Raw genomic sequence first — 72089 nt, forward strand, 5'->3', positions numbered from 1 at the left:
ATTGAAATGGGAATATCTTTCTTTTTTTTCTTTGCTTTTTGTTTCCCTTCTTTTCACAGCTATTTTAAGACCTCCTCAGACAGCTATTTTGCTTTTTTTAAATTTATATACTCAAGGGAGTATAGAAGCACATGAAATGTCACCAGAACCAAAGAAGGTTTTATTTACCACAGTCTGTCAGGGACCATTTGAGCTTATTAGATCTTTCTTTTCTCTTATGTCCAGTTCCTCTCTCTCTCCCTCGATACATACATACATCATTTTTCAGTTTTATTAATTTTTACCTGTGCTGGGTCTTCACTGATGTGTGGGCATTTCTCTAGTTGGGGCGAGCAGGGGCCACTTTCTAGTTGCACTGTGAAGACTTCTCATTGTGGTGGTTTCTGTTTGGGAGAGCACAGGCTCTAGGGCACTCTGGCTCAGTAGTTATGATGCATGGACTTAGTTATCTGGAAGCATATGGAGTCTTCCTGGACCAGGGATTGAACTCATGACCCCTGCATTGACAGCCAGATTCTTAACCACTTTCAGGCTTTGAGAAAGAAAATTATATATATACACACACATACATATATATATGTATATATATATATACACACACAAGCATATAGCATCACAGACTCAATGGACATGAATGCAAGCCAACTCCAGGAGATAGTGAAGGACAGGGAAGTCCATGGAAAGAATCAGACATGACTTTTCGACTGAACAACAACATGACTTTATGTAACAAATTTTCAACATAAGTTTAATACAAAGCATAAAATGGCCATACCAAAACAGAGCTCCAAGTTTATTTGTACTGTGCTCTGTCATTTCAGTCATGTCTAACTCTTTGCAAGCCTATGGACTGTAGCCCACCAGGCTCCTCTGTTCATGGGATTCTCCAGGCAAGAATACTGGAGTGGGTTGCCATGCCCTTCTCCAAAGGATCTTCCCAACCCAGGGATCAAACTTGTGTCTCTTGTGTCCCTTGCATTGCAGGCAGATTCTTTTCCCATTGAGCTATCTGGGAATGTTGGGAAATTTACAAACTGGAATTTCTGGATGCCATTTCTAAATAATTTGCCATGATCATCTTGAGTTATATCAACATCCAACTTAATAAGGGTAGTTAGGGGTGAAAAAGACATGGAAGTTACACAGTATAGGAAGGAAGATTCTACTGTGTGTGTGTGTGTTTTCATGCCTTGTGAAGTGTGTGAAGTCCTCCAGGCAGGAGTACTGAGCACATATATTCCAAGGTGAATCTTATAACAGAGTTCTAAACTCAACTGCCAGAAGAGATTCATTAGTACTTACAAGCCAACTTTGCAACAATTTCCTGAGGTTCTAAAAATACATAATGTATATAAAAGACTCCTTGATATTTGATGCTTCAGCAGCAGCAGGGAGGCCACTTTGCTTCTCAGCATCCTATGACATCATCTCTGCTCACTTTCCCTCCTGCCCATTACCTTTCCTATACTGAACATCTTAAAGAAGGACCTCTCGTTGCACTGCTGTTCTCTCTGCCTGGCACACATTTCATCTGATATGTTCATGGAAATGTCACCTTGTTTTTCAAGTTTTCAAGCCTTAGCATGAACATCCATAAAAAATAGCACCCCTTCTTTGCTCATTCTCTTATACCTGCTTTCGTTTTCTTCATACAATCTGTCACAGTCTGAGAAGCTATACATACCTTTTTTTAAAAAATTCTCTGGATTTTTCTCTGTAGATGGATAGTAAGAGTTTTTATTTTTCAGCACCCCATACTCATTGCCTAGACAGCACCAGGAACATTGTCGGCACACAATTTAAATGCCCTGAAAAAAATGAAAGAATTTCTCCTTAAATATGAGAAATATTTGACTTGCCAGGGAAAATGCTGAAAGTCAAACAAGCTTGCTAATTAAAGATGATATAAGAAATTCCACCAAGGGGACTGAATTCATAAACAAATTTTTGAAATTAATATTTTGATAGGCAATTATAAATGGCAGCCCTTTAACAATGTGAGTAGTATCTGATTGTGTAAAAATCAGTCATGTTATTTTCCCATTTCCTCATAGTTACCTTCAGCCCATGGTACCAAGGAACCTAACACATGTTTCAGAATTTCTTCTTCTGGGATTTTCATATTTGGACCTTTCCTCTCCATGTACCTGATCACTGTGTTTGGAAACCTGCTCATCATCCTGGCCATCAGCTCAGACCCCCATCTCCATACTCCCATGTACTTCTTTCTCTCCAACCTATCCATTGTAGACATCTGTATCACCTCCACCATCACCCCAAAGATGCTGTGTAACATCCAGACACAGAGCCACATTATAACCTATGAAGGCTGCATGATGCAGATGTATTTTTTCATGCCGTTTGCAGGGTTGGATGACTTCCTCCTGACTGTGATGGCTTATGACCGCTTTGTGGCCATCTGCCACCCTCTTCACTACACGGTCATCATGAACCCACAACGCTGTGGAATTCTGGTTTTGGTTAGCTGGATCATTAGTGTCCTACATTCCTTGTTAGAAACTTTAATGGTATTGACGCTGTCCTTCTGCAGAGAGGTGAAAATCCCTCACTATTTCTGTGAACTCAAGCAGTTGATTCAACTTGCGTGTTCCAACAACTTTCTTAATGAACTGGTGATGAATTTTGCAGCTGGGCTTCTGGGGGGTGTTCCCCTTGCTGGTATCCTTTACACTTACTGTAAGATAGCTTCCTCAATATGTAGAATCTCATCAGCTCAGGGGAAGTATAAAGCATTCCCCACCTGTGCATCTCACCTCTCAGTCGTCTCCTTATTTTACTGTGCATGCTTAGGAGTGTATCTTAGCTCTGTTGCTCCCCACAACCCACACTCAAGTGCAACAGCCTCAGTGATGTACACCGTGGTCACACCCATGCTGAACCCCTTCATCTACAGTCTGAGGAACAGAGACATTAAGAGAGCTCTAAGAGCGTTCTTTCAAATGTGAGCTATAAGAAAAGGTAATTCACCTGGGCTGAAGAAAGGCCTCAGAATCATAAGTTGCTAAACTTGGATCAGACTGTGGAAGTAGAACTTGCTATTTCAATTTATTTCCTGAAATTTTCCTTTTTTTGACTTCAGCTTCTCCGTGTGATTTATAAAACTGTTAAGGCTTGTGATATCTCTCATAATTCAAATATTTTTTCATTTTATGGTTTTCCCACTTTCTCAGATTTATGCTTAGCCTTGGATCTGGATAATTTGGGAATTAATCATTTTTTCATATAACTATATGAATTTCTTAAAACTGCATGCATGCTAAGTCACTTTAGTCAAGTCCAGCTCTTTGCGACCCTATGGACTATAGCCTGCCAGGATCCTCTATCCATGGGATTCTCCAGGCAAGAACACTAGATTGGATTGCTGTGCCTTCCTCCACGGGATCTTCCTGACCCAGGGATCTAACCTGCATCTCTTACGTCTTACCGGAAGGTTCTTTACCACTAGCGCCACCTGAAAAATCCTTCTTAAAATAATTTGTTCTCTGATCATCTGTTTTACATATGGAAATATACGTTTCAATGGGGAGGGAGGTGAGAAGGGCTTCAGGATGGGGGTACATATTGTACCTGTGGCTGATTCATGTTGATGTATGGCAAAACCATCATAATTTCATAAACTAATTATCCTCCAACTAAAATTAATTTATTAAAAAAGAAAAAATATTTTCTCTCAAATAAAACATATAGCATCAATGATTTTTTTGTTTGTATAAAGAATAGTCATGAATTGTAGTTTTGCTATGAAAGAAAAAAAAACTACTCTAAGCATTCATGTCTGTTCATGTATTTGTAAAGATTAAAATCTCAGACCACAGATTTGATTTTTATTTGTATCATTTCTTTGTATATAACTACCTTAACTCTTTTTCCTGATATTCTAACTTTGAAAATTTAGTGTCATTTGTAATGTGCAATTTAATTTTTTTCTCCTCAATAAGTTCCTATTATCTTGTTCACGTACCTACCATGTGCGTACATGAATGCTCAGTTGCTTCGTTTGTGTCCGACTCTTTGTGACTCTATGGACTGTAGTCTGCCATGCTCCTCCTGTCCATGGAATTTTCCAGGCAAGAATACTAGAGTGGGTTGCCATGCCTTCCTTCAGTGGATCTTCCTGACCCAAGAATTAAACCTGTTTCCTCGGTCTCTGGCATTGCAAGCAGATTCTTTACCCACTGAACCACCTGGGAAGCCCATACCTACCATAGTCAATGGCAAAAACAGATGATCAAATGCATGTATCCATGTGATATCCCCAAGGCAAGGCACTTTTTGAACTTTTTTCCTGATTTTTAAATCTGAAGTAGAGTTGATTCACAGTGTCTTATTTATTTCTGGTGCATAATACACTGATTCAGTATTTTTACAGATTATCTTTCACTAAAAGTTAATAAAAGATAATGTCAATAATTGCCTGTGCTACACAATATATCCTTGTTACTTGCCTATACAGTAGTTATGCTCTCTTTTTCCCATACTGCTAATTTGCTCATACCGTATTCTCTTTACAGTCTGGTAACTTTTAATTTGTGTTCTGTATCTGTGAGTATGTCTCTGTTTTGCATATATTCTCATTGTATTATTTTTAAGCTTTCATATGATCATTTACCATAAATCATAAGTTATATCATACACTATTTTTTCCCTGATTTATTTCACTAAACATAATAATAACTAGGTCCATCCACATGGCTTCAAATAGCAGAATTTCATTCTTTTTAATGTCTGAGTAATGTTCATTATTTATACATATTAGTGTTTATTTATTTGTGGCACATATTCTTTATATATTTGTCTATTGGTGTACAGTTGAGTTGCTTCCATATTTTGGCTATTGTAAACAGTGCTGCAATGAACATTCAGTTCAGTTCAGTTCAGTCGCTCAGTCGTGTCCGATTCTTTGCGACCCCATGAATCGCAGCACGCCAGGCCTCCCTGTCCATCACCAACTCCCAGAGTTCACTCAGACTCACATCCATCAAGTCGGTGATGCCATCCAGCCGTCTCATTTTCTGTCGTCCCCTTCTCCTCCTGCCTCCAATCCCTCCCAGCATCAGAGTCTTTTCCAATGAGTCAGCTCTTCACATGAGGTGGCCAAAGTACTGGAGTTTCTGCTTTAGCATCACTCCTTCCAAAGAAATCCCAGGGCTGATCTCCTTCAGAATGGACTGGCTGGATCTTCTTGCAGTCCAAAGGACTCTCAAGAGTCTTTCTCCAACACCACAGTTCAAAAGCATCAATTCTTCAGCACTCAGCCTACTTCACAGTCCAACTCTCACATCCATACATGGCCACTCGAAAAACCATAGCCTTGACTAGACGGACCTTAGTTGGCAAAGTAATGTCTCTGCTTTTCAATATGCTGTCTAGGTTGGCCATAACTTTCCTTCCAAGGAGTAAGCGTCTTTGAATTTCATGGCTGCAGTCACCATCTGCAGTGATTTTGGGTGCATGCATCTTTTAAAAATTGTGCTTTTATATTTTGGGTGTATATATTCCCAAGAGTGGTTTCCAGGGTCATATAATAGTTCCATTTTTCAGTCATTGAGAAACCTCCCTACTGATTTCTATAGTGAACGAGTGACTGAGTGAGTGGAGGTCGCTCAGTCATGTCTGACTCTTTGCAACCTCATGGACTATACGGTTGATGGAATTCTCCAGGCCAGAATACTGGAGTGGGTAGCTTTTCCTTTCTCCATGGAATCTTCCCAATCCAGCAATCAAACCCAGGTCTCCCACATTACAGGCAGATTTTTTACCAGCTGAGCCACAAGGGAAGCCCAAGAATGCTGAAATGGGTAGCCTATCCCTTCTGCAGCAGATCTTCCTAACCCAAGAATCAAACCAGGGTCTCCTGCATTGCAGGCAGATTCTTTACCAACTGAGCTATGAGGGAAGCCCATTTTCCTTAGTGGCTCTATCAATTTACAATCCCAACTATATCAATGAACAGATGGTCCAAACAGAAAATCAATAAGGTAATAGTTGTCTTAGATGACATCGGTCACTTAAATAAACCAGTTAGTAATAGGTAACACAAATTTGAATAAATATTTGACATAAAGAATGTGACCTCTCCTTTCTGGGGAGGACATATGTATGCCTATGGTCCATTCGTGGTGATGGATGGCAGAGGCCATCACAATATTATGAAATACGATACAGCAAAATCTTTGTTATACGTCAACTCCTTAAATTATGGAAAATCAATATTCAAGTGAGAGGAGGTTTATATGTTGGAGTGAAGGATTCAATGGCTTATTTTATGTGCTTTTATTAGATTATCTTCTGGTTTCTGGTTGAAAACTTAGAGTGCTGCCTATACATGAATTCTGTTGCTGCCCTAAAGAAATATCATCCTATTTCCTAAGTTAGGCATAATATTAACTGAGGAGAAATGCATGTACATTACAAATAAGAACCATTTTATGTCCTCTCTATGGTAAAGAATCTCTTCAGTCTTTATAATAAAAGGGTGACACAAGAACAATTGAATTCCTGTCTAGTCCTCTGTTTTAGGGTCATATGTTTTTCTCCACAAACATTCATTTTCTTTCAAACTCCTCTGGTTACCTGAAAGGAAACTTTAATGGAGTTACATTTTAATAATGTGATCTAAATTAAACTTAAATAACAAAATGGTCATTAATGTTGTCTTGATAGCAAATCAAATGTCAGAAGTCTTCACTTCTGCTCATTTGGGTTGTTGTATCAGTAAGCTCTTGTTGCATAACAAGCTATTATTTTTTAAAAAAATACTTTATTGAGGTATAGTTGATTTATAATGTTGTGTCAATTTCTGCTATATAGTGAAGAGATTCAGTTATATATGCTTTATTTTTATATCCTTTTTCATGATGCTTTATCACAGGATACTGAATATAGTTCCTATGCTGTACTGTAGGACCTTGCTGTTTACTCATGCTAAATATGATAACTTGTATCTGTTAATGCAAAACTTTCAATCCATACCCCCTACACTCCCTCTCCCTTGGCAACTGCCAGTCTGTTCTCTATGTCTGTGAGTCTGTTTCTGTTTCAGAGATAAGGACATTTGTGTACCTTTGTGTCATATTTTAGATTCTTCATATAAGTGATATCATATGTGTTCACAACAAGCCATTATGAAAGCTTGTTTTGCTAACATGAAATTGTATGGTGATCTTTCTTCTGATGCAAATAAAAATTGTTTACCTCGAAATTTTCTTGTGTCTAATGTAGATCTGTATTGCCAAATAGTTCTATCTTAGTTCAGGTTTAGTATATCTCGTAGATTTAAGTATGTGATATTTTTATTTTCATTTGTTTTCAGGTGATTCTCTATTTCTCCTTTGCTATTTTTATTGACCTCATAGTTGTTCAGTAGCATGTGTTTCAGTTTTCACATAGTTCTGTTTTCTGTTTCCATCTTTCCTCTTTTATTTGATTTCTAGTTTTATATCTTCAAGTGATTGGAAGAGAAGCTTGATGCAATTCAAAATTTCCTAAATTTATTGAGGCTAGTTTTGTGTCCCCAAAACGTGGCCTATTCTTGAGAATGTCCCATGTACACTTGAGAAAAAAATGTATATTCTTCTGCATTAGGATGGAATGTTCTATATAAATATATCAAATGAATCTGGCCTTATATTTAATTTAGCTGATACTTATTTTTTGACTTTCTAGCTGGATGATATTTCTTCATATATCAGGATTGTTAAAGTCATGGGCTATTATTGTGTTACTGTCAATTTCTCCCTTTAGGTCTGTTAACTATTGTTTTATATGTTTGGTGCTCGTATGTTAGGTGCTTGTAAATAAAAAAACAATTATGTACTCTTGACAAACTGTCCCCTGTAGCATTGTATTCTGTCCATTTTTGTCTTTTATTTCCTTTTCTGTCTTGAGATCCATTTTTTTCTGATACGATTATGGCTACACCTTTTATGTTGCTGTTGGCTTGGGCTATCCTTCTCCATCACTTAATTTTAAATCTATGTCTTTAGACATGAACAGTCTCTTGGGTTTAGTATGTATGTGGGTCTTGTATTTTAATCCATCCAGACACTGTATTTTTGATAGGTGCATTCAACACATTTAGAATGATTATTGATAGGTGAGGATTTAGTACTGCTATTTTATCTTTTATATTCTGGTTATTCTATTCCCCACCCTCCTTTTTTTCTTTTTCCTGAGTTTCTGTCTGCCATTTGAATTTGGTCATTTTTCTATGATTTGTTTTAACCAGCTTCCTCTTTTTTGATGTTTTGAGTCATTAGTCTAGATTTATGATTTGTGGTCACCATGGCTTTATGGTAAACATCTCATAGGTAAAAATAGTCCTTTTCCCACTGATAGCATCTTATTTTTGCTGCACACATGGGTTCCTTAGTTTCCTTCTTCCCGTTTTGTGTTTTAGTTGCCTTTTTATGTTGTGAGCTTGTTACCTAATTGAAGTAGCCATAATTATTTTCTGCTTTTTCTCCTCTTTGCACATTACATTATAATAAGGTATTTAAAACTCTGTTCTGTAGTATTTTATAATTTTATGACTCTATTTGTCACCTTACTCAAAGTTTTGTGTGTTTTTGCCTTTCTGTTTCATGTTGAAGAGCTTCTTTCTACATTTCTTGTAGGTTAGGTCTAGTGTTGCTAAAATCCCTTAGCATTTGTTTGTATGAAAAAGTATTTCTCCTTCATATCTTAATGATAATTTTTATGGATAGAATATTTTGGGGTGAAAGCTTTTCTCTTTCAGAATTCTGAGAATGCCATTCCATTCCCTCCTGGCTTGTAGAATTTCTGCTGTGAAATCTTCTTTTAGCCTAATGAGTGTTTCATGAAGGCTACCATCCTGTTTTCTCTGTCCCAGCCTCTAAATTATTTTTTGCTCATGATTTTTGACAACTTTAATATGCTGTGTCCTGGAAAAGGTCTTTGTGCATTGAGGTAATTAGATGATCTTAACTTTATGGACTTGAATTTCCAATTCTTTGCCCAGGTTTTGGAAATTCTCAGTTTTATTTACCTGAATGAGCTCTCTACACTTTTCTTTTTTCTCTTCTCCTTTTCAGACACTCATTATCTTAAAGTGGCCCTTCTTTAAAGAGTCAGTTACCTCTCATTGAATTTCCTCATTTTTTAAATATCTCATTTCTCTTTCTTCTCCTTCTTTTATCATGAATTTCCATCTTCAAACTCACTAACTCTGCCCTGCTTCCAATGATTTCTAATGCATTCTTCATCTGGCTTATTGTTTGCTTTTCAGCTCTAGAATTTCTGTTTAGTTTTATCTTAAAGTTTCAATATTTTGGAAAAGCATTCCTTCTGGTCATCAGTTTTATTCCTGGGTTCATTCGGCTGCCTTTCTCAGTTTTCTTGTACTGAATTTCTTCACCACAGTGTGGAAGTTTGTCTGCTGGACAGTTGCTGTTTTCTTTTGGTGGTGCTGTTCCTGTGGTTCTTTCTTGTCTTTGATGTGCTGTTCCTCTCAGGTGGTGCCTTTTAAAAAGGGAGCAGTTTTCTCTTTCCTTCTACTAAATTAAAAATGTGTTGCTTTTTTAATCTACTAGGTGGCATACCTTTTTCTTTTTTCTTTTGGTTTTTCAATCTTCCTACCTGAGCAGCCCTTCATTATCATTTGAAAGTATTCACTTTCCAACCTCTGTCAAAGATGTTCTCTTTCATCCTAATTACAGTTTCCTGTGCCTCTGGGACTGTTGGTACCTTGCTTGTGGCCACTGTTACCGGTATGCTGCCTGGACCACTGGGACGAAGGCTTTTCTAAAGGGTCTGAGAAATACTGAGTCACAGGCTCTATCACCCTCTTGGCACCTCCTATATGTCCCCACCTTAGAAGTACAGGTTTGTGGAATTCTCTGATAACCTGGTATGTTGTGCACAGGCACCATTGTTGTGTTGTGGACATTATCTTGGCTGTTGAAGGGGAGAGACAAAAGGAGTCTTTCATTAACCCATGATGTAGAAGACGAGATAATTTAAATAGAAAAACCCAAAGTCTCCACCAAAAGTGTATTAGAACTATTAAATGAAATCAGAAAAGTTGCAAGATAAAATTTTAATATACAGAAATCTATAGCTCCCTATACACTAATAATCAACTATAAGAGGAGAAAGGTAAAAAAATACATAGCTAAAATCAAATTTAAAAAATGCCTAGAAATAACCTTAACCAATGAGGTGAAAGATCTGTATTCCAAAATGTATAAAATATTAATGAAGTAAATCAAAGATGATACAAAGAAATGAAAAGACATTCCTGTGCTCTTGGAGTGGAAGAAGTAATACTCTGAAAATGACATACAACCAAAAGCAGTCTACAGATCTGATGCACTCTGAGATCAGCCCTGGGATTTCTTTGGAAGGAATGATGCTGAAGCTGAAACTCCAGTACTTTGGCCACCTCATGTGAAGAGTTGACTCATTGGAAAAGACTCTGATGTTGGGAGGGATTGGGGGCAGGAGGAGAAGGGGACGACAGAAAATGAGATGGCTGGATGGCATCACCGACTCAATGGATGTGAGTCTGAGTGAACTCTGGGAGTTGGTGATGGACAGGGAGGCCTGGCGTGCTGCAATTCATGGGGTCGCAAAGAGTCAGACACGACTAAGCGACTGAACTGAACTGAACTGAACTGAACTGAATCAAAATACTCATGATATTTTTCACTCAAGTAGAACAAAATCCTAAAATTCACACGAAACTACAAGAGACCTAGAATTGTCAAAGCAATCCTGGGGAAACAGCAACAACAACAAAGCTGGAGTCATAAGGATCCCAGACTTCAGACTATACTATCAATACCAACATATGATGATCAGAACTGCATGGTACTGGCACAGAAACTGATGCATGAATCAATAGATCATCCAAGCAATAAATCCAAACAGTTGTGACCAATTAAACTATGGCAAAGGAGGAAGCAAGAATGTACCATGGAGAAAAGATAAGTCTCTTCAACAAGTTGCACTGCCAAAACAGAATGGGCATTTGTGCATGCTCGGTCATGTCCAGCTCTTTGCAGCCTCGTGGATAAGTCTTCTAGGCTTCCCTGCTGGTGGGATTTCCCAGGCAAGAATACTGGTGTGGATTGTCATTTCCTTCTCCAGGGTATCTTCCTGACTCAGGGATAGGAGCTGTGTCTCCTATACTGGTGGGCAAGATTATTTACCACTGAGCCACTTGGGAAGCTGGTGAAAACTAAATGGCCATGTGTGAAACAATGAAATTAGAACATTTTCTCACACCGCATATGAAAAAAAAAATTCAAGATGGATTATGGACCTAAATGTAAGACCTGAATCATCAAATTCTGAGTAGTGAGAACACGGGCATAATATGTTTTGACGTAAATCATAGCAATATTGTTTTGGACCTCTGTCTTTCGGTTAAGGAAATAACAGCAAAAATAAACAAATGGAACTTAATTAAATTTAAAAGTTTTTTCACAGAAAAGGAAACCATCTAAAAAATGAAAAGACATCTATGGAATGGGATAAAATATTTGCAAATTATATCACTGGCAGGAATCAAAATGCCAAATACATAAAGTGCTCATACAACTCAATATAAAAAACAAACAACTCAATAAAAAACGGGCAAATGACCTGAATAGACATTTTTTTTCCTAAAGAAAACATACAGATGGATAACCGACACATAGAAGGTAGATCAGTATCACTATTTCCTAGAGAAATGCAAACTGAAAAAGAATGAGATGTCACCTTGAACTTGTGGGGACAGCTATTATCAAAGACTCTACAATTAATGAATTTTGAAAAGGATCTCAAGAAAAGGAAACCCTGTACACTGTTGGTAGGAGTGTAAATTGGTACAGACAATATAGAAAATAGTACAGAAGTTCCTAAAAAACTAGAAATAGAACTATGCTGTGATTAAACAATTCCACTTCTGAGTATTTATCCAAAAGATGCAAAAACACTAAATAATATGTATTACTAAATCCACTGCCACATAGTTAAGATAATCAACATATGGTTTCAACCTAAGTGTTCATTAGCAGAAGACTGGACAAAGATACTGTGTTTTATACAATAGAATACTACTTAGGTATAAAACAGTGAAATCTCACTATTTGCAACAATATGGCTAGACCTAGAGGGTATGGTTGTCTGAGGAGGCCTTTCATGTAGCTGAGAAAAGAAGAGAAGCTAAAGGAAAAGGAGAAAGAGCTTGCTCAAATTATGTCCATTGAGCCAGTGATGCCATTCAACTGTCTCATCTTCTGTCTTCCCCTTCTCTTCCTGACTTCAATCTTTCCCTGCATCAGGGTCTTTTCCAGTGAGTTGGTTCTTCACATCAGATAACCAAATTATTGGTGTTTCAGCTTCAGCATCAGTCCTTCCAATGAATATTCAGGACTGATTTCCTTTAGGATGGATTGGTTGGATCTCCTTGTAGTCCAAGGGACTCTCAAGAGTCTTCTCCAACAACACAGTTCAAAAGCATCAATTCTTCAGTGCTCAGCTTTCTTTACAGTTCAACTCTCACATCCATACATGACTAACGGAAAAACCATTCCCTGGACTAGATGGACCTTTGTTGGCAAAGTAATGTCTCTGCTTTTTGAACTGAACTGAACTGAACTAGGTTGGTCATAGTTTTTCTTCCAAGGAGCAAATGTCTTTTAATTTCATGGCTGCAATCACCATCTGGAGTGATTTTGGAGCCCAGAAAAATACAGTCTGCCACTGTTTCCACTGTTTCCCCATCTATTTGCCATAAAGTGATGGGACCAGATGCCATGATCTTAGTTTTCTGAAAGTTGAGTTTTAAGCCAACTTTTTCATTCTCCTATTTCACTTTCATCGAGAGGCTCTAAATTATTCTTCACTTTCTGCCATTAGGGTAGTGTCATCTGTGTATCTGAGGTTATTGATATTTCTTCTGCAATCTTGATTCCAGCTTGTACTTCATCCAGCCTGGCTTTTTACATGATGTACTCTGCATATACATCATTACATGATGTACTCTGCATATACATGCAATGTGGGCAGGAATCCCTTAGAAAAAATGGAATAGCCATCATGGTCAATGAAAGAGTCTGAAATGCAGTACTTGGATGCAATCTGAAAAACGACAGAATGATCTCTGTTCATTTCCAAGGGAAACCATTCGATATCATGGTAATTCATGTCTATGCTCCTACCAGTAAGTAACACTGAAGAAGTTGAAGTTGAACAATTCTATGAAGACCTACAAGAGCTTCTAGAGCTAACACCCCAAAAAGATGTCCTTTTCATTATAGGTGACTGGAATGCAAAAGTAGGAAGTCAAGAAACACCTGGAGTAACAGGCAAATTTGGCCTTGGAGTATGGAATGAAGCAGGGCAAAGGCTAATAGAGTTCTGCCAAGAGAACACACTGGTCATAGGGTGTTGGAAAAACCCTCTTCCAACAACACAAGAGAAGGCTCTACACATGGACATCATCAGATGGTTGACACTGAAATCAGATTGATAACATTCTTTGCAGCCAAAGATGGAGAAGCTCTATACAGTAAGCAAAAACAAGAGCAGGAGCTGACTGTGGCTTGGATCATGAACTCCTTATTGCAAAATTCAGACTTAAATTGAGAAAGTGGAGAAAACCACTAGACCATTCAGGTATGACCTAAATCAAATCCCTTATGACTATACAGTGGAAGTGAGAAATAGATTTAAGGAACTAGATCTGATAGACAGAGCGCCTGATAAACGATGGGTGGAGGTTTGTGACATTGAACAGGAGACAGGGATCAAGGCCATCCCCATGGAAAAGGAATGCAAAAAAGCAAAATGACTGTCTGAGGAGGCCTTACAAATAGCTGTGAAAAGAAGAGAAGTGAAAAGCAAAAGAGAAAAGGAAAGATATACCCATTTGAATGCAGAGTTCCAAAGAATAGCAAGCAGAGAGAAGAAAGCCTTCCTCAGTGATCAGTGCAAAGAAATAGAGGAAAACAATAGAATGGGAAAGACTAGAGATAGCTTCAAGAAAATTAGAGATATCAAGGGAACATTTCGTGCAAAGATGGGCACAATAAAGGACAGAAATGGTAGAGACCTAACAGAAGCAGAAGATACTAAGAATAGGTGGCAAGAATACACAGAACTATTTTTAAAAGATCTTAATGACCCAGATAACCATGATGGTGTGATCACTAATCTAGAGCCAGACATCCTGGAGTGTGAAGTCAAGTGGGCCTTAGGAAGCATCACTAGGAACAAAGCTAGTGGAGGTGATGGAATTCCAGTTCAACTATTTCAAATCCTGAAAGATGATGCTGTGAAAGTGTTGCACTCAATATGCCAGCAAATATGAAAAACTCATCAGTGGCCAAAGGACTGGAAAATGTCAGTTTTCATTCCAATCCCAAAGAAAGGTAATGCCAAAGAATGCTCAAACTACTGCACAATTGCACTCATCTCACACGCTAGTAAAGTAATGCTCAAAATTCTCCAAGCCAGGCTTCAGCAATATGAGAACTATGAACTTCCAGATGTTCAAGCTGGTTTTAGAAAAGGCAGAGGAATTAGAAATCAAATTGCCCACATCCACTGGATCATCAAAAAAGGAAGAAAGTTCCAGGAAAACATCCATTTCTGCTTTATTGATGATGCCAAAGCCTTTGACTATGTGGATCATAATAAACTGTGGAAAATTCTGAAGGAGATGGGAATACCAGACCACCTGACCTGCCTCTTGAGAAACCTGTATGCAGGTCAGGAAGCAACAGTTAGAACTGGACATGGAACAACAGACTGGTTCCAAATAGGAAAAGGAGTACGTCAAGGTTGTATATTGTCACCCTGCTTATTTAACTTCTATGCAGAGTACATCATGAGAAACGCTGGGCTGGAGGAAGCAGAGGCTGGAATCAAGATTTCCAGGAAAAACATCAGTAACCTCAGATATGCAGATGACACCACCGTTATGACAGAAAGTGAAGAAGAACTAAAGAGCTTCTTGATGAAAGTGAAAAAGGAGAGTGAAAAAGTGGGCTTAAAGGTCAACATTCAGAAAACGAAGATCTTGGCATCTGGTCCCATCACTTCATGGGAAATAGATGGGGAAACAGTGGAAACAGTGTCAGACTTTATTTTTGGGGGTTCCAAAAATCACTGCAGATGGTGACTGCAGCCATGAAATTAAAAGATGCTTACTGTTTGGAAGGAGAGTTATGTCCAACATAGACAGCTTATTAAAAAGCAGAGACGTACTTTGTCAACAAATGTCCGTCTAGTCAAGGCTATGGTTTTTCCAGTGGTTGTGTATGGATGTGAGAATTGGACTATAAAGAAAGCCGAGCATGAAGAATTGAGGCTTTTGAACTGTGGTGTTGGAGAAGACTCCTAAGAGTCCCTCGGATTGTAAGGAGATCCAATCAGTCCATCCTAAAGGAGATCAGTACTGGGTGTTCATTGCAAGGACTGATGTTGAAGCTGAAACTCCAATACTTTGGCCACCTGATGCGAAGAGCTGACTCATTTGAAAAGACCCTGATGCTGGGAAAGATTGAGGGCAGGAAGAGAAGGGGACTACAAAGGATGGGATGGTTGGATGGCACCACTGACTCAATGTACATGGGTTTCAGTGGACTCCAGGAGTTGGTGATGGATGGGAATCCCTGGCGTGCTGTGGTTCATGGGGTTGCAAAGAGTCATACATGACTGAGCGACTGAACTGAACCAAACTCTGTGTATAAGTTAAATAAACAGGGTGACAATATACAGCCTTGATGTACTCCTTTCCCAATTTGGAGCCAGTCTGTTTTCCATGTCTGGTTCTAACTGTTGCTTCTTGAACTGCATATAGATTTCTCAGGAGGCAGGTAAGGTGGGCTGGTATTCCCGTCTCTTCAAGAATTTTTCACAGTTTGTTGTGATCTACACAGTCAAAGGCTTTGGTGTAATCAATAAAGCAGAAGGAGATGTTTTTCTGGTATTCTCTTGCTTTTTCAATGACCCAACAGATGTTGGCAATTTGATTTTTGGTTCCTCTGCCTTTTCTAAATCCAGCTTGCACATGCGGAAGTTCACAGTTCACGTCCTATTGAAGCCTGGCTGGGAGAACTTTGAGCAATACTTTGCTAGCAGGTGAAATGAGTGCAATTGTGCAGTATTTTGAACATTCTTTGACATTGCCTTTCTTTGGGATTGGAATGAATACTTGAAAACGGATTCCAAATAGCATATGATATAGTAAAATCTAATTATTTGCTTGAAAGAAGTAAACCAGAAATACAAAAGAAAAGGATTTAAACAGGCAGTTTTCCATAGAGAAAGTAGCTGTCTAATTGATCTACAAATATAGTCAGTCCTACAGGAAATGGAATAATTGCAAAGTAAGCTCATTAGCACACTCCTTTTCACAGAATAAATATATTTTTATTTGAGTACTAAAAGAGGGAAGATGCTGTGAACTATTTGTCTCATGAACTGCTCTCATGAAACATTATCAGCATTCCTTGGTCTGGATATTTGTCATCACAGTCAAATATGCTCTGTATTTTCAAAAGTGTCCTTATATCACTATACATCCCTCCATTTTAAATACCCTACTTCTTTATTTCAGTTAATCACATAGGTCCTTGGAATTAGCTTCTATTTTTAGCGGAAGCAATTTTACCTCCTATTCTCTTTTTTTAAATTAATTATTTATTTTTTTAAATTTTACTTTACAATACTGTATTGGTTTTGCCACACATTGACATGAATCCACCACGGGTGTACATGAGTTCCCAATCCTGAACCTCCCTCCCACCTCTCTCCCCATATCATCTCTCTGGGTCATCCCAGTGCACCAGCCCCAAGCATCCTGTATCCTGTATCGAACCTAGGCTGGTCCTATTCTCTTTTTAAATCAAACTTCCATTTTCATCATTTAATGGTCGACTTTGTCCTTTATATTACTGAGTTCAATATTCACTTATATCTTTGTCATCATCATTTAATAAATACTCAAGTGAACAAACTAATGCAGTGATCTTAGCTCCAGGCTAGTCTGGATTGGCTGTCATGTGAATTCAGGTAAATGTTTGTGATGGCCACTCTCTTTAACTTTCTCCTGCAGTATTTACTGGGTTCTTGGTGAAGTCTCTGAGTGCGAGGCCTCCACAATGATGTCCAAATTTGCCTTGGATGGTTGATGATAGAGATAGAAGCTCTACTCACAGAAAAGACAGCAGAGTGTTGTCAAACATTTGTCCTGCACTGAGTTATGAATAACCACATACTGTTCAGCCCAAGGTTGTACATTTTGAGGGGCACAGCAAAAGAAACATTTATGTCCCTCTTGTTACAACCACCTTTAATAATTGATTTCCCTGAGAGTCACTTGTCTGGACAGAAAAAATATTCTTCTCATTCTCCCTATCTAGGACACAGTGTTGTGAGCTGGATAGATTCAGTGTTTATTAATCATTTTCTATGACTCTCTACTGCCTTTCAAAGTTATAAGCCTTAAGATCTCAGCACCTCATCCCAACTCTGAGTTCAAGTTTTCTCCAGGGTCTAAGATTGAGGATACCCTTTTGATTAGGTCCCTAATCAAAACATTACCTTTGGTGGATCACAGTCCATGATATCTCTAGTAAAAAATAATTCCTGTCTTCAAGAAATGTTAACTTTGTTTGGTTTTTAATCTAAATTCTTGAGTTGTACATGGCTTGGATTCATGACAATTCTACCAAAACAACTAGCGATTTCAACTATTACTAGCTAATAGCTATCCATCCCTCATCTGAAAATGCTTCTTAATTATAAAAGTTATGTTTAGATCTTAGCACCTTTTAGGTTCCTCACATTATGTATAAAAATGAGGTTTTAAAACCCCATTGTAAGTCCTGAAACCATAAAACTCTTAGAAGAGAATGTAGGCAGAATACTCTTTGACATAACATGGTAATATTTTTTAGAACTCTGCTGTAAAACATGATGATGATGAAAGTTGCTCAGTCGTGTCCGACTCTTTGCGACCCCACGGACTATATAGTCCATGGAATGCTCTAAGCCAGGATACTGGAGTGGATAGCCTTTCCCTTCTCCAGGGGATCTTCCCAACCCAGGGATTGAACTCAGGTCTCCCACATTGCAAGTGGGTTCTTTACCAGCTGAGCCACAAGGGAAGCCCAAGAATACTGGAGTGGGTAGCCTATGCCTTCTCCAGCAGATCTTCCCGACCCAAGAATCGAACTGGGGACTCCTGTGGATTCTTTACCAACTGAGCTATGAGAGAAGCCTAAAGAAATAGATGTAAAAAATAAACAAATGCGACCTACTTAAATTCAAAAACAGTTACGTAGAAAATGAAACCATCTACCAAGCAAAAAGATAAGCTACAGAATAGGAGTACGTAGTTACAAAAACAACTGACAAGGAGTTAATATCCAAAATACATAACCAGTTCATACAACTCAATATCATATAAACGAAAAAGAAAAAAAAAGAGCAATGAAACATGAGCAGAACAACTGAACAATATTTTTTCAAAAGAAGACTCATGGCAGATCAACATTATTAATTTTTAGGGAAATGCAAATCAGAAGAGAAGAGCATTGAAATACATACGTTACCATATGTAAAATAGGTAGCCAGTGGGAGTTTGCTGGATGACTCAGGGAACTCAAAGCTGGTGCTCTGTGACAACCTAGAATGGTAAGAGGGGGAGGAAGGTGGGAGGGAGGGTATAAGAGGGAGGGGACATATGTATACCTATGGTCATTTCATGTTGTTGTATGACAAAAGCCATCACAATATTGTAAAGTAATTATCTTACAAATAAAAATAAAATAAAAAAAAAATCATTGGGATTGATGGGAAAGAAGTCCTGCGTAAAAAGAACAACAATCAAAAAATGAACAGAGAAACTAAAAAATAAAAACCACAGTGAGATTCTACCTTACATCTGTCAGATTGTCTATTATCAATACATAAGAACCAACAATGCTGGTGAAAACATGGAGAAAACAGAACCCTCTTACACTGTTAGTGGGAATGTAAATTGGTGTAACCACTATGGAGAACAGTATGGAGGTTCCTCAAAACTTTTAGAACTAACATATGATCCAGGAATTTCATTCCTGAGTATTTATCCAGGTAAAAGGTGCAGGTGTGCTCAGTTGTGTCCAACTCTTTGCAACCTCACAGACTGTAGCCCGCCAGGCTCCCCTATCCATGGGATTTTCCAGGCAAAAATAATTTTCCAGGCAAGAATAACTGCCATTTCCTTCTCTAGGGGAGATTCCTGATCCAGGGATCGAGCCCCCATCTCCTGTGTCTCCTGCGTTGGCAGGCAGACTATTTACCACTGAGCCACCAGGGAAGGCTCTTCTCCAAGTAAATGAAAATACTAATTAATATGCATCACTATGATCATGGGTGCATATTTATGATAGTCAAGAGAAAGACATAGCCTAAGTACTCATCAACAGAAGAATGGATAAAGGCAATGCGGGTAAAGGATATTATATAATGGATAAAGGATAAAGGATACATATGTGTGCATATATAAACCCAGACATGCAGTGCAATACTAATAGGTAAAAAAGAGTGAAACTTTAGCATTTGCAACAATATGGAAAGATCTTCAGAGTATTATGCTAAGTGAAAGAAATGACAGCAAAAGACAGATACTATATAATTTCACATACATGTGGAATATAAAAATATCACAAACAAAACAATTCACAAACAAAACAAAAATTTACGTATTGATAAAAGGAACAGAGTAGTGGTTACTTGAGGGAAAGTGTGATAGATGGAGGACAAAATGAATAAAGAAGGTGAATAATATTAACAGATGAAAACAAAAAAATTGTTGGTGCTGAGCATACCACTGTGTACAGAGAATTCAAAATCTAATGTAGCAATATTAAACAGTTATAATACTATAAGCTAATATCACCACAATAAAATGAAATATTGAAATACTATGGGGAGGGATGAGGAAGGGGGTTCAGGATGGGAACACGTGTATACCTGTGCCAGATTCACCCAATAAAATATTGTAAAGTAACTAACCTCCAATTAAAATAAATAAATTTATATAAAAAAAGAATAATAAAAAATAGTTGGATGGTATCACCAACTCGATGGGCATGAGTTTGAGCAAGCCCTGGGAGTTCCTAATGCACAGGGATGCCCAGCGTGCTGCAGTCCATGGGGTTGCAAAGAGTCAAACATGACTGAGAGACTGAACTGGATTGAAAAAAATGAGAATGTTCGTGTGGATGTGCAGAAAAGTGAACTCTTGCACACTATTGGTGCTAATGTAATTTATGGTACAGCCACTATGCAAAAAAAAAGTAGAAAAGTCACTTAAAAATGAAAAAAAATTGAAAGTGTTAGTCGTCTATTCCTGTCTGACTCTTTGTGACACCAAGGACTACAGTCTGCCAGGCTCCTCTGTCCATGGAATTCTCCAGGTAAGAACACTGGAGTAGGTTGCCATTCACTTCTCCAGGAGATCTTCCCAACCCAGGGATTGAACCTACCTCTCCTGCATTGCAGGCAGGTTCTTTTCCATATGAGTCACCAGGAAAGCCCTACAACTGGGATAGTATCTAACACTTCCACGCCTGCGCATATATCCAAAGAATTAAATTCATTCTCTTGAAGAGATATGTACAACCATATTCATTGCAACATTGCTCACTATATGCAAGACAAGAATACAACCAAAGTGTCCACTGGTCTGTGAGTGGATTTTTTAAAAAAATGTTTACTGTATGTATATTATAATGTCTTTGGCAGTAATAAAGAATGAAATCCTGCCTCTAGTGATAATATGGTTGAACTTTGAGGACATTATGCTGTGTGAAATAATTTAGTCAGTGAAAAACAAATACTGTGTTGCTTTACATATATGTGGAATTTAACAAGTCCAGCATTATAGAAATAAAGAATACAATGCTGGTTTCCAGAACCTGGGGAGTGGGGAAATTTGGGAGATGTTGGTCAAAGAGTCCAAAGTTCCAGTTATAAGATGAATAAATTTTGAAGATCTAAGAGTCAGCCTGGTGGCAGTAGTTAACTGCCATTCAAGTATATCCTTGAACTGTGCTAAGAGAGTAAATTTTAACTGTTCTCACCCAAGAAAAAATAATTTCCTGAGGCAATGAAGGTATTAATTAACTTTATTGAGTAATTGTTTGGGAATATATCAATATAACAGATCATTATACTGTATACCTTAAACTTGCACAATATGATAGTTGAACTACCTGTCAATAGAGCTGGAAAAATAAAATAAAATGTACAGTTTGTACAAGTGAAATAACCATATGCAAACCAAGTACAATCTGCCTGATTCTATTCGTACGTATCAAGGAAGTGCAAAATAGTCTTTCTTTGTTTTGAATGTAATTGTGAAAAATGTAATCTCCCCAAGCCTAAATATCATTATTTCTGAATGTGTCATAGGATAATAAATGGCACTGCTAACGAATGTGCAAGCTTCCCTGATAGCTCAGTTGGTCAAGAATCTGCCTGCAATGGAGGAGACCCCGGTTCAATTCCTGAGTTGGGTAGATCCCCTGGAGAAGGGATATGCTACCCACTCCAGTATTCTTGGGCTTCCCTTGTGGCTCAGCTGGTAAAGAATCCACCTGCAATGTGGGAGACCTGAGTTCGATCCCTGGGTTGGGAAGATCCCCTGGAGAAGGGAAAGGCTACCCATTCTAGTATTCTTGCCTGGAGAATCCCATGGACAGAGGAGCCTATAGCCTATGGGGTGGAAATAGTCAGACATGACTGAGCAAGCACACATGCAATTGATTATGGACTAATCAAGAAAGAAGCCTCAAGCCTAGACTCTGGAGAAAACGTGAACTGAGGGATGGGATTTGGTGCTGGGATCGTAAGGTTTATTCCTTTGGAGGACAGGTGAGATCATGAAGGAATGATAAACACTGATTTGTCTGGCTTGTTACTTTGTCTCATAGACAAAGAGATAAACAGGAAAATCTTCCTGTCTACTCCTATGGGTAATGAATCATTTAGAGGTGGTGATAACCAGGGGAATGTGCTAATGAGCAGATACAGGGAGCAGTAAATATATCCTCAGCTGCATCCTTCAGCCTGGGCAACCTTGGGCTAGCCAGGATATGGTTGTTGCTTTTGGAGTCATAACTTCTGCTGGCAAACCAATGCTTGACTCCGTCCCACTGTAACATCTAGAAACACACCTTCTTTCTCCATCGTCAACCATAGGAGGATTTTGACATCTATATTGAGACCTTCATCTCAGAGACTCCACCCAGGTGAGTTCAATAGTCCGGTAAATACTGCAAGAGAAAGTGAAAGGGAATACAAGGAAAGAAACTTTACCTGAGTTTACCTGAGAGGCAGTACAGACTAATCCAGAGCTAAGATCACTGGGATTGTTTTTGTGCTTAACAACTTAATATATTAATTTATGAAGCCAGAAGTAAAAGGGAACATTAAACTCTACAATGCAAGGGTCATTGCAACTCTTTGGGCTATAGCCCGCCAGACTCCTCAGTCCATGGAATTCTCCAGGCAAGAATACTGAATGAAGTGGGTTGCCATTTTCTTCTTCAGGGGATCTTCCTAACCCAGGGATATAACTCTTGTCTCCTGTGTCTCCTGAATTGGGAGACTATCTGAGACACTATCTGAGACACCTGGTAAGCACCAATAGTGAACATGGAAATTCAGTTAGAAGAGGAAATGGGAGGTGTAAACTATTCCAGTAAAAGTAGAACTTAAGTCCAAGGATGTTTGCAATTAATTGAAAGAGAAGATCAGGGTGTTGTGTAGGCATGTACAGTGATGTAAGTACAGTGTTTTTTTTTTTTTTTTTTTTAAGATCCTATCCAAGGAATGCAGGCAAACATTACCTTAAAATAGCTTTTGTGACACAAGCACTTCACAATATCTCGAGTTAATATTCAAATAAAAAAATGTTGTGAGAAAATGGGAATGTTAATGGATTAGTTTGCAATCATTTCTCTACCTGTAAGACTGAATATATTTGTAGAATACTTTGCTAGTTACATTCTCTATTTGACTGTTTTTCTACTTGCTTAAGTCCTTTGCTTTTATAGCAAATTCAAATTTTTTTCTATTTCTTTTTTTGTTTGTATCCTCAAAGGATTGGAATTTTTAATCGATTTTTTTCTTTACCATTTAGTTATTGTATGTGTGTGTGTGTGTGTGTGTGTGTGTGTGTGTGTGTGTGTGTGTGTGTATCAATTCAGTTTAGTCGCTCAGTTCTGTCTGACTCTTTGTGACCCTGTAGACTGCAGCCCTCAGGCTTCCCTGTCTATCACCAACTCCCGGAGCTTACTCAAACTCATGTCCATCGAGTTGGTGATGCCATTCCAACCATCTCATCCTCTGTCGTCCCCTTCTCCTCCTGCCTTCAATCTTTCCCTCCATCAGGGTCTTTTCCAATGGGTCAGTTCTTTGCATCAGGTGGCCAAAGTATTGGAGCTTCAGCTTCGGCATCAGTCCTTCCAAAGAATATTCAGGACTGATCTTCTTTAGGATGGACTGACTTGTTCTCTTTGCAGGTCAAGGGACTCTCAAGATTATTCTCCAACACCACAGTTCAAAAGCATCAATATGTATGTATATAAGTAGGTGCAAAATTGAACCCATGTCTCTTGAGTCTCCTACATTGGCAAGCAAATTCTTTACCACTGAGACATCTAGAAAACCCCTCTTTTGCATACTTGGTGTTATTAAATCACTCTTTGCATATACCCAACTACTTTTCATATCTACTGTTCCTCTCTGTTCCTTTCCTTCTTTGGTGATTAGATCTATTTCTAAAAGTTGAACCAAAATAACTATTTGTTAAGGCAATCATCTTTACATTAGATGAAAATCACCTTTGTCTTCCACATGTGTATTTGAATCCTTTTGTCTCTGTGTAATGGAGCTTCCCAGGTGGCTCAGCCAGTAAAAAATCTGCCTGCAATGCAGGAGACCTGGGTTTGTTTCCTGGGTGGAGAAGATCCTCTGGAGAGGGGAACAGCAACCCACTCCTGGAGAATTCCATGAACAGAGGAACATGGTGAGTTACAGTCCGTGGGGTCTCAAAGAGTTGGCTTTGAGAGAGACTAAGCGGCTGAGAGACTAAGCACGCGTGCACACACACACACACACAGGTCTTTGTGTAAGAGGGAATGATAATTTATTTAGATACTACTTCCTATCAATATTTTAAAGATTTTCTCTCATTTAATTTTATTCCCAAGATTTTGGTAATCTACAAGTGAATTAGTGGCTTTTGCAGGCCAAAATCTTGGCTTTCTTGCCCACCAAAGCTGAATAAAATATACAGAGACAGAATTTAGAGGAAATAGAAACATGGCTTTAATTCTCAGCTGGCAGAGGGGAGAACACAGCAGGCTAATGCCTCAAGAACTGTGCCTCTCTCCATGAGGAGTCTAGGTGATGTAGGAAATAGAATGGCCCCAGGTTAGATGTTTACAACCAGCCTCCTGTTTACATGTCCTGAGACAAGAGATAGGTGACCTCCAATTGAGGAATTTACAATCAGCCTCCTGTATGCCTTCCAAAATGGAAGTAACAACAGAAACAGCGTAAATGAGCAGTCTTTATCTCCTGTAAACATCTCAGGGAAATAATCATGGCAAGGACAAAGGAAGGCAAAACTCTGAGTAAAGGATTAAGGGATTTCTGTTCCTCCCTCTTTTGGGGACAAGGGAGACACTACACATGCTCAGAAGGGCTCCTTGTGGGTCAAAACTCAAGGGATAATGCCAGACCATAATGAGTCTTGCTCCTCCCAGAAGCCTTAACTTCGAAATCTATCTTGGCTGCGGGCTGTGTGAGCCAGCACCCCAGGGGAGGGACCCAGGGTAGGTCAGGTGTGGAAAAAGAAAGCAGGCAATATGCCTGAAGGAAAATGAAGACCCAGAAGAACTGGCCTATATAGGTAACTAACCCTCTCACCAGGGGGGAATGCCCACACTCTTTCTCTCTGGGTGTGCATCTCTGCCTTGCTTCTACCTCAACTAAACAAACCATTACTCTATGTGCTTTCCCACTTGTTCTGTGTCCCTAGTAATAAACTTTGTACCTGCATTTGTGGTTTCTGCCTCTGTGATAAACACACTTTTCAGTGGGAGCAAAAATCCAGAGGAAAGCGGCTTCTAGCCTATAGCCCTTGCTGGTTTGTTGGTGAGAAATGAAAATGTCTCCTGCCACATCAATAAACAAGACATGTCACAGCCATCAGTGATTTCTGGCCTCCAAATGTGAATGTGAGCTCCCCAAGCTATGATCCAGCAGATGTTGCCACCTGCAAGTTGATTGCTGAGGAGCTGGGGGAATGCAAGAAGCAAGGGGAACACGGAAACAGGGTTGGCCCCAGATAGCTGAGATGCATATGAAAGGAATGAATTCAGTGAGCCCAGAGGCTTGCAGTTTCCCATACATAGAATGGTAAATTCCTTGACTTGATACCTGATCTTTGATGTTCAGACTGCCTGCTCCCTTTTTTGCAAACTTGTATATAGCCTGATATCCCCTCCTGCCTCCTTGGAGCAGTTTTCTCAGAGCTACTGAGATTCTGCCTTCCTGGCTCTGAGTCCTTAACATTCCCACCAAATGAAATAACTCTCTACTTTCAGGCTGTGATTATATTTTTTAGTGGACAGTAGCTAGGATTCCTGGTTCTCAACCAGGCTACCCAGGTTCAATTCCTGGTGCAGGGAATCTAGATCTTGCTTCATGCCACCGCTCACTGCTCCCTCACTGAGATCATAGAGGCTTATGTAAAATGAAGTCTCACAGTCAGGGGTTGGTGATGAGGAACAAATGTGCAAGGGTCTTGTCTTCTTCCTCTTGTATTGTTTCAGAAACAGTCACAGGCTGGCATCAATAATCTTGTAACTAAAAGGGGGAGAGTGCTGTAAAGGTAAGCACTAGGTAAAGGATGTATTTAGCATAGAGTCAAAGGATAATCAGGGTTAGAGTTAGGGTTAGACAGGGAAGCCTGCGGTGCTGCTGTCCATGTGTTGGCATGAGTATGATATGACTTAGCGAGTGAACGACAACAATAGCGAAAAAGGATAATAGGTGCAAAATGAAGCTCCTGCAGACTTTGGGGGCAGAAAAGCAAACTCAGTTAAAGACTACAGATTAGGAACAGTTGAAGTGAAAACTAGGAGTGTTCAGGCCTGCTCAGTGTTATCTGTGTCTTCTTCATTCTCAGGAAAGGGACAGGAAAAACTCGCTCCTCTTTTTTCCCATTTCACTGCAACATGACCCACACTGATATTAAATTATAACTAAAATATATATGTGTATATATATACACACATATATGTATAAATATATAGAGGTTGGTTTTGGATGTCTATCAGTTTTGTTTCATATAGTCTTTTTAAATTGAATTTCATAAGTGCTGAAAGTATATAATGTTGATACGGGGACTCTGTGTCTTGAAGTTTCAGCAATAGCAGGAAGGCCATCTCATTTTTCTACATGTTCTGACGCCATCTCTCCTCTCTCACCCACCTGCTCATGTCCCTCATTAGAGTGGCTTCCTTTTCTGGACTGGACCATCTTACACAAGCACTTTCCAGGCCCTTGCCCTGGCTCTTCCCTTGCCAGGCACACACTTTCCCAGTTATGCTCACATCACTGGCTCTCTCCTCCTTGAAATCTGTTCAAATAGCACCTTGTTTCGAGTGCTGAAAATGTATTTAAAAATAGCATCTTTCCTTGACTCTCTCTTACATCTGCTTTATCTTCATAGCATCAATAACCATTGGACACACTTCATATTGTTTTTTATTTGCTTCTCTTCTCCATAACTGGATTTTGGAATTTTTGTTTTTCAGAACGGTGCATTTATTGCATGTACAGTGCCTGGTATTTGTCTCAATTCAAGACAAATTCCTCAAGTATGTGAAAGAATTTCTCATTAAAAACTTGAATACATGACGTCTTGAGGAAAAACTTGCTAATTAGAGATGGCACAGGGAAATCCCTAAAAAGATTCAAATCTGTGAATAAAATACTGAAATTAACTTCTTCATGGCAAAAGATATATGGTCCCATTTAAAAAATGTGAATAATGCCAGTTTGTATGAAAACAGTCATGGTATTTACAGCTTTCCTGGTAATCATACCCACCGTGTGACAGTAAGGAACCAAACAAGAAGTTCAGAATTTCTTCTTATGGGATTTTCAGAGTCACCTGAACTGCAGCCCCTCATATTTGGGCTTTTTCTCTCCATGTACCTGATCACTATGTTTGGAAACCTGCTCATCATCCTGGCCGTCAGCTCAGATCCCCACCTGCACACCCCCATGTACTTCTTCCTCTCCAACCTGTCCTTTGTAGACATCTGTTTCACCTCCACCACCATCCCAAAGATGCTAAAGAACATTTGGGCACAGAGTAAAGTTATAACCTATGAAGGCTGCATTATCCAGATGCAGTTTTTTGCACTCTTTATAGGATTGGACGTCTTCCTCCTGACTGTGATGGCCTATGACCGCTTTGTGGCCATCTGCCACCCCCTGCACTACACAGTCATCATGAACCCCCGGATCTGTGGACTGATGGTGCTGGTGTCCTGGATCATCAGTGTCCTGAATTCCTTGTTAGAAAGCTTAATGATGTTGAGACTGTCCTTCTGTACAGTCTTAGAAATTCCCCATTTTTTCTGTGAACTCAATCAGATGATCCAACTTGCCTGTTCTGACACCTTTCTCAATAATTTGGAGATGTATTTTAAAGCTGTGTTCCTGGCTGGTGGTTCCCTTATATGTATCGTTTACTCTTACTCTAAGATAGTTTCCTCCATACATAGAATCTCATCTGCTCAGGGGAAGTTTAAAGCATTTTCCAGCTGTGCATCACACCTTTTAGTTGTCTTGATATTTTATTGTACAGGCTTAGGTGTTTACCTTAGCTTGGCTGGTACTCGCAGCTCACACTCAAGTGCAACAGCCTCGGTGATGTACACTGTGGTCACACCCATGCTGAACCCCTTCATCTACAGTCTGAGGAATAAAGACTTAAAGAAGGGTCTGAAAAAACTCTTTGGAAAGGTAATTTTAAAAGGTCCTATTGTCATAGATCTTAAGAAGTACTTGTAGTAGCAGAGCTCAGACATTAAGCCCAGTGTTGCCATTGTTTGGTCAGATTGTGGAAATAGAAGATGCCTCCTCTATTTTTCTTGAAAATTTTATTTTGATTTCAACTTTATACAATTTATGTAACTCACTTTTATGCTTTGTGATGTCTGATATCCTATATTTCTCCCTGTTAAGTTTCCTATTCTCCCATATTTCCAGTTTTGGATATAAAACATTGGAAATTCCCATTTATATCAAGGGACTACATGATCTCTTAAGAATAATTTCTCCTCAGATGAAATAGTAAGGCTAGAGTGAGCATTGTTTTGTTTTGCTTGACTAAGAGAAGAATTATGAGTTATTCAACCCCTACCGGGGAAGATCCCTACTTTTGGCATCCACTATTAATAAGTTTATAAAAGAGGAAAACTGAGAATGTAGTTTTAATGTTTCTCAACATCATTCTGTGCATATCCCTTTCTTAGTTACTCTTCTTGATAATATAAATTTTAAATTACTGGTTGTTATCACTGGTCATAGGATATTTTGCTACTCATTAGGATCTTGCCTTGATATAAGCTGGTGTCCACTGTGTCTTCCATCATTACTGGCAAATACTGATAATATATTACATGTTTCCAAGTGAAATCTATACTGAAAGACAAATTTGAAAAAATAGACTGATATAATATGACCTTAGACTTCACTTTACGTAAGACAAACCAAAATATGAAATCATGCATTTATTACTATGCAAAATCTATATTTTTCAGGTGATTCATAGATTCATTAAAATATGGACTATGAGTATCTGTTTGAAAGGTACATTCTTTAAGTTGAAGGACTGGTGGGATATATATATATTTTTAAATTATTTTTTATTCCTGATTAGAAATCTCTAGTGCTTTCAGTAATTATTATTCTTTCCATTTCTCTTAATAACCTAGCTCCATCTATTCATAATTCTGTCAGACCTCTATGGGGGCAGAGAATGAACAGTATCAATAATGTCCATTAAGTATTATCCTCATTATTAAAGGATGACACATAGAAAACTCAGATTCTCTTCAGGTATGTGATTGTGCAAATATCCATGTCCTTCCAACCTCTCCATGGGGCATCAAAGGGACCTCACTGGAGTCCCTTTTTCATAGAGCTATATGAAACAAACTTGAACAACTGAGTGATTATGAATGTTATCTTCAACTATCAGAACAAGGTCCTGAATACATAGAATCAGTTTATTATTAATGCTCTCAGTTTCATCCAGTTTGATTATTTCATTAGTTAGTTATTGCTGCATACAAACTTGCCTAAAAGTAAAATTGTTTAATATAGTATCTCTCTTTTCAAATGAGATGGAACAGTGTGAAGTTGTTCTGATCTCTGCAGGGCTTCTCATGAGTCTGTAGTTGGCCATGAATCTCTACCTTGTATTTCAAAGGCTCGTCCACGATGTTGTGTGTGGTTGTACTGCTCTTCTGACTTGAAGAATTTGTCACTGAACGACTCATATGTGGAGGTTAAGCTTCTAATCTGCAAGGGGAAATAAATTTATTAAGTGTGAATTACCTTAATTTTACTATCTTTATACACACATATGAGACCTTAATTTCTGCCTGTTAGAAAAGATATCTCCCATCCCAGTCAGCTGTGACTCAGCTATATTTGCTCCAGATTCTACCTTGGCATGGACATTACATTTTTAAAATTCTAATAAATTTGTTAAAGCAAATATACAAGCAGTAAACTGTACTCATTTAAAGTGTACCAGTTGAAGAATTTAGAAAGTCATTTAACAGTTTAGAGTATGTACTGCCTGCTTCCATTTTTATACAACTTGAGAAGGTATATGATAATTTTACTGTTTTGTTATGTATTTTTTAGAAATGTAATTCCCCAGCCCCCCTTTCCTTACTTCCAAAGGTAATATGAAAAAAATTCAGCATAATTTGTGAAGAAGGATGCTGTGAGAAAATCTGAAACTATAAAAGTGCTTGTGTAGTCAAAAGAACACATTCAAAATTATGAAGTATGTACATGTGTATGTTATTTATGTACTTATTCTCTCAAGCACGCTTGTTAGGAATAATTAATTAGTTTAGAAATATCACTAGAGGGTTAAAGATAGAGAGGGGATTTTAAGGGAGTTTTGGAAATATTGTAAGATAATGACCACTCAAGAAAAGATTTTAATAACCAAGCAACAATATCCATATGTAGTTAAAGAATAAGACAACGGGTTTAGGATCTACATATTGTTACAGAAAGTCAAGAAGATAATGGTCCTTTAAGAGGAGCATTTCTGCATAAGCCAAGACAGGAGTATAGGTGGAAAGGGAAAGAAATAAGGTGAAAGGAGACATTATAATGAAACTTGAAATTAATAACCATATTTTAGTATATGTCATCACTCTTTTGTTAATATATTATTTCAATGGCACCTGGACAGTACTGGTTAGACCATATAGGGTCAAGTGAGGCAGGACATAGATGGGGTTTAGGTTAAATATTTAGAGCTGGCCTCCTGTTTGCATTTCCTGAGATAAGAGATAGGTGGGCTCCAGTTTAAGGCATTTACAATCAGCCTCTTGTTTGACCTCTGAAATGGAAGTAACAACAGAAACAAGGTAAATAGGGTAAATAGCCAGTCTTCACCTCTTGTAAACACCTTAATGTATAGACATGGCAAGGACAAAGCAAAGGATTAAGGGATCTCCACTCTCCCCTCCCCCTCTCCTCACCCCTGCTTTTAGGAGAAGGGAGACCCTGCACATGCTCAGAAAGTTTATTTGGGGGTCAAAACTCAGGGGATAACACCAGGCCATTAAGAGTCTTACTCCTCCCAGAAGCCTTCACTTTGAGATCCATCTTGGCTGAGGGATGTAGGTACACCCAAGGGAGAGTCCCAGGGTAGGTCAGGTATGGAAAAAGAAGCCAAATAATTGGCTGAAGGTAAACGATGACCAGAAAGAACTGACCCATATAAATCACTTAACCGCCACTTTACTGTGCCCCTCCTCACTGGGGGGACTCCCACCCCCTTTTTCTCCAGCTGTGCATCTCTGCCTTGCTTCTGTCTTAATTATAAAAGCATTTTTCTATGTGCTCCTCCACTTGTTGTTGAGCTATGTCTCTAATTATAAACTTGTCCCTGTATTTACAGGTGAAGTACTAGAAGTCAGAACCCATTTATTGAGCTGAATACAAGATGTCTAGGAAATCTGGGATCCATGTGAACACCCAGGAAGAAGGTCTTGCCTTCCTAGATTACTTTCTAGGGGCACCTTCATTCCTTGTCTCATGGTCCTTCCTCATCTTCAAAGCCAGCCGTGGAGCATCCTCAAATCTGACTCCAGTCTTTTTTTCCTGTTTCCTCCACATTCAGAAGTCCATTGTAATGACTTTATACAAACCCAGGTAATTCATGGGGCTTCCCAAGTGGCTCAGTGGTAAAGAATCAACCTGCCAATGCAGGAGTTGCAGGTTCAATCTCCATGTCGGGAAGATCCCCTGGTGGAGGAAATGGCAATCCGCTCCAGTATTCTTGCCTGGAAAATCCCATGGACAGAGGAGCTCAGTGGGCTACCATCCATTGGGTGGCAAAGTCAGACATGATGGAGCACACACACCTTTCTGTTGGTCAGCAATTTGGCATGTAACTCCCTTCAGGGTCTCTGTTCAGTCAAAGGCCTATTACAGCTTCTGAAACCTGAACAAGACTACTTCTATTAACTTCTGCAACAATTTGCCTTTATGTATGTATATTAAAAGTTCTTAGGATTAAGATGTAGACATATTTTTGAGACATTTATTCTGCCTTTTATTACAAAATATTTTCTTGATGTATGTGATTTGATACAATTCAAGAGCAAACTCTGGGAGATAGTGAAGGACAGGGAATCCTGGCATGCTGCAGCTCATGGGGAGGCAAAGAGTTGGACATGACTTAGGGACCGAATAAACAACAAGAATCTTTATATGAAGAATCAAAAACAGATTTTATTACAACCTCTGCAGGGAGTAAAACCTTTTGCTTTCAAAATTACATATAAAAGTGGATTTTCTCTTGGTACAGAACACCTAAGCTTACCTATGACTTAATCACAGTTATAGCCTTGTTACTCAAAGTGTGACCCACAGACCAGGACCTGCAGCATCACAGCTCCTGGTAGCTGTTAGAAATGCCGGGCCCTTGGGCCCACTGAACAGTTAGCTGGAATTTATAGTTGAATTAGAATCCTCAGTGACTTGTATGCACAATATACTTGGAGCTGTGTATGTGTGTTCAGTCGCTCAGTCGTGTTCGACTCTTTGAGACTTCATGGACTGTAGCCCTCCAGACTCCTCTGTCCAGATTTCCCAGGCAAGAATTCTAGAGTGGGTTACCATTTCCTTCTCCAAGGGATCTTCCTGATTTGGATCGAATCCGCATCCCCTGCATTGATAGACAGATTCTTAATCATTGAGCTGCCTGGGAAGCTAGAAACTTGGAGCAGTGCTGGTTTAAAGTGTGTTTATCACCTTCTAGCTGTTAACAGTTTTGCAGGACAATTACCTGTGTTGAGTCCTGTCCTGGGTATTGTGGGTGTTTAGCAGCATCTTCTTTGACATTGCCACATATCTCCAGGATCAAAACCCAGTTCTCTGACTCAGAACCATGAACCAGAGTTTGAGAACTGGAAACATCCTGATAAAATTCCAGTCAAGATTCCATCCCAAAACAGGTTTGTAATTTTTAGCAGAATGTGAAATTCCTCTGAACCTCATTCCTGAAATGGAGGATGGAGTTATAGTAGTACTACCTCACAGAAGAAGCTTCTCTAAAAATTAAATCTGATAATTTCTGTAATCCTTTGAGGTAGGTTATGGTGTTTGGCAGTATCTAAATATATCTCACAACTTATAAACCTTTTTAAATCAAGGGCTAATTGATAGCTCTTAACTTCAGATGTAATATGGAATTCCTAAAGGTTTTAGCAGAAGTGTCAGGAAGCCATGGAGTGCACTGCCCAATGTTTTACCTTAAAGGAACACACTTCTCCCTCTCAGAAAGGGAGAAAAAGCTTTTCTAAGGATTTCATGAGCTATCCCCACCATAGATCAATGCTTTGTTGAACCAAGTGACCTAGTCAAGAGAGTTACCTGAGTCTCATAGGCTGGAGAAAACTTACACTCAGGATTGGGATAAAGTGCTGGGAGATTAGGCAGCTGGGGGGCAAAAGAGTTAATAGAGAAATAATACAAATTTAGTTCTTCTGGCTTTATTACCTGGTCTCCTGAGAACAGAGAATCAATAGGAAAAACATCCTTTCTGTCCAGACCAACTCCATCAGGAATTTCATGTGCTTACAGGTCATTGTATTAATAACAAGAGGGGAATATACGTAATGAGAACTGTGAATATCTCCTCTGCTGTATCCCTGAACTTGTACAACCTGGGCATAGATGAGACAAGTTGTTGCTTTTAGAGTCCTAAGTCTGGTGAAGGACCAATGTATGGCCCTTTCCTGCTGACTTGTCTGGGGACAGAGCTTCAGTCTCCATCACCAACCATCCAGGAAGGGTTTCAGACTTCCACACGAGGTCCTTCCTCTCAGCGTTCCCATGCAGGTGAGTTCAAAATCCCAAAAGACACCGCAGAAGAATGACAAATAGAATGAAATCCAAGAATGTTTATCTGAGAAAATGTTTACCTCAGTGTATCCCAGAGACCACTGTGGTTGCTTTCTTGCTTGATTAAAATATCAATGTATTTTAATGATGCTAAAAACAGTAGTGACTGTAGAACTCAGGAAGACGATGCTCTGTGATGTCAATTAAATGCTAGGAATGGAAGCCCCATTAGAAAATGGGGGAGAAACAGAAATTCCTTCCAGTAAGAGTAGAACATACGTCTAAATATCTCAATTACCTGGAACAGAGAGATACGGTATTAGTTGGAGAGCTATAAAATGAAGTGAAAGCATTTCTTTTTAACTTTTAAAATGGAACATATTTCCATAATGTTTCTGTAATGATGAGAACATTTCATATCAAGAAGTGCTTGCAAATATATCTTTGCAAAAGCAGGTGCTAGAGACATTTTTTGACATTTTTTCACATTATTTTCTGTGAAAAAAAAAAAAAAAGAAATAATTAAGATGTGTAAAGGGGGATACAGATGTGCTTACCTTGAAACTATCTCATCATCTGAGAGGATGAATATGTATGTGGATTTATTAGTCATTTACTTTTTCTATCTCAAATTATCTGTGTGAATTTTTTGCTTTAATATAGGCAGATAGGAGAAATTTTCCGTTGTTACTTCCAAGTTTTCAAACAATGGATTGTTTTTTTTCCCTGTTATTTATTTATTTATTTTTTACTGCCATAGACTGGCTATTTGCTATTTAGCTCTTTTATGTGTGTATAGGAGCTGGACAGGGAAGTCTGGCATGCTGCAGTCCATGGGGTCTCAAAGAGTCAGACACAACTGAGCGACTGAACGGAACTGAACTGAAGGGGGCTTCCCAGGTGGTGCTAATGGTAAAGAACATGCCTGCCATTGCAGGAGACATAAGAGATGCTGGTTTGATCCCTGGGTTGGGAAGATCCCCTGGAGGAGGGCATGGCAATCCACTCCAGTACTCTTGCCTGGAGAATCCCTTGAACAGAGGAGCCTGGCGGGCTACTGTCCCATGGGGTCACAAAGAGTCGGACACAACTCAAGCGACTTGGCACACGTGCATGCCTGTACATGTATGAATAGATGTATTTGAGAGAAATTGTGAGTGTATATAGTTTTCGTGTGACCAATATATCAATCAAGCGTATGCACTCCCTCCATTGCTTTTTCATTTTTAAAATTTTTCTGAAAGAATTGAGTTCTCAGGTTAGAATTCACTTGTAAATTCTTGTTTTAACAAAAATGGCAGTGAAGTAGCTATATCTTTAGTGCTAATAAATCATCCTATTTAATTTCTCCAAGTCTTTATATTGCTGTTTTCCTTTGCTTTCTTTTGTTTTGCTTTCCATTGTGTGTGTGTGTGTGATTAGATCTGTTTCTGAAAGTTGCATCAAACCTGGCCTTCAAGTGGAAAGCATGCTTCATTACCATTTAACTAAAGATCACTTGCGTCTTTCTAAAGCAAATAGAAATCCACACATATTCATATAAGAGGAAATAACTCAGGTAATGCATTCTCACTGCATTTTAAAATTCATCACAGCACTGTTTATAATAGCCAGGACATGAAAACAACCTAGATGTCCATCAGCAGATGAATGGATAAGAAAGCTGTGGTACATATACACAATGGAGTATTACTCAGCCATTAAAAAGAATACATTTGAATCAGTTCTAATGAGATGGATGAAACTGGAGCCGATTATACAGAGTGAAGTAAGCCAGAAAGAAAAACACCAATACAGTATACTAACACATATATATGGAATTTAGAAAGATGGCAATGATGACCCTGTATGCGAGACAGCAAAAGAGACACAGATGTGTAGAGTGGACTTTTAGACTCTGAGGGAGAGGGAGAGGGTGGGATGATTTGGGAGAATGACATTGAAACATGTATACTATCATGTAAAAAATGAATCGCCAGTCTATGTTTGATGCAGGATACAGGATGCTTGGGGCTGGTGCACGGGGCTGATCCAGAGAGATGTTATGGGGTGGGAGGTGGGAGGGGGGTTCATGTTTGGGAACTCATGTACACCCGTGGTGGATTCATGTCAATGTATGGCAAAACCAATACAGTATTATAAAGTAAAAATAAAAATTAAAAAAAAATCATTCTGTTATTTTCTTTTTCTCCCAAGTCTCGGCAATTTAATTTTGTATTGGTGACCCATGTTGATGTTGTTAAATCATTACTATTTCATATTTCTATATAATTTTCTTTAGATTTTCACCCAATTTTGTTACATACAGTTGTTTTGAAACCACTTGACTTAGACTAATTTCATTCTCACTGACATTTATCACATAAATTCTTAATTTATTGTAAAACTTCTCTTTGTATACTGTCTACATATACATGCCAATATGCTTTTCTACAGATGCATGAATAGGATCTTTTGCACCTTAAAATTGCTTCTCATGTTTTAGTGCAATCATTTTCCCTATCTTTTTTCCTTCTTAATAATTTCTCATAGACTTAACTCCAATTACTATACTGATTTATTATTTATATGACTGTATCATGGGCTTCCCAGGTGGTTCAGTGGGTAAAGAATCTTCCTGTAATGCATGAGCCGCAGGAGACACAGGAAATGTGAGTTCGGTCCCTGGGTTGGGCAGATCTCCTGGATGAGGGCATAGAATCCACTCCAGTATTCTTGCCTGGAGAATCCCGTGGACGGAGGAACCTGGTGGGTTACAGTCCGCAGGGTCGCAAAGAGTCAGACACGAAGAGCATGCACACACATATGCATAACCCGTCATCGTGTGCGTGTACTACTCTCCTTTTGATGGTCCTTCATATCCTTTAAAATTAAACTGCTAGTATATCAATGATACAGAAATATAAGAGGGTGAAAGTCAAACTCTAGCTGTAACTGTGGTTGTCACACATGGAGGGCTCAGAAGAGGTTAGAAATATTGCAAAGCACCCTACAATGCACAGGACAGATCCCTCCACAACGATCTGGATCACAGTGTCAATTGCACCAGCGCTGGAGAACCCTGAGTTAAAGCGTATCCGTATTTTGAATGGTTAGAGATGTCTTCATATTTTCCCCTAAAATACTGTCATTTTTGCCAGAAGAGTCACAGAGCACTCCTTTGCTACTATTTGAAAGTTCTTTGCTCAAGTTTTTCCCAAGATGATGGTATGTAAGAGCTTCTTTGTTGTCTTCTTAAACTATATACTGAGTTAGAGCAAATTTATATATTTAACATATATAAATATATTATACAAAACATATTTAATATTATGTAATATATATAATCAAAATGGTGACCAAATATATATATTTGATTTGCCTATTACTGTTATATACTCATATTATATGCCCATTTTCTTGCACTAAACAGACTCTCAAGTAATTTTTACAAATTATTTTTTCAAATGATGTTTTATAATTAGCTTTGCTTTAAATAACAGTGGATACACAGGACATTACAGAAACATTCAGAAATGTCCCATCAGCTCTTCACTCAGTTTCTCCCAATATCTTAAATACCACAATATCAAAACCAGGAATTGACATTGGTACCATCCACAGATGCTCTCACATCTTAGATATTTCAGATAGTAAAATTTCTCCAGTTTTATGTGTGTGTGTGACTTCTGAGGCATATTTTTGGCCATAACTTTTATTTTTATTTAGTTGTAAATCTTTATTGTCTCACTTCTGAGCGTTTTGCCTTATTTATGATGCTTTTATACACTCATAGATTTTATATGTAGATTTTAAGATATTAATCTAAAATGTTTTGGTTACTTTTACACAGGGGATATAATTGCTTTAATATTTTATTAATATTAGATGTTGGGGGGGCCAAAACTTCATTTTTTGCTAGATAGCTATGCCAGCTATTACCAACAATTCTATCCTTCCAAACAAATTTAAATAAATGTTCATGTATATTAAATGTTGATATAAAATGAGAAATAAGTCCTGATTCATTCAACAAAAATAAATGAGCATTTGCTACTTGACAAACATTCTATAAAGATTACATAGTATATTATTTTATCTATAGGTCATTTTCAGTTCAATTAATTCTTACTGATATCATAAATTATTTCTTGCTCATTTAGTTTTCAATACTTCATTTAATTTCATTTACTAGACTTTTTTTGTGGAGAAGGAAATGGCAACCCACCCCAGTATTCTTGCCTAGAGAGTCCTGTGGATGGAGGAGCCTTGTGGGCTGCTGTCTATGGGGTTGCACAGAGTCAGACACAACTGAAGCGACAGCATGCATGTATGTATTGGAGAAGGAAATGGCAACCCACTTAGTGTTCTTGCCTAGAGAATCCCAGGGACAGAGGAGACTGGTGGGCTGCTATCTCTAGGGTCGCACAGAGTCAGGCATGACTGAAGCGACTTAGCAGCAGCAGCAGACTTGTTTTGTAATTATACTATTTAACTTGGTTTTATTATTTCCTTACTTTTTATTTTTCCCAGTTTATTTTTGTGAAAATGTCAGTCATTCAGTTGTGTCTGACTCTTTGTGACCCTATGAACTGTAGCCCACCAGCCTCCTCTGTCCACGGAGTTCTCCAAGGAAGATACTAGAGTGGGCTGCCATTTCTTCCTCCAGGGGATCCTCCCAACCCAGAGATTGAACCTGGGTCTCCTGCACTGCAGGCAGATTGTTTACTGTCTGAGGCATCACATATATTCACATACTTGGTTAACAAACAGGTGAAGTCTCTGCCTGGGGCATCTAGAATCATGACTGAGAAGACAGAACACAAAGAAAGACATGTATGCATAATGCAATGTCCTCAGATAACTAATATGAAGAAAGTAATTCAGTGACAAGATTGGAATTGTCACAGCGTCTGCAGGTTTATATGTGCGGACTGTGGACTTTGTTGATGCTGGGACAAAGATCAGACTTAGGACAAAGGATGTCTTTAGAACTAATCAAAAAAGCAATCAAAACACAAGAAAAGCAAAGCAAAGATGCCACATATAAAAATGGACATAGAGACTTGCCACGTATGCAATGTAAATCTGGTTAGTCAAATAAATAGGAAACGGGCACAGGAAAAACAATTTTGCTAGCTGATATGTTAAATGCTCAATATTCAGTTACCTTCATTTTACTCTATAAATATCCTGTGTAAAGTATTGGTTTATTGGTTTTGGCATTTTATCGCATGGGCTGTAACATCTCTAATTGTCTCACACCATAAAGATATAGTGATCTTTTCTTTAGAATGAATTTTATTTGCTTTTTCATTATTTTCCATGGCCATGGATGAAATATAACAACACATGAAACGTCACCACAACCAAAGAGGCTTTTCCTCACCAAAGTCTCAGGTGAGCTTATGTACCATCTCCCCCTCTCCCCATATATATAGGGAATATATATAAATTCCTGCTTGCTCGTGCTTAGTCATATCCAATTCCTTGCAACCGCATGGACTGTAACCCACCAGGCTCCTCTGTCCATGGGATTTTTCAGGCAAGAATACAAAAGTGGGTGGGCATGCCCTCCTCCAGGGGATCTTCCCAACTCAGGGATGGAAACTGTGTCTCCAGTGACTCTTCCATTGGCAGGTAGATTCTTTACCACTAGCCATCTGGGAATCCATATATATAAAAAATCCAGGTTTTGAAATTTTGAGAAAAGATACAGATATCTAGGTAAATAATACAGAGACATATATGTTCACTGAACGTATCTTTATGTGCCTTTACTACAAGAATAAGATGACTACCAAAACTGAGCACCAAATTCTTTGGTACCTGGGAAATCTGCTGCTGTGCTCAGTCTTGTCTGATTCATTGGATTTCCCAGGCAAGAAAACGGAAGTGGGTTGCCATTTCCTACTCTAGGGGATCTTTCCAACCGAGGTATTTGAACCCATGTTTCTTGCATCACCTGCATTGGAGGCAGATTCTTTATCACTGTGCTACCTGGGAAGCCACCTGGGAAATGTACAAACTGGAATTTCTGGATCCCATTTCTACATAATCTGATGTAACCACCTTGGGCACCATCAACCTTAACTTCATCGGGTAGTCAAGGGTGAAAACAACATGGAAATAACACAGCCTAGGAAACCAGGGTCTCACTGTAGATCTTTGTTTTCTTGCCTTGTGGAGTGTGAGGAGTCTTCGGAGAAGCGGTACCGAGCTCACATATTCAAGGTGACTCTCATACACAGAGGCCAGAATTCGATCAACAGAAGGGATCCATTTAAACATTTCTGCAACAATTTCATAAAGTGCTAGAACATAGTGGGGGTTTGAAGTTTCAACAGCAGCAGGGAGCCCACCTTATTCCTCAGCCTCCTCTGGCACCATCTCTCCTCACTCTCCCTCTTGCTCTTACCCCCTATCCCTCATTACTCCTCTCCCACATCGGTGTCTTTTTTGAAAACTAGAGCGTCTTAGACAGGTGACTTCCCCAAGGCCTTTGTACTGGCTACTCTCTTCCAGGTACAATGTTCTCCTTGTGCCTGGCATGTTCATGGCTCCTGCTCGCTCTTCCTTGAGGTCTCTGTTCAAATGATAACTATTTTTTGCATGTCTTTCCTTAAATAATAGGAGCCCTTCGTAAGTCTTTCCCTTATATGTGCTTTCAAATTTCTACATAGAATATTTCACCATCTCCCAAGTCATATATATCCTAGAGGAGGAAATGGCAACCCGCTCCAGTATTCTGGCCTGAGAAATCCCATGGATATATGGATAGAGGAGCCTGGCAAGCTACAGGACATGAGGTTACAAACACTAAGAATTGACTGAGGCCCACCTCCCCAACTGCCACCTCCCTGCCGCACACAAACGCATCTCATTATATTTTTTCTCCATGGACAGATTTTAAAAGGTTTTATATTTCAGCACCCTATGCACATTGCCTAGACAGCACCTGAGATATAGTTGCACTCAATATATAGTGCCCAAAAGAATGAAGAAATTCCTCATTAAATATGTGGATTACATGACATCTTGGGGAAAATGCAAAAACTGGAACACATTTGCAAGTTAGAAATGACAGAGGAAATTTACTAAAGAGGATCAAGTTCTTGCAAAATATTGAAATTAATTAAGAAATATAATTAAGCAGAATACAGATAGTATTTTTTCAACACTGTAATGGGCCTTTTTGTAAAAATGAATCATATTGTCATGTTTCTTTACAGTCAACATCAAGAAATGGCACCAAGCAACCTAACAAAGGTTTCAGAATTTCTTCTTCAGAGGGATTTTCAGAGGAATCAGCACTACAGCCCCTCATATTTGGTCTTTTCCTTTCCATGTACCTGGTCACTGTGTCTGGAAACCTGCTCGTCATCCTGGCCGTCAGCTCGGACTCCCACCTCCACACCCCCATGTACTTCTTCCTCTCCAACCTGTCCTTTGTAGACATCTGCTTTACCTCCACCACCATCCCGAAGATGCTGCAGAACATATGGAAAGAGAGCAAAGCCATCACCCATGAAGGATGCATCACCCAGATGCATTTTTTTCATACTGTTTGCAGGGTTGGATGACTTCCTCCTGACTGTGATGGCCTATGATCGGTTTGTGGCCATCTGCCACCCCTTCCACTACACAGTCATCACGAACCCCCAGCTCTGTGTAATTCTGGTTCTAGTTAGCTGGGTCATTAGTGTCCTGCATTCCTTGATACGGACCTCCATGGTATCAAGGCTTTCTTTTTGTAGAGATGTGTTAATCATCACTATTTCTGTGAACTCAAACAATTGGTCCAACTTGCCAGTTCTGACAACGTCCTTAATGAAATTGTTATGTATTTTGCAGCTGGGCTACTGGGTGGTAGTCCCTTTCCAGGTATGTTTTACTCTTACTGTAAGATTGCTTCCTCCATACGTGGCATCTCATCAGCTCAGGGTAAATATAAAGCATTTTCTACATGTGTGTCTCACCTCTGTTGTCTCCTTGTTTTAAGGCTCATGCCTAGAAGTGTACCTTAGCTCTGCTGCTACTCACAGTGCACATTCAAGTACAGTCGCCTCCGTGATGTACACTGTGGTCACACCCATGCTGAACCCCTTCATCTACAGTCTGAGGAACAAAGACATAAAGAGGGCTCTGCAAACATTCTTCAGAAAGCAGCTCTAAAAAGGCCAATGGTTGTGGGCTAAAGAAGGGAACATAATTTAAAGTTTCAAAGCCTCAGAGTCAGAAATTATAAATCTCTGATCAGAATCTTTGATCAGATTGTGGAAGAGAATTTCCTCCTCTATTTCTTGGAATTCTCATATTTTGACTTTGCCTCCTTCATTGCAATTTATGTAACTCACATGATTAGGCGTAGTGATTTCTATCATATCCATTAGTTTTTCTCGATTTTCCACTCTCTCAAATTTAAGAAATGGCAAGAAACTCAGTTGCTAAGTTATGTCCAACTCCTTGTGACCCTTTGGACTATAACAAACCATGCTCCTCTGTCCATGTGACTCTCCAGGAAAGAATACTGGAGTGGATTGCCATTTCCTCCTCTAAGGGATCTTCCTGACCTAGGGATTGAACCTGCATCTCCTGTGCCTCCTGCTTTGGCAGGCAGATTCTTTACCACTGAGCCACCTGGGAAGCCCTGGGAAATTATTATAATTGCCTTAATTTCTGTTTCTTTTGATTGTTGTATTAGTATGCCATTGCTACATAACACTCTATCTTAAAAGCAAGTGATGTGGCATTGGTTTATTAAAATGGATGGTTTGGAATTGTGCTGATCTCTGCTGGGATCCTCCTGTGTATTTATTTACCTGAAAGTCAGCCGAGGAGGCTCTGTTGATCTTGGCTGAGCATTCCAATGCACTGGGGAATCAGCTAGCTATGGTGGTGGCTTAGTCCCTAAGTCATGTCCGACTCTTGTGATCCCATGCACTATAGCCTGCCAGGCTCATCTGTCCATGGGATTTTCCAAGTGAGAATACTGGAGTGGGTTGCCATTTCCTTTTCAAGACCTACCCAGGTCTCCTGAATTGCAGGAAGGTTCTTTACCGACTGAGCTATGAGGGAAGCCCCCAGCTAGCTATAGGCTGATTTGTCATGTTCTTGGCTTGGACCGTGAAGCTCTGTTCCATAGCTCTTCTTGAACTTGGGTTAGCCCAGCTGGATTTATTTATGTTTCTGAGGCAGAGTTATTTGAGAATTCAGCAGAAATGCACTAAGTCCTCTCAAGGCACACCATTATTTTCACCAAATTCTATGGACTCAAGCAAATAAAAATCCTAAGTCTAGCCCAGATACAAAGGTGGAGAAAGAGACACCTCCTCCTAATGCAAGGTTCTACAGTGTCATATTTCAAAAGACATGGGTACAGAGAAAGCTTCACTTACTATCTCAACAAACCTGTCCAACACAGGTGTAATTTAAATTCAGTAATGTTTTATTTTTCTTCCATTTTCAAAGGATGAATGATCTTAGAAAACACCAATATATATGTGTCTTTTTTTTTCCATTTATTTTTATTGATATATCATTTGTTGAGATAATATCATATAAGCGTCATGTATAAAAACTTTTTTTTTTTACTTCTGTATATGGGACAGAGCACTCACAAGCAAAACTTTAGTTTCTATTCTTCGTGATGAAGTCTATCCCCTTTAAGCAATTCACCCTACCTGTTAGATCTTGTTTGCTTTGGAGTGCTCATTTACTAGCTTTGTTTGTTCATTCTGTTCCACATATGAGTGAAATCAAAGGGTATTTGTCTTCCTCTATTTGTTTTATTTTACTTAGCAAAACACCCTCAAATTTTATCCTTGTTGTTGCAAATGAAAGGTTTCATCTTTTTCATTCTGAGTAGTATTCCACTGTGTATATGCGTATACACACACACACACACATTTACATATATTTTCCCCCTATATCTTGGCTATTTTAAATACTGTTGTGATCAATTTAAGGGTGCATGCATCTTTAAAAATTAGTGCTTTCATGTTTGGGAGTAAATACTCAGGAGTTGAATAGCTGAATCATATGATCAGATCAGTCGCTTAGACGTGTCCTACTCTTTGCGACCCCATGAATCACAGCAGGCCAGGCCTCCCTGTCCATCACCATCTCCTGGAGTTCAATCAAACTCATGTCCATCGAGTTGGTGATGCCATCCAGCCATCTCATCCTCTGTCGTCCCGTTGTCCTCCTGCCCCCAATCCCTCTCAGCATCACAGTCTTTTCCAATGAGTCAACTCTTCGCATGAGGTGGCCAAAAGTACTGGAGTTTCAGCTTTAGCATCAGTCATTCGACATTCACTCTTGCCATCTCCTATTTGACCACTTCCAATTTGCCTTGATTCATGGACCTAACATTCCACGTTCCTATGCAATATTGCTCTTTACAGCATCAGACCTTGCTTCTATCACCAGTCAAATCCAAAACTGGGTATTGTTTTTGTTTTGGCTCCATCTCTTCATTTTTTCTGGAGTTATCTCTCCACTGATCTCCAGTAGCATATTGGGCACCTACTCACCTGGGGAGTTCCTCTTTCAGTATCCTATCATTTTGCCTTTTCATACTGTTCATGGGGTTCTCAAGGCAAGAATACTGAAGTGGTTTGCCATTCTCTTCTCCAGTGGACCACATTCTGTCAGACCTCTCCACCATGACCTGCCCATCTTTGGTGGCCCCACATGGCATGGCCTAGTTTCATTGAGTTAGACAAGACTGTGGTACATGTGATTAGATTGACTAGTTTTCTGTGATTATAGTTTCAGTGTGTCTGCCCTCTGATGGCCCCTTGCAACACCTACCATCTTACTTGAGTTTCTCTTACCTTGGACATGGAGTATCTCTTCACAGCTGCTCCAGGAAAGCGCAGACGCTGCTCCTTACATTGGATGAGGGGTGTCTCCTCACCGCTGCCCCTCCTGACCTTGAACATGGAGTAGCTCCTCTGGGCCCTCCTGCACAAGCGCGGCCACTGCTCCTTGGATGTGGGGTTGCTCTTCTCAGCTGCAGCCCCTGGCCTCATGCATGGGGTAGCTCCTCTCGGCCACCGCCCCTGACCTCGGACGAAGACAGCTATAAACCTTCAAAATACAGATAGGCTTTAACTCAGAGTCCTCCAGTGTTGGCACCATTGACATTCTGAGCCAGATAATTTTTGTGGTGGCATCTCTCCTGTGCATTGAAGGATATATAGAGTGTCCTTGACCTACAGAGCCTTGTATGTGTGACAGACAAGAATCCCTGGGGGATGAAACCATCCATGATTAGAATCAGAGTTTGAACTTCACTATCTTATGTATTGTGTAGCTTTGGTATAATAGCAACTTAATGATAAAGGATATGAAAGACCATGAAGGTGTCAGTAGTACAGGCACACCATGACCTGTTGTACAGCCATAAAACTAATGAATTCATCATTAGACTTGTGATTTGAGGCAGGTCTATGAGAAATTATTGAGTAAGAAGGAAAACGGGGAAAAAAGGAAAATGGGACAAAAGGTAGGAACAAAGACTGCCCTGGTGGTGCAGTTGTAAAGAATCCACCTGCCAATACAGGAAACATGGGTCTAATCCCTGGTCTGGGAAGATCCCCTGGAGGAGGAAATGGCAACTCACTCAAGTATTCTTGCTTGGGAAATCTCATGGACAGAGCAGCCTGGTGTTCTACAGTCCAAGGGGTTGCCAAGAGTTGGATATGATTTAACAACGAAACAACATCTTAACAACTAAAAAACATCTCCGGTTCTTTGTTTGAAATATTGCACTCAAAAATAGGAATCCTATTCTGACCCTATATAGAAAAGCAAAGGACTCACACACATAATTTAAGATAGAGAAAATAAATGGCTAACACATCTACATACACATTCAGCCTCAGAGATAATGAAGCAATTGCAAGGTAAGCTCATTAGCACTTCCCCGGAAGCTCAGTGGTACAGAAGCTGCCTGCCAATGCAGGAGACACTGGTTCAATCCCAGTGTCCGTAAGATCCCCTGGAGGAGAAAATGGCAACCCACTCTAGTATTCTTACCTGGGAAATCCCATGGACAGAAGAGCCTGACGGGCTACAGTCACAAAGAGTAGGACACAACCTAGCAACTAAACAACAACAAGCTCATTAGCACACCCCTCTTTACATTTGAATTTTTTTTCACAGAAGATGCTGTGAAGTGTATATCTCCGACAAATACTATTGCTATGATGTATTTACAAGCATTCTTTGGTGTGCATATTTATTTATCTTTTTGGTGGTGCTAGGTTGTTGCTGCTCAGTGGGTTTTTCTCTAGTTGCAGTGAGGAGGGTTTACTCTTGCTTGCAGTGCATGGGCTTCTCTTTGAGGTGGCCTCTCTTATTGCAGAACATGGTCTAGGGTGGGAGGACCCCCATATTTGTCATTCTGGGCTCTAGAGCACAGGCTCAGTAGTTGTGGTGCACAAGCTCAGTTGCGCCAAGACAAGTGAGATCTTCCTGGACCAGGGATCCAACCCTTGTCTCCTGCACTGGAAGGCAGAGTCTTTACCACTGAGCTCCCAGGGAAGCCCAGTATGTATGTTTTTAATCAATATGAAATGTGGTCAAATATGTTCCACTGAAACATTAGAAAGAAATGCCCTGACTATATTTTATATTCCTACATCACTAATACACTAATTCTTTACTCAAACTATTAATAAGATACATGGACATAAGTTCTACTTTTACTGGAAGCACTTTATGCCTCCTGTGTGTTCAGTCACGCAATCATTTCTGACTCTTTGCGACCCCATGGACTGTAACCTGCCAGGCTCCTCTGTCTGTGGGGTTCTCCAGGCAAGAATACTGGAGTGAGTTGCTGTAGTACTGGAGATAAACCCTTTACAAGGGCACTTCTCTTTCCTCCTTGTGCCAACAAGTCAGCAGGAATTCTAATTCAAGTGCAAATTCTGATTGAATAGGTCCTCAGTGGGCCCTGGGACCCTGCATTTCTAGCAAGCTACTGGGCTGTGTATTGATGCAGGTCTGAGTGTGAGGGTCACACTTTCAGTAACAAAACACTGGTTCGTGTTTACTTCAGGTACAGGAACTTGAATTTATGTTAAATTCAGGTACAGGTTTTTGAATTTATATATGGCTGAGTGACTGAACATGCACACACATACACACACAGACATATATATATATATATATATATATATATATATATTCATATATATATAATGCTAGTTGCTCAGTCATGTCTGACTCTTTGTGACCCCCTGGTGTGCAGCCCACCAGGCTCCTCTCTCCATGGAATTCTCCAGGCAAGAATATTTCAGTGGGTTGCCATTCTCTTCTCCAGGGGATCTTCCCGATCCAGTAGGTCTTTGTTGGTTATCCATTTTAAATATAACAGTGTGTACATGTCCATCCCAAACTCTCTACCCCTCCCCCACATTGGAAATATAAATAATTTTTTTGTGTGTGTGGGGAATTTTGGATTGGATTAGATAATCTTTTCATTCTTTCAATCCTTCATGCCAGCCAGAAGGAGACAAATTTATCTATGACCTCTGAAGTTATGTATTGTAAAATATGCAACCTGCTTTCTGGGTTTATCCTGAGATGAGAAGATGGACTGGGGAGTTATCAAAGGCAGGCTGGAAGCCACAGGCAAGAGATGGAAACTCATGGGGATGGAATAAAGCCTGTGTTCACCTGTGTTGCTTCTGACCTCAGTGATGAGGGATCCTGCAGAACCCAGAGCCCTTAGTCAAGGAGATAAATGGACATACTTGGCCCAAGAGGTGGAGAGACTCAAAGAGGTTCTCTGGGGATGTAGAACAGTTGTAGGTCCATCTGCAGCTTCACGTGGGTGTGTGCTAAGTTGCTTCAGCCATGTACAACTATTTGTGATCCCATGGACTGTAGCCTGCCAGGCTCCTCAGTCCATGGGGTTTCCCAGGTAAGAACACTGGAGTGGCTTGCCGTCCCTTCTTCTGGGGAAATCTTCCTGACCCAGGGATCAAACCTATGTCTCTTCCATCTCCTGCATTGGCAAGCAGGTTCTTTACCACTAGAAAGCCCCTGCAGCTTCATGCTAGTGAGCAAATCATCAGGCCTTCAGCAGTGTACGTGTGTGTATGTGTGTGTGTGTGTGTGTGTCCACAAATGACAGCTGATTTCTCCGAGTACACTAAGAATCTTCCTTACAATCTGTGTTAGTTCCCTATGGCTGCTGTTACACATTACCACAATGTGGGTGCCTTATAGGGCTTCCCCTGTGGCTCAGTGGTGAACAATCTGCCTGCCATGCAGGAGACTCTGGTTCAGTTCCTGGGTTGGGAAGATGCCCTGGAGGAGGGCATGGCAACCCACTCCAGTATTCCTGCCTGGAGAATTTCGTGGACAGAGGAGCCTGGTGGGCTACCGTCCTTGGGGTTGCAAAGAATCGGACATGACTGAAGCAACTGAATACGTACACACAGGTTCCTTATAGGAAAAGAAATTATTTTCTTACAGTTCTGGAGACCAAAAACCCCAAATCAAGATATCAGCAGGGACAGAGGAGCCTGATGGGCTATGGTCCATAGGGTTGCAAAGAGGGCTGGATGTGACTGAATCAACCTAGCATGCACACCAACCTTTTTGGCACAAGGGACTGGTTTTGTGGAAGACAATTTTTCCTAGACCTGAGATTTCAGGATGCTTCAAGCACATTATTTTTGTTGAGTTTGTTGAGCAGGAGGTGGAACTCAGGTGGCAATGCAAGCAGTGGGGAGCAGCTGTAAATACAGATGAAGCTTCACTTGCTGGCCTGTAGCTCACCTCCTGCTGGGTGGCTCAGTTCCTAACAGGCCATGGGCTGGTACGGGTCCATGGTCTGGGGCTTGCAGACCCCTCCTTTAGGAGAGAATCCATTCTTGCCTCTAACAGCTTCTGGTGGTTCCAAGAGCTCCTTGCCTTGTGTCCACATCACTCTAATTTCTGCCTTTATGTCTGGAACTTTCTCTTGTTTGTTTTGTCTCCTCTCTTGTATTTTTTTTTTTTTTTCGGATAAAACATTTTTAGTTTTTTTTTTTTTTATTTAGCTGTGTCAGGTCTTGTTGTGGCTTGTAGAATCTTTCTTGTGGCATGGGGTCCCTCTAGCTGTGGCACACAGACTCAGTAGTTGTGGCTCAGGCCTTCATTGCTCCAAGGCATGTGGAATCTTAGTTCTCCAGCCAGGGATCAAACCCAAGTCCCCTGCATTGCAAGGTGGATTCTTAACTACTGGACCAGCAGGAAGTCCCTCTCCTGTGTCTTCTAAGGACAACTGACATTGGATTTAGGGCACACCCAAGCAATCCATAATTATCTCATTTTAAAACCTTAAATAAATTGGCAAAGATGCTTTTTCCAAAAAGGTCACATTCACAGGTTCCAAGTAGGCATATCTTTTGTGGTGTTGCCAGTCAAGTCACTGTGTGTTTCAGGAAATGTAGCTCAGTCTAGTTAAGACAAAGATTTTATTGGTCCCAGGAAATAGAGCCATGAGTCAGGCAAGAGGAAACAACCATGAAAGGTGTGTTTATCCAGCCAATCACCACCATTGTCAACTGGAACTTCCACTGGGGAAGATGGGAGCCAGTAAAATATGTATGCTTCAGACTTATTTCACTCAATGGGCAAGTGATTTATACACCAATTCCTGTTGGTCTTTGGTTAAGGAGTGATTCCTGAGACATTAATTCTCTAAACATGGGCAGAGCAGACTAGAGAAATTTCTTAGGTAATGGATGCAGATATGAAAGTTTGAAGCCAGACAGACTACACTAAAGTGGTCAATGATAAGGGCTATCTTCTATATTATACTTCTCTTTTCCACCTTCCTGGGATGCAGTTGCAACTGCTGGAAGGGTAGAAGCCATTTTGTGATCATAAGGGTAGAAGACCCACGGTCAATCTAGAGATAGAGCAGAAAAGCAGAAGGATCCTGAGTACCTGACAGCTAGCTCTGAACTATTCAGCTCCAGAATTCACGTATCAGGAATGAAATAAATATCATTAAGTTTGATGTGACTGAAAGTTATTCAGAAAAAAAGGGCACTTCTTCCAGTTCATTTAATTCATACAACCTAAGAAAACATCTCTGTAAATGAGTTTGCAGGGCAACATTTCCATAATAGGCATACATCCCACCACTTTGAGGATATATATTAAAAACATGAGACTCAATTTATTTTTTAAGAAATTTAAATCATCACTAAGTGTAACAGAAAATATCAGGTTCAATTCATATGAAGTTAAAATTCATATGGTTACAAACTGAAAAAGGGAACCAAAGATATAGCATAAAGGAAAATAGAGAGGGCTGTGAAGACCCAAGGAAAATTTTTCTTTAAAACATGAGTATTAGGAAAGATAAAAACATTAAATGAAGGAATCCAGGATGTCTGGTACTCAATATTATATGCCCAGTTACTTTTTTTTTTTTTTTGGAAGCATGCTTTAAATTCCATTAAAATTTTTTTAATATAAATTTATTTATTTTAATTGGAGGCTAATTACTTTACAATATTGTATTGGTTTTGCCATACATCAACATGAATCGCCCAGTTACTTATGAGAGTCCTGTGAAGGCCCTGTGAATGAGACATGGTGCCCTGCTAATGAGCCGCACAAGGGCCCCCTTCATGTCCCTGTTCCTCAGACTGTAGATAAAGGGATTCAGCATGGGGGTGACCATGGTGTACATCACCGAGGCCACCAGACTTGTCCTAGAGGATGAAGTGACTGCAGAACTGAGGTAGATCCCTAGGCCTGTGCTATAGAACAAGGAAACCACAAAAAGGTGAGACCCACAGGTGGAAAAAGCTTTGTATTTGCTCCTGGCTGATGAAATTCTCAGGATGGAGGAGAAAATCTGATAGTAAGAAAAGAGGATCCCAGAGAGAGGAAAAACAGCTAGTATAATAGTCACAAAATACACCACTGTGTTATTGATGAGGGTGTCAGAACAGGCAAGCTTCAGGACTTCAGGAAGATCACAAAAAGAATGTGGGATCCTCCTGCTTCTGCAGAAAGACAACCTCAAGATAGTCAAGGTCTCAGGCAGGGAGCATGTGACACTGAGGCTCCAGGACCCCAGAGCCAGCAGCCCACAGAGCCGGGGGTTCATGATGACCATGTAGTGCAGGGGGTGACAGATGGCCACAAAGCGGTCATAGGCCATCACGGCCAGGAGTAAATTGTCCAGGCATCCAAACACAATGAAAAAAAATATCTGGCTGAGGCAGCCTGCATAGGTGATAACTTGACTCTGTTTTTGGATGTTCCACAGCATCTTTGGGATGGTGGTGGAGGTGAAACCGATGTCTGCACAGGACAGGTTGGAGAGGAAGAAGTACATGGGGGTGTGGAGGTGGGAGTCTGAGATGACAGCCAGGATGATGGCCAGGTTCCCAGTGAATGTGACCAGGTACATGGACAGAAACAGCCCGAAGAGGAGAGGCTGCAGGTCTGGGTCCTCTGTGAATCCTAGGAGGAGAAAGTTTCTGACTCCTGTTTGGTTTCCTCTTTCCATGAGTATGCCGGGCTAGCCAACAAGGAGGAAAAAAGGAACACAAAATTTAACCCCAAATAAATATTCCCCAGACAGACAGAAATGTCCTTAGTCCAGATCCAGGGAGATAATTAAGTCATTCATTTTGGCTAAGGATTGACTTCATTTGACGACAAATTGTGGTTACCGTTGATACCTACAAAAATTGTCTTTGAGTTCAGCAGTTCTCAAATTGTGATTATCTCTGACTATCTCATACCATATTATCAACTTTATTTACTATGTTATATCCCTGGAGAAGGAAATGGCAATCCACTACAGTATTCCTGCCTGGAAAATTCCATGGACAGAGGAACCTGGCAGGCTACAGTCCATGGGGTTGCAAGAGTTGGACACGACTTAGCGACTAAATCACCACCACCACTACCTTATATGCCAGATCTCTAGAGTTTATTTATTTTGCAGAACGAAAACTTTATACACTGAGTGAGAATTCCCTGTTTCCCTTGCCTTCTAGCCGCTGACAATCAACATTATAGTCCCTGCTTGTGTGAAATGATGATTCTAGATGCCTCATGTGAGTGGAATCATACATCATACCATACAGTATCTGTTCTTTTCTGTATAGCTTATTTCATTTGTCCTCCAGGTTAATCCAAAGTGTTGCGAGCAGCAGGATTTCTACATGGTATTTTAATGTGTTTTAGGTTTAATGTCATTAATAATGACATTTAGTCCTTGCCATTATATCTCTGACATTGCCTTCATATTAGGAAAGCTTTAGATTTTGTTTTTTTATATTTATAGAATCCCAGGAACAGGGGAGCCTTGTGGGCTATACAGTCCATGGGGTCGCTAAGAGTCGGACACAACTGAGGGACTTCACTTTCACTTTTCACTTTCATGAATTGGAGAAGGAAATGGCAACCCACTCCAGTGTTCTTGCCTGGAGAATCCCAGGGACGGGGGAGCCTGGTGGGCTGCCGTCTCTGGGGTCGCACAGAGTGTCAGACACGACTGAAGCGACTTAGCAGCAGCATGGACAGGGAGGCCTGGCGTGCTGTGCTTCATGGGGTTGCAAAGAGTCGGACACAACTGAGCGACTGAATTGAACTGAACTGAACGGGCATTTTCTAGATTTCCTTATTAACTTCAGGATTTTCTTTATTATTTATATACTTTCCCCTAATAATATTATTTTACAACGTCTGTTTGTCTTCAGGTCTAATCGTTATGAAACTCAACAAAACTGTTCAAATTTATGTTGAGTTGGAATTCTTACTATTCTTCCTTTCTTGCAGGGAAATAATTCTAGAGTTTTTATTTAACATATTTATCATAATTTAGGATATATCTGTATGTATTTTTATCATCTGAAGTTTCATTTTTATTCTTAGATGTCTTAGAGGGCCTTTTAGAGTTATAAATAAGTATTTCACAATTGACTAATAATTTAGAAAAAATAATGTTAAATCTTATCTCCATATTTCCTAATGAATTTGAAATGTTAAGTGTGGAGCAAGGGACCATATAGACTATCAGAGGAAAATAAATAAAATTCATAGATAATATAATTTATATATGAATATATGTAATTTTTAAAAGTAGATGTTCTCTCTGAATAAAAAGTCTTTGATAGAAATAAGGGGAGAAAAAATCAATAATTGTACCATAAATTGAAATATTATTAATGAGAAAATGTGGCATGCAGAAAGTTGGAATGCAAAAGATAATGTATTTGACTAATAAAAATTAGTATCTTTAACCTATAAAACCTTAATTATAAATCATAGAAACATTAATGTCTTAGCTAGGAAAAAGGCATAAGATATTAAATATTTATAAGGAGTGTAAAAAGGGTAATAAAGGTTTAGAAATTTTTTTATAGTATTAATCCATGAGTGTGAAAGTAAAATAAGATACACTTTTCACTAAGGTAATTAAGAAGCCATTGGGAAAAATAAAGATTCAGAATGCAAAATTTCATTAAGTGGAAAGAGAAATAGCACTTCATATACTTCTCTGAGATGATAATTGGTCTGTTTTTCTGGACTGGAGAACTTAAATCCGCATACAGATCTTTTATGTTTCCTTGCATTTATCCAAGGAAAATGATCTACAGGAACTATCAAAATGTGGACAAGAATCACCTTGGAGTGATAAAATGAGTCTTTATTTTTACATTCATTTTCTTCTATTACATATTTCAAAAAACTACAGATGACCACAAGTGTAGTTTATCCTCAAGAAATAAACCCGTGAAGATTTGGAAGATGTTATTAATGAAAGTTACACATGACAAACTTAGGTAGAGCAGAAAATTAAGATAGAAGCAGAGTTAATGAATTAAAAGGCAGAAAATTTCTAGAACTGAGACGTTCCAGAGCTAATTCTCTGGCAAAAGCAAACATACAAGCAAAATTAGTTTGATGAATGAAATAAAAGAAAGAAAGAGAACAGATGAGCCTAAAATTGGAAATGAGAAAAATAAACATAGATGTAAGGAGATGCTCAACTTTGCAAGAACATATTAATTAAAACTTCATGCTAAAAATTAGAAAATCTCTAAGAAATTGAGTTATTTCTGGGAAAATATAAGTGTCCAAGTTTGATTCAGGATGGAGGATAATAGATCAATAATTAAGGAAGGAATTTAGCAAACAACAAGGCTTACTTCCAAAAATGCCTTCGTGGAACCTAAAGGCAGGAACAATAGAAGAATTCCCTTTTAAATATTAAAGAAGAAAAGAAAGTTTATCATCATTATTATCAATTCCCAGGAAGTTCTAGCCAATGCAATACAAAGAGAAAAAGATACAAAATATGTTAAGTATCAAAAAAACAATTATTGTTTGAAGATGATAGATTGGCTGAAGATAAAAAAAAAAATTGCAATGGAAAACTTCTTTTTAAATGTATTTTTTATTGGAGGAGGAAACCTCTTTGGACTGAAAATGATTTTAGTAAGGCAACTGATACCAAAAAAAGAAAGTAAAAACCAAGAGTCACCTTAAACTAACATTCAGTGGCATTCAAATGTTTTGCAACCATTGCTTCTATCTAGTTTCAAAACATTTTCACCACTATGGGAGCTCTCTGTACTATCTTTGTAACTTTTCTTTAAAATTTCTCTAAAACTATTCAAAAATAAAAATTAACATAAAAAGTGGGTGCAAGAGGAAAAAAAAGCCCAGCAGTTTTCATATGTGCAGTTAAATCTCTCAGAAAATAGATCACAATCATTTCACATATTAACAAAAATGTAAGCCTCTTAGAACAGGGGCTGGAAACTTGCAAATACACAATAAATGAAAGTGATACATTTACTAAATAAGTGAAATTACTTGAATACCTCCACGTGTCAAGTATTTGTGCTAAGTTTTATATGCCTTAGTTCATTTTATCATGATCATTGCTGCTTTGATTTAACAAATGAATATATGTGAACAGTAATACAATAATAATGATTAACATGTATAGATGCTCACAAAGTGATGGGGGTAATTGAAAAACTTCTTGTGCATTATCTCCTTTAGTTTAATTTTCATATTAACCTTACAAAGTGGATACTATTATTATCCTCTTTTCACAGATGGGGAAACTGAGGCAGAGAAATAGTCAGTAAGCTTTTTGAATCACAAAGCTGTTTGAATGGGCTTGTAAGGTACAGTGGTAAAGAGTCTGCCTGCCAATGCAGCAGATGCAAGAGACCTGGGTTCAATCCCTGGCAGTCGGGAACATCTACTGGAGTAAGAAATGGCAACCTGCTCCTGTATTTTTGCCTGGAAAATTCCATGGACAGAGGAGCCCGATGGTTTACAGTCCATGTGGTCGCAAAGAGTTGGACCCAACTAAGCATGCATGCACGTAGGTACGTGCTAACTAGGAAGAACCCCTGAGAACACCTCTTGTTTGAGTGAATAAATCAGTAACATACGATAGATAAAAGGAAACAGGAGAATCTGATGGAGAATAGAACCACTTGACTCCTAAAAAACAACTAAGATGGTTGCATAAGAAACCTGGAGAGATGTTGGGGGCTGAAACAAGGTCGGTTTCCATCAGGAAGGTGAGAGAGTCTCAAAAATGGGTCTCAGAAGAGAGAGGAAGGAATCTGAGTGGAAGAGAGAGTTTAAGAGACTTGAAATGTGCAGAGTGTTTTAAGTAAATGGACTCTTACCAACTGTGTTATCCTCATTTGTCCCATCCAAGTTAATACTCTGAGAGTTCTGCCTGCCTCCATACCTGTTTGGAGGTAATGTCCTCAATGAGCCTCTAGTTCCCTGGATCCTTTCATTCCTGGGTAATGGATGCTCAACTCAGCTCCAATGAAGTACAAGGAGGTGGCGTCAGGCATCCATTCTCTGAAAGGGCACCGCTGAACTTCCTCCTTTCTGGGACAGTTGAACTGCAGTGAGAGGATTAAGGGGCATTTTTACTGTTTCTATGGCTTCCAAGGTTGAATTCTCACAAGTGCTCATTAAGTTAATTGTTCCACTGTTACTCTGTTCTCTGAGCAATTTGGTTCCCACTAGTGAGGAAGCCAAACTAGAAAGGAGCTTCTGCTAGTTTTGTTCCCTTGGGAACATCTTGGATGTAAGAGAAACTTAACTCTCCCCATGCACTTTAGTCACAATGCTCTTCTCTCCAGGATCTGATCTCGGTTATCTTTTCCCACAAGCACTTCTTCAACATTTGATGTGGAATTTCTTTGTCTATCAAGGGCATGATAGCACATTTTTTCAAGACCATGTGAATGTCAAACATCTTAACTTTGAATTATGATCAAGGATATGGGTTGCACCTGACTATCAACAAAACCAGGCCAATGACTTTGCTCCAACTTCTGCTCTTATTGTTGAAGGTGCATTCTGGAGAAGGTTCCAGGAATACAATAAGAGAAATACTGTGAGAAGGGGATTGGCTGGCTGTTCAGGCAGACTCCAAGGGAATATGTGGCTTTTCAGGGTCAAAACTTCAGGGTCAAGTTCATTGGATGGCCCTCAACAATTTAGTCCAGAGAGAATGGGCTATCTTAAATAGTTCACAAGAGAGTGACTTTGTTTTCTATATATCTCTCTTTTTTAAAAAAAATATTTTTTAATTGAAGGATAATTGCTTTAGAGAATTTTGTTGTTTTCTGTCAAACATCGACATGAATTAGCCATAGGTATACATATCTTTTATAAGTGAAACCTAAAAAATAAAACAAACTAGTGAATATAATAAAAAAGAAACAGACTCACAGACACAGAATTTTTTTTCTTTTTTTTTGACTGCATTGCTCAGCATGTAGAACTTCCCTGACCATGGATTGAACCCATGCCCTTTCCACTGAAAGTGAGGAGTCTTAACCACTGGATCATCAGGGAAGTCTGGACTCAAAGACATAGGGAACAAACCAGTGGCCAACAATGGGAAGAGGGAAGGGAGAGAGGCAAGACAGGGGCAAGGGATTAAGAGGTACAAACTGCCATGCATAAGATAAGCCACAAAGATATACTGTAGAACACAAGGGATATAGCCAATATTCTATGCTAACAGTAAATGAACTATAATCTCTAAAAATTGTGACTCACTATGTGACTACACCTGAAACTTAAATATTATTTTTTTGCAAAGTTTAAACTTTTTAATTATGTTTTGGGATATAGTCAGTTAACAATGTTGTGGTTGTTTCAGGTGAATGGCAAAGGAACTCAGCCTTACATATACATGTATCCATTCTTCCAAACCACCATCCCATCCAGGCTGGCACATAACATTGAGCAGAGTTCCATGTGCTACACACTAAGTCCTTGTTGGTTATCCATTTGGAATATGACAGTGTGTACATGACTTCCCCATACTCCCTTACTCTCCCTTCCCCCTGACAACCATAAATTCACTCTCTAAGTCTGTGAATCTCTTTCTTTTGTAAGTAAGTTCATTTGTATCAATTCTTTTCAGATTCCATGTATAAGAGATGCAATACAATAATTCTCCTTCTCTGTCCAACTTACTTCACTCAGTATTGACACTCTCTAGGTTCATCCATGTTGCTGCAAGCAGCATTATTTCATTCTTTTTAATGGCTGAGTTGTTATGTACCACTTCTTTATCCATTCCTCTGTTGATGGACTTTTAGGTTGCCTCCATGTTTTGGCTATTATAAACAGTGCTGCAGTGAACATTGGAGTGTATGTATCCTTTCATGTTGTTTTTCTCTGGATATATGCCCAGGAGTGTGACTGCAGGGTCATACGGTAGCACCATTTTTAGTTTTTTAAGGAACCTCCATACTGTTCTCCATAGTGACTGTACCAATTTACATTCCCACTGACAGAGTAGGAGGGTTCCCTTCTCTCCATATTCTCTCCAGCATTTGTCGTTTGTGGATTTTATTTTATTTCTTTTTTAATTGAAGAATAATTGCTTTACATAATTTTGCTGTTTTCTGTCAAACCTCAACATGAATCAGCCATGAAAGTGAAAGTGAAGTCGCTCAGTCGTGTCCGACTCTTTGCAACCCATGGACTCTATGGGATTCTCCAGGTATGAATACTGGAGTGGGTTGCCATTTCCTTCTCCAGGGGATCTTCCTGACCCAGGGATCAAACCCAGGTCTCCCACATGGCAGCCAGACGCTTTAACCCCAGCTGTAGGTATACATATATTCCCTCCCATTTGAACCTCCCTCCTTCCCATCTCCCTCCCCATTCCACCACACTAGGTTGATACAGAGTCCCTGTTTGAGTTTCCTGAGACATACAGCAAATTCTCATTGGCTATCTATTTTACATATGGTAATGTAAGTGTCCATGTTACTCTTTCCATGCATCTCACCCTCTCCTCCTCTCTCCCCATGCCCATTAGTCTATTCTCTCTGTCTGTTTCTCCATTGCTGCCCTGTAAGTAAATTCTTCAGTACCATTTTTCTAGATTCCATATATGTGCATTAGTATATGATATTTATCTTTCTCTTTATGACTTACTTCACTCTGTTTAATAGGCTCTAGGTTCATGCATCTCATTAGAACTACCTCAAATGTGTTCCTTTTTATGGCTGAGTAACATTCCACTGTGTACATGTACCACAACTTCTTTATCCATTCATCTGTTGATGGACATCTAGCTTGCCTCCATGTTCTAGCTATTGTAAATAGTGCTGCAATGAACAATGGGATATGTGTGTCATTTTAAGTTTTGATTTCCTCAGAGTATATGCCTAGGAATGGTATTCCTGGGTCTTATGGTGGTTTTATTCCTAGTCTTTTCAGGAATGTCAATATCATCTTCCATAGTGGCTGCATCAATTTACATCCCCACCAACAGTGCAAGAGTGTTCCCACACCCTCTCCAGCATTTATAGTTTGTAGACTTTTTGATGATAGCCATTCTGACCAGTGTGAAGTGATATCTCATTGTAGCTTTGATTTGTGTTTCTCTAATAATGAGCAATGTTGAGCATCTTTTCATGTGTTTGTTAGCCATCTATATGTCTTCTTTGGAGCAATGTCTGTTTAGGTTTTTTTTTTTCCCCCACTTTTTGATTGGGTTGTTTGTTTTTCTGGTATTGAGTTGTATGGGCTACTTGTATATTTTGGAGATTAATACTTCATCAGTTGTTTCATTTGGTATTATTTTCTCTCATTCCAAAGGTTGACTCTCCCCCTTGTTTATAGTTTCCTTTGCTGTGCAAAAGTTTTTTGTTTAATTAGGTCCCAACTGTTTACTTTTGTTTCTATTTCCATTACTCTAGGAGGTGGGTCATAGAGGATCTTGCTTTGATTTGTCATCAAGTGTACTGCTTCTTGGAGAAGGCAATGGACCCCACTCCAGTACTCTTGCCTGGAAAATCCCATGGATGGAGGAGCCAGGTGGGCTGAAGTTCATGGGGTCGCTAAGAGTTGGACACAACTGAGTGACTTCACTTTCACTTTTCACTTTCATGCATTGGAGAAGGAAATGGCAACCCACTCCAGTGTTCTTGCCTGGAGAATCCCAGGGACGGGGGAGCCTGGTGGGCTGCTGTCTATGGGGTTGCACAGAGTCGGACACGACTGAAGCGAGTAAGCAGCAGCAGCAGCAGCGGCGGCAGTTCTGCCTCTGTTTTCTTCTAAGAGTTTCATACTTTCTGGTGCTACATTTAGGTCTTTAATTCATTTTGAGTTTATATTTGTGTATGGTGTTAGGAAGTATGGACTTAGGGCATCCCCCTTTAGGATGACTGTAGCCCCAGCTACTGAGCCTGCACTCCCTAGACCCATGCTCCATAACAAGAGGTGCCACTGCAATAAGAAGCCTGGAAAATGCAATGAAGAACAGCCCCCAACTGCTGCAACTATAGAAAGCCCGAGTGTAATAGGGATGTTCAGTGCAGCCAAAGATAATAAATAAATTTTTAGAGTCTTAAAAGTGATGTGGCCAAGTGTATTCTTTGTCACGTGTCATTTGAGTAATAGATTTTAGCTTTTCAATGTCATCAATCTTGTAGTTGATCCAGTCTCCCTTCTTTCTTATGGCTGTTATGCAAAATAGAGTCAGATCTGGGATTCTGCTATTCTATTTGTACAGGGATTTATGGTCCATTCTTATCATGTGTAAAAAATGTTTTGCTGAAGAAGGGAAGGGCAACACATTCCAGTATTCTTGCCTGGAGAATTCCATGGACAGAGGAGCCTGGTGAGCTATCATCCACAGGGTCACAAAGTCAGACACGACTGGGCACACACGCATGCACAAGGTTGCGGGGGGAGAGGGGATGGTTTCAGGATGATTCAAGCACACTGCATTTATTGTGCACTTTATTTCTATTATTATTATATCAGTTCCTCCTTAGATCATCAGGCATTAGATCCTGGAGCTTGGGGACTCCTGCTTTAGCTCACTCCCCTGGGGATTCTGCACATGAAAAAATTTCATATGTTCTCTTTCTGTTTGGAAGACATATTCCTGTGGTTCTCAAGTGGGGGTGATTTAGCCTCTTGGGGTATATGCAGACATTTTTAGTCCTTGTAACTTGGCTGGTGATGCTACTGGCATCCATATCCAGGGATATGACTAAACATTCTACAATGTACAAGACAGCCCCTATAGCAAGGAATGACCCAAACCAAACATCAGTGGTGCCAAGGCTGAGAAATTCTGCTCCACATTATACATCCTCTTTCTTCCTGGGGGATACTGAGCTTTATGATTTAGACCTAACAGAGGAAAGGGCATATGGAGAGAAATTGGCTTAATAATGTGGGAATAAAAAGCTGGAGCATTACAAAAATTACTCTTGTATGTAACAACAGCTGACATTTATTAAGGACTTGTCACCTACATTCATTATGCAGAAGCTTTGCCATTTTATTCCATTTAATCCTCTTGTCACCCTTCTGAGGCTGACCTTGATCTAGGTTCATCTCACAGACAGAGAAACTGAGGCCCATGGGGGTTGAGTATTCTTTGGATAAAGAAGTTGTGGTACATATACACAATAGAATAGTACTCAGCCATAAAAAGGAACACATTTGACTCAGGTCTAATAAGGTGGCTAAACCTAGAGCCTATTACACAGAGTAAAAGAAGTCAGAAAGGGAAAGACAAATATCATATATTAACGCATATGTATGGAATAGAAAGATGGTATTTGCAGGGCAGCAATGGAGACACAGACATAGAGAAAAGACTTGTGGACTCATCAGGGGATGGAGAGGGTGAGATGAATAGAGTCAGTATCTTTAACATATACATTACATGATGTAAAATTAGAATAGCCAGTGGAAATTTACTGTATGATGAAGGGAGCTCGAATCTGCTGCTTTGTGATAACCTAGAGGTGTGGGATGGGGTGGGAGATGGAAGGGAGGTGCAAAAGAGAGGAGAGATACCTATACCTATGGCTGATTCATGTTATATGAAGCTAACATAATATTGTAAAGCAAGTATCTCTCAATTAAAAAGAAATTAATTTTTTTTTAAAGAGAGAAAATAAAATCTAAGAAAGAAAAAAATAATGCAATGAAATATATTTATTTTATCACTGAGAAAAAAATCACCAATGCTTTTGCTTAATGGTCTCTTCTCTCTTGTCTGTCAGTTTGGGGTCTCCTAATGCCATTTTCTCCTGTGTTGCAACCACTAGCTAGAAATGCTTCACATGAAAACTAATTTTGCACCCAAAGAAGATCTCATTTGTTTAACTAGCTTGACCCTGGTCACCAGGCTTAGTTTTCTCAGATGCCTTTGAATTAATTTATACTTTATTGTTAAATGCCTTTATAATAAATAATTATTTATTTAAATCATTACTCATTTTATTTAAATTATATTGATTTATAATAAATTAATATTAATATTTATTTTATTTAAATTATTGTTTTAATACACTAATTAAAAAGGCATGACTCCGTGCATAATTTCCATAAGCTATGTTAATGACATGGTATTTTCTACTCACTTGATTAGAATGTACAATGGACAATCATGAAGTACGACATTGAGTCATCAACCAAATTTATCACCCAGAAAATATTTCAAAATCGCTAATTTTGAAATCTCACAAAACCTGTTTAAATTATAAAAAAATTATCTGAAGGCACATGAAAATAAGTGTTCCAGTGAATTTTCTAAAACTATTTTAATCATGATACCAAAAGCCAACAGCCTTCTACAATAGCAGCGGTATAAGAAAAAGAAAAAACAGACTAATCTCTAATTTTCATATTATTTTAAAAACTCCAAGAAAATAGCAATAAAATATAAATATATTCAACAATTTATCATGGAAACCAAATACTATGTCCAGGTAACATTTAACCCTAGCAAGCAACCAACATTTCATAATGGTAATGTATTTATTATAGTAGAGCAAATAAGTAGAAAAAAAATCATCAAAAAAATAAGATCATCTTATTGAATACTAAAGCTACTGCATGAAAAGAGTTCTGAGGAAACAAAATAGGTTTCATTACTATGAAAAAAGTTTCCTTGGTCATCAGCTTATACCAACCTGCACATGAAAATATTTGAGAACTGGTTTTCAAACCAGTTCCAGTATTCTCATCAATACACTCCACAAGGACCTGAGACTGAACCTAATAGCTCAATAGGGTAAGACCTAAAACCAAGGGGGAAATAGGCAGTTTTAAAATTCAAACCGCTCGGAATGCTCCCTCAGCCAAGCCTTACAAACAGTAAAACCTTAGTCATCTGAGCAAGCAATTTTAATGTATTCCAACTGTTTGTAAGCTAGTAAGTTTATATTGTAAACTTACAATATAAATTTTCAGTCAAAGTAGAACTTAAGTCCAAGTATGTTTGTCGTCAACTGAAGTAGAGTTATAGGGTGTTAGCTGTGGAGGGATGTACAGTGACATAGCATGTTTTTCTAGCAGAAGAATGTTTAACTATGATGAATAAGATCCAGACCTAGAATGCTGGCAAACATTTCCCCTGCAACAGCCCTTGGTGAGGCATATATTTCAGTGTCTCCACCCTCTTAATTGGAGAAGGAAGTGGCAAACCACTCCAGTACTCTTGCCTAGAAAATCCCATGGACAGAAGATCCTGACAGGCTACAGTCCATGGGATTACAAGAGTCAGACACGACTTAAGTGACTCAATCTCTTTTAATATATTAATTTAAACCTTATTCTCCCTTTGTTGATAATGATGGTATGTAGCACTTGATTTAGGAGAAGGCAATGGCACCCCACTCCAGTACTCTTGCCTGGAAAATCCCACGGACAGAGGAGCCTGGTAGGCTGCAGTCCATGGGGTCGTGAAGAGTCGGACACGACTGGGCGACTTCACTTTCCCTTTTCACTTTCATGCATTGGAGAAAGAAAAGGCAACCCACTCCAGTATTCTTGCTTGGAGAATCCCAGGGACGGCAGAGCCTGGTGGGTTGCCATCTATGGGGTCGCACAGAGTCGGACACGACTGAAGCGACTTAGTAGTAGTAGTAGTACCCTCTTAATATTCAACTAAAAAAAAGATTATTACATCAAAATTGTATGCCAAAGAGCTTACCTTGCAATTATTTCATTTCCTATAATATTAAATATATGTGTAGAATCATTCAGTTCAGTTCAGTTGCTCAGTCATGTCTGACTCTTTGCGACCACATGAACTGCAGCATGCCAGGCTTCCCTGTCCATCACCAGCTCCAGGAGCTTTCTCAGACTCATGTCCATCAAGTCGGTGATACCATCCAACCATCTCATCCTCTGTCGTTCCCTTCTCCTGCCTTCAATCTTTCCCAGCATAGGGGTCTTTTCCAGTGAGTCAGCTCTTTACATCAGGTGGCCAAAGTAGGGGAGCTCCAGCTTCAGTATCAGTCTTTCCAATGAATATTCACAACTGATTTCCTTTGGATTGACTGGTTTGATCTGGTAGAATCGTTAGCCCATACTGCCTCCTTTTAAAACTGACCAGTCAAGTTCTTTGCCTTCATATAAGAAATTCAGCATGTTTTTGCTCCTGTTTTTCTTTTAAATTATTATATGCTTTCAACCTAAGAATTGGATTTTTATGATCAAGATTACTGTTTGCCCTTAGATATGTCATTATGTATACAAATATTTGTGCAGAATTTCTGAGAATTTAAAATTTTGTGTAGTAAAATCTGTGTCAGTCATCTTATGCTCTCTCCAATATTTTTTTAACTGAAGTAATTGAGCCATCACTCAAATATTCTTCACTTGCAAATCCTTGCCTTAAACAAAAATGAAAAGGAGTACTCTTCTTCATACGTGGTGCAAATGCATCACACTTTTGCATATTTTGAACTACTTTCCACATCTCTTATTCCTCATGGTCCTTTCATTCTAAATCTATTCTAAAAGTTGCACATGATAGCAAGGTTAAAGGCTCAGGGCCACATATAATGATTCTTTGATCAGATTGTGAAAATGGCACTTGCTTCTTCTGCTGATTGCCTGCTATTTCCATTTCTTTGATTTAAACTTCTCTATAAAATTTCAGCAAATTGCTCCATTATCTTTTTTCTACTTTCCTAAATTGATTCACCTCCTTAAGTGAAATATATGGAAATGCCTATATATCTCATAAGACTGGGTGCATCTGCTAAGAATAATTTCTTTGTTATTGATAGATAAATATGTAGTTTGTTTTGGTGCATCTGCTAAGAATAATTTCTTTGTTATTGATAGATAAATATGTAGTTTAGTTTAGTCCCTCAGTCATGTCCGACTCTTTGAGACCCCATGGATTGCAGCACACCAGGCTTCTCTGTCCATCACCAACTCCCAGAGCTTGCTCCCAGAGGATGAGATAGTCGGATGACATCACAGATTCAATGGACATGAGTTTGAATAAACTCTGGAGTTGGTAATGGACAGGGAGGCCTGGCATGCTGCAGTCTGTGGGGTCACAAAAGGCAGACATGACTGAGTGACTGAACTGAACTGAACTGAACTGAAAAGATTATTTGGGAAGGAGACTATATCAGGATCATTTGTCCTTGGGCTGAAGAAATGCCCGTGAGAGCAGAGCTAAAGCCCTGGGGCCACCTCTTGTGATTCTTTGATCAAACTGTGAAAGTAGCACTTTCTCCTTCAACTTACTGTTTGCTATTGCCATTTCTTAGATTTCGACTTCTTGGCTGGAGAAACAGTGGAAACAGTGTCAGACTTTATTTTTTTGGGCTCCAAAATCACTGAAGATGGTGATTGCAGCCATGAAATTAAAAGACGCTTACTCCTTGGAAGAAAAGTTATGACCAACCTAGATAGTATATTCAAAAGCAGAGACATTACTTTGTCGACTAAGGTCCGTCTAGTCAAGGCTATGGTTTTTCCAAAAGTCATGTATGGATGTGAGAGTTGGACTGTGAAGAAGGCTGAGCGCCGAAGAATTGATGTTTTTGAACTGTGGTGTTGGAGAAGACTCTTGAGAGTCCCTTGGACTGCCAGGAGATCCAAACAGTCCATTCTGAAGGAGATCAGCCCTGGGATTTCTTTGGAAGGAATGATGCTAAAGCTGAAAGTCCAGTACTTTGGCCACCTCGTGCGAAGAGTTGACTCATTGGAAAAGACTGTGATGCTGGGAGGGATTTGGGGCAGGAGGAGAAGGGGACGACAGAGGATGAGATGGCTGGATGGCATCACTGACTCGATGGACGTGAGTCTAAGTAAACTCCGGGAGTTGGTGATGGACAGGGCAGCCTGCCGTGCTGCGATTCATGGGGCCACAAAGAGTCGGACACGACTGAGCGACTGAACTGAACTGATGCAACTTCAGCAACTTACTCCATTAGCTTTTCTGTCCTGTCATCTGTGCTTCATCTTTTGTAATTTTTCTACTCTCCCAAATTGATTCACATCCTTAAGTGAAATGAGGTTGTGAATATATATCTCACAGACTGGGTATATCTCTTAATGATTTCCTTATGAAATGTTATATACAGATCAAATTGATTTCATTTTAGTGAGTGAATAATCGTGAGTTCTGTTACCTTTTCGGAAAATAAAAATTACCTTGGTGACTAAATCCAGTGACATAATTTCATGAATCTATGTATGATACCTCAGGTTATCACTTTTTTGTTCATCATTTCTTTGACATCACTACCATAATTTCTCTTCCCCTAAATGTTAGCATTTAGTGTGTTTCATAGCAAGGCATCCCATTTTATTCCCTCTAGGATCTTGTTCTTTAGCTCAGTGTGCATGCTTGTCATCAGTGCGTGCTCAGTTGCTTGGTTGTGTCTGACTCTATGACGTCATGGATTGTAGCCCACCAGACTCCTCTGTCTGTGGGATTTTTTGGGCAACAATACTAGAGTGGGTTACCATTTTCTCCTCCAAGGGATCTTCTTGACCCTGGGATCCAACCTCCATTTTCTGCATCTCCTGCATTGCAGACAGATTCTTTACCTGCTGAGCCATTGTTATCAGAGTCACTAGGAAAGCTGATCATCAAGGCATATCTCCAATGCTAGTCTAGGTGAAACACCAATTTCAATAAAAAGTTTGACATAATAATGTCTAGAGTCTAAGATGACCTTAACTAAAATGAAGCACATATTTATACCAGATTTTAACTATGAAAATTATTTTTTCTGGTGTACATTTACTTTCCAATGTATGTAAAACCAGTGTCCATATATAAAGGGGTTTATCACTGGCATGAAAGATTGTTATAATTATATTTTATATTGAATCATCTTTCTTCTTCTGCTTGAAAACTTACATTGTTACCTACAAATATGATTCCTTCCATTGTTCTAAATGAAATATCTTTCCTGTTCTAAATTTTATCATAACCACTAAAGGACATTGAATGAGCAATATAAATATTATATGTGTGTGTGTGTGTATGTGTGTGTTTGTGTGTATCTCCAAAGTCCAGCTCACTAGGGAGCTTAAATTCCTTCTGGTCCTGTGATTCAAAGTCACAGATTTTTGAACAAACAGGCACATCCTTTTAACCTGGATGGTTACCTACATGAAAACCTCAATGGAATCCCTTTTTAATACAGTTATATGAAATAGACTTGAATAACTGAATAATTATAAATGCTATTCAAATATCAGAACAAATGTCTAGAATGAGAAGCCATACGTTATTATAATTTCACTCAGCTGTTCACTTGGATTATTTTATCAGTTGGTTGCTGCATAACAAGTTGTCCTAAAAGCAAATGGTTTAACATAATGTCTTCACTCTAAAACAGGAATGCACTATGAGGATTTGATCAGAGTTCTGATAGTCTCTTCTTCATGTGTCTGCTGTCAGCTGTCAGACTCTATTTTGTGTTTTAATGTTCCCTCCATGATGGTGTGTGCAGTTGTAGTGCTCTTCTGTTTTGAGTCATTTTATGCCAATTTCTTCTTTTTATATACTCAGGTTAGTCTTTAGTTTACAAGAAAACACTGAAATGGTATTTCAGTGTCAAACGGTATCAAATGGTAATTTCTTCATATTACTATCACCATTCTTATATCCATATATAACATTTTTCTTTCTTCCTCGTTTAAAGAGACATCTCCCAGTTTTATGTGTGACTCAACTACATGGACTTTCCTTGTTACCTTGAACCATGCAAAACCAGAAGTTTTAAATTCTAATTCCTCAAAGAGTAATTACATACAATAAACCACCAGTTTTTAAAGTATACTATTTGCTGAATTTCAAAAATTAGCCGTACATACCACCTGGTTCATTTTTTAATAGTTCAAAAAATGCACAAGTTTTAAAAGTTATTGTTAATAGTGTAACTGACCTGAGTCTCAGGTTTACTTACTTCAGAAGAAAAGTTGAGATGACAAATCCAAGCTTCACATGGATGCTGTGAAGAATGAATGAAATATATTGAAACACCTTGCTGAGTCCTTTCCTTAAGAAAAGTTGTTTCTGTTAGAAAAGTCATTGGCTTTTCCAGCCTAAGTTCAAGGTTAGATGTATATGTATATATATATGTGCCTGCATCTGTATACACCTTTCTCTGAAATTAATACGCTCACACTTGTATGCACATGCCTACAGTCTCATTTGTAATCCCATCACAAGTTGGAAGAAAACTTGAGAGGAAGTTAGAGGCATGGGAGTGAACAGATGCTTGAAATAACAGAAAATAGAAAGAATTTAGAAATTTTGACAGAAAGCTTTTAAGCAGAATGTGTGCCTGTAATATTAATTATGATTTACGTTTCTCATCTTAAATCCTCAAAGACCTCACAGTTAGAACCGTATTTACATTTAGGCAATGAGAAATTCTCTCTAGCAGCTAATGAGTCAGAATACCTCAAAAAGAACTCAGTTGTCTCCTTCTGTTTAAGGTAGGATTTCACCACAAAATATCTTTAGATAAGGGAAGCTCACTGACTGAATTGAAAGGTTTAAATTCAGCTCGAAGAACAATATGTGATTGGACACATATCTGTATTAGATTCCTATTGCTCCCATAAGAGACAGGTTCCATCCCTGGTTTGGGAAGACCCCCTGGAGGAGGACATGGCAACTCAACTCCAGTATTCTTGCCCTGAGAATCACCATGGACAGAGGAGCCTGGAGGGCTACAGTCCATGGGGTCGAAAAGAGTCAGACACCACTGAAGCGATTTAACATGCATGCATGCTTTTGTAACAAATTACCACACTAGAGGCTTAAAACATATACCTGTCTTGAAGTTCTATAACAAATTACCATGCTAGGGGCTTAAAACATACATGCATCTTAAAACTCTTCAGAAGTATGAGCTAAAATTATGATGTCTGCAGGCCCATGATCTTCCGGAATGCTCCAGAGAACAATGCGCTCCCTTTGCTGTTTTACTTCTAGTGGCCACCAGCATTCCTTGGTTCATGGTCTTTCTTCCACCTTCAAACCCAGGTGCAGAGCATTTAAAAGTATCTATCTGACTCTAATTCTTCTTCCTTTCTCTTCTGCATCTGGAGGAGCACTGTGATTACATTATTCCAAGCTGAATATCCATGCTAATCTGATTATTAAGATCAATGATTATCCACTTTATTCCATTTGCTAATATAATCTCAGGCTTCTCTGGTATCTCAGCTGGTAAAGAATCTGCCTGCAATGAAGGAGATCCTGGTTAATTCCTGGGTTGGGAAGATCCCCTGGAGAAGGGATAGGCTACCCACTTGAGTGTCGTCCTTGCTACCTAGATAGGATATTCAAAAGGTCTTGAGAATGGGCTGTGGTTATCTTTTGAGTATCTTATTCTGCCTACTAAATTGTCTTTTCTCAGATATATATCATTTGATGTCACTCAAAAGTTCTTTTTAAAAAGATTACTTTAACTGGAGGAAAATTACCATATGGTATTTTTTATTTTTGTGTGTGTGTGCCATATATCAACATGAATTGGCCATAGGTATACATGTGTCCTCCTCATCCTGAACCCCCCTCCCACCTCCCTCCCTGCTCTATCCCTCTGGGTTGTTCCAGAGCCCTGGCTTTGGGTGCCCTGCTTAATGAATTGATCTTGCAACAGATCAATCATCTGTTTTACGTATGGTAATGTACATATTTCAGTGCTATTCTCTCAAACCATCCCACCCTTGACTTCTCCCACTAAAAAAATCAAACAGAATTTACCACTGCTTACAAAGTGAGTGAGATGTTCAAAATTACATACATGGAAGATTCTTGATGAAGACCTAAAACAGTTTATGCCTGAATCTAACAGAATCATTTTCTTGCTACCCAGACAAAGACCTGCAGCGTCAAGAACATGTAGGACATTGTCAGAAATGCAGAGTCCCTGGTACCTTGAATCAGACCTGCTGAATCATAATTTGCATTTGAATTATAGTCCTTGGTAATTTTTAAGACTAGTCAATTTAGGAGAGTACTAAACTAGAATAAGTGTTATTCCTTTTCACTGATGGTATTTGAGACAGTATATTTATTGTATTGGATACTGTCCTATGAATTACATTTGTAGGACCCCTTTAGACACTGAAAAACATGACCAGCTGCAAAGTCATCTCTGATTGAGAATCACTGCCACAGAACTTGTTAACTAAAAGTGTTTTGATAATCAAGACTCCCAATCAAGACTTTCTTATACTTTAGAGCAGAACATTAAACCCCTCTGTGGCTCATGTCTATAATGGAGAATGAAGAACATAAGAAGACTACATCACAGAATGAACTTGTATAAAAATTAAAGTGGGCAGTCCCTATAATGTGCTAAGTTAGGTTATAGTGTATGTGCAGTGCTGTGCTTAGTTGCTCAGTCATGTCTGACTGTTTGTGACCCCATGGACTATAGTCTGTCAGGATCCTCTGTCCATGGAGATTCTCCAGGGAAGAATACTGGAGTGGGTTGCCATGCCCTCCTCCAGGGGATCTTCCCAACCCAGGGATCGAAACCAGGTCTCACACATTCAGGCAGATTCTTTACTGTCTGAACCACTAGGTGTATAAAAATATCTAAATTTGCAGAATTTAGTAACAGAACCATGTTCTTGCTACCCAGACAAGAACCTGCAGCATTAAGAACATGTAGGATCTTGTTGGAAAAGCAGAATCTTTGGTACCTTGAATCAGACCTGCTGAATCACAGTTTTTATTTGATCTATAGTTCTTGGTAATTTTTAAGAACAGTCAGTTTAGAAAAATGCTGGACTAGAATAAATTTTCTACTTTTTCACTGATGGTATTTGAGGCAGTACAATTATAAGTATTGGATACTGTCCTATGCAATACATGTGTAGAATCCTTTTATATCCTGAAAAATATAATCAGCTGCAAAGTCATCTCTGATTGCAAATCACTGCCACAGAATTTATGAACTAAAAGCATTCTGACAATTAAAACACCTAATCAAGACTCCATCCCTTTCTTGGTCATACCTTTGAGCAGAACATTAAACTCCCCTGTGTCTTATTTCTATAATAGAGAATAAAGTCATAATATATAAGAAAACTATATCACAGAATCAACTTCTATAAATATTAAAGCAGACAGTCCCTATAACGTGCTAAGTTAGGTTATAGTGTATAAAAATATCTAAATTTGTCTGAGATTTAAAAACATTCATAATGAAGTACTAAAGGACAGCTCTTAACTTCTGATATAAGCATAAAAATCCTGATTGGGTTGGCAAAAATGTCGGGGACCCAAGGAGTGTAGTGCCCAAGGTTTTATATGAAAGGACAAAGTTGTCACACTCATAAAATATTTTTTAGAAATATCAGGAGTTATGTGTTCACCACTAGTGAAAACTCAAAAGATCTGAGGGACTAAATTAAGTGAGAATTCTTAACCTTAGACTTTGAGGAAACTTTAGCTCAGACTGGGATAAGATGCTGGGATGGTTTAGACCTCTGGACACAGGACAATTAATGAGAAGGAGTAATAAAAACAGAATTCACCTGCCTTGTAAACTGGTCTCTTAGGAACAAAGAATGAACTGGAAAATTTTCCTTTCTGTCCAGACCCCTCTCCCCCAGGGAAACCAGGTACAGAGTATGGCTGTTACAGCAGAAAGGTGCCTACTGAGAAGCCAGGTGAGCTATAAAATCTCTCTGCTCTGGTCCCCTCAGCCTGAGAAATCTTGGACTTCACAGAACATGTTTCCTTTGAAAACCTGAGTCTGGCTGGGAAACCAGTCCTTTACTCCCTCCAGCTGTCTTGTGGGCACAGAGCTTCAGTCTCTATTATCAACACTTCAGGAGGCATTTGGACTTCCACACAAAGACCTTTCTTTCACTTCCCATCTAGGTGAGTCTGAGAGATCAGTAGACACAGTGGGAGAGAAATACAATGCAAAACTTGAACATTTATCTGAGGTCACCTGTGATTGAGTCCAGCCTAACTCAGATACCAGAGATAAGTGTGATAGTTTGCTACCCTGTTTATTGTGTGTGCAGGCTCATTCACTCAGTCATGTTTGACTCTTTGCAATCCCATGGACTGTAGCCTGCTAGGCTCCTCTGTCCATGGAATTTTTCAGGCAAGAATACTGGAGTGGGTTGCCATTTCCCCCTTCAAGGGATCTTCCCAACCCAGAGATTGAACCTGAGTCTCTTGCATCTCCTGCATTGGGAGTGGATTCTTTATCACTAGCACAACTCAGGAAACACTAATTCATAAATAAATGTATTTACTTAGGACTAAAAGAAGAGCATGGGCTTTGCAGATGGCGTAGTGGTAAAGAACCTGCTTGGCAATGCAGGAGACATAAGACACATGGATTCGAACCCTGGGTTTGGAAGATCTCCTGGAGGAGGGCATGGCAACCCACTTCAGGATTCTTGCCTGGAGAATCCCATGGACAGAGGGGCCTGGTGGGCTACAGTTCACAGGCTCACAAAGAGACGGACACCACTGAACAACTGAGCAGGCACGCAAAAGAGAAGCAAACACTGACCTCAGTAAGGTAAGGCTCAGTGTTGCCAATTAAATG

At 39.2% G+C, this 72089-nt stretch overlaps 2 protein-coding genes and 2 pseudogenes across 2 annotated transcripts; 3 read left to right on the top strand and 1 right to left on the bottom strand.

Moving 5' to 3' along the window:
* The first annotated feature begins 2067 nt into the window (after positions 1 to 2067).
* LOC128051275 (olfactory receptor 7A5-like) lies at positions 2068 to 2966 on the top strand (annotated as a pseudogene).
* Positions 2967 to 27165: 24199 nt separating this feature from the next.
* LOC128051286 (olfactory receptor 7A17-like) lies at positions 27166 to 28128 on the top strand. Its single transcript, XM_052643812.1, has one exon. The coding sequence runs from the start codon at positions 27202 to 27204 to the stop codon at positions 28126 to 28128; it is 927 nt and encodes a 308-aa protein (XP_052499772.1). The 5' UTR covers positions 27166 to 27201.
* Positions 28129 to 39825: 11697 nt separating this feature from the next.
* Positions 39826 to 41729, top strand: LOC128050435 (olfactory receptor-like protein OLF4; annotated as a pseudogene).
* An 8546-nt stretch (positions 41730 to 50275) lies between these two features.
* On the bottom strand, positions 50276 to 51238 carry LOC128050436 (olfactory receptor 7C2-like). Its single transcript, XM_052642687.1, has one exon. It carries the CDS (start codon positions 51236 to 51238, stop codon positions 50276 to 50278), a length of 963 nt encoding a protein of 320 aa, XP_052498647.1.
* Positions 51239 to 72089: the final 20851 nt, after the last annotated feature.

Source organism: Budorcas taxicolor, chromosome 7 (assembly GCF_023091745.1).
Source record: "Budorcas taxicolor isolate Tak-1 chromosome 7, Takin1.1, whole genome shotgun sequence".
NCBI classification, from domain to species: domain Eukaryota; kingdom Metazoa; phylum Chordata; class Mammalia; order Artiodactyla; family Bovidae; genus Budorcas; species Budorcas taxicolor.

What these genes read in the sequence shown, in the direction of transcription:
- LOC128051286 (XM_052643812.1), top strand. Translation starts at nt 27,202, where the DNA reads ATGGGATTTTCAGAGTCACCTGAACTGCAGCCCCTCATATTTGGGCTT.
- LOC128050436 (XM_052642687.1), bottom strand. Translation starts at nt 51,238, where the DNA reads ATGGAAAGAGGAAACCAAACAGGAGTCAGAAACTTTCTCCTCCTAGGA.